Source organism: Callospermophilus lateralis, unplaced genomic scaffold (genome assembly GCF_048772815.1).
Source record: "Callospermophilus lateralis isolate mCalLat2 unplaced genomic scaffold, mCalLat2.hap1 Scaffold_205, whole genome shotgun sequence".
Classification (NCBI taxonomy): domain Eukaryota; kingdom Metazoa; phylum Chordata; class Mammalia; order Rodentia; family Sciuridae; genus Callospermophilus; species Callospermophilus lateralis.
The window spans coordinates 2,038,171-2,110,259 of NW_027513036.1; the positions used below are offsets into that span (position 1 = coordinate 2,038,171).

The 72,089-nt window shown below is 37.3% G+C and overlaps 1 protein-coding gene and 1 long non-coding RNA gene across 2 annotated transcripts; one reads left to right on the forward strand and one right to left on the reverse strand.

The window, feature by feature from the left end:
- Positions 1-8,413: 8,413 nt before the first annotated feature.
- Positions 8,414-32,736, reverse strand: LOC143640374 (uncharacterized). Its single transcript, XR_013154919.1, has 3 exons — positions 32,664-32,736; positions 18,543-18,601; positions 8,414-8,590 (listed from the first exon to the last, which is right to left on the reverse strand). It is a non-coding gene; the product is annotated as an uncharacterized LOC143640374 (long non-coding RNA).
- An 8,586-nt stretch (positions 32,737-41,322) lies between these two features.
- On the forward strand, positions 41,323-51,172 carry LOC143388508 (insulin gene enhancer protein ISL-1-like). Its single transcript, XM_076842233.2, has 6 exons — positions 41,323-41,350; positions 42,164-42,353; positions 45,029-45,288; positions 47,059-47,344; positions 48,546-48,714; positions 51,056-51,172. The coding sequence occupies exons 1-6, from the start codon at positions 41,323-41,325 to the stop codon at positions 51,170-51,172; spliced, it is 1,050 nt and encodes a 349-aa protein (XP_076698348.2).
- Positions 51,173-72,089: the final 20,917 nt, after the last annotated feature.

Genomic DNA, 72,089 nt, shown 5'->3' on the forward strand with positions numbered 1-72,089 from the left:
AGATAAAGTAAATAGGTGTTAGAAATAATGCTGTACTTTAAGATTTCTAATATTTTTAATAATATAGGATTATTGTTTTAGGTGATTCTATTGTCCCATAGCCATTATATATTCTGTTTACATTATATCTGTTATATGTTAAACTACTGAAAATATGGTTTATCTCCATGAAGCAGTTATAATTTCAATCTAATTAATGCATTTCTACTAAATTAAGATCCCTTGAAATTTCTTTTTTTTTTCCTTGCTTTTCCAAAGTAGAGCTGCAGATAGCCAGAGGAAGTAAACTGGAAGAAAATAAAGTCCTTAAGTTATCTGATTTAGTAAAGATATTTTCATTGGACACCATCTTTTAAACAGATAATCACTTCCTTATTTTTAATTTATTATTCATCTGATATTTTCAGTTTAACATTCTTTTTTCTTCAATAAAATATATTTTTGTCAATTCCAGAGCTGACAAATTTCTTTGTAATACAAAATTCCTTTGTATTTTTTTCCAAGGAATTTTGAATACATTTTGAAAACTATGAAAGAAATGAATTCAAAGGAATAAAATGAACTCTCTTGGCACAAAAACATGTTACATGTATAGAAATTGTTCATTTGAATCACAAAAACCCATAAATACAGGCTGGGTAACATATTTGCACACTAACCAAAATATAGCCTAAAACTATATTATCATAATTTAATTACTTTATTTATAACTTAATTCTTTTACATTAGCTACAAAATATCACATTTAATGTTTTTGTGTGTCATAAAACATATGTATTTGTAATCATGCAACCATATTAAATAGATATCCTACTTGGAAAAGGAAAATAGGAAAAAATCCATTATTTATTATTGTATTGAAAGAATAAGAAAACCTGGCATGGGAGTAAGCTGTCAAGTGTGTAACTCGTTTTAAATTGTGCTGGGTTTCCCTTTGTTTACATGACAATGGTACTCCTTCTCCACAATAATACAGAACAGCTTTTCCATTTTCAGAATTCTTATCTGAGACTTAACATGCTCCAAAACTGCAGCATGCCTTGCTGCTCAACTAAATCTATATCTTTCAGTTTATAGATGTAGGGAAGAAAGTGTGCAGTAAAAACACATACTTTCAGATCCGATTCCTTTAGAACAATTTTCTGGTGTTTGTTGTAAGCACTCAGCATGAACTGAATATTTATATTTTAGGAGGTGATTATTTTAATTCTACATCAAGCGTAGTGCATTTATTGAGCTAGCAAAGCAATGTGATAAATGCCTGCCATGCATCATTTAGATCTAATGAATTATTAAATTTTATCAATTTGTCCAGTATTCAACTTACCTAGGATTATAGAAGAGCTTGATTTGAAACATGTTTTTAATGTGTTTATTTTCCATCCAGAAGATTATATCATTTGGTACTAAAGAGAGAGGTTTTTATTTTAGAAAAAAAACCTAATCTCTGGCTTAGGAATTACCAGAGGAGGCTTTGCAGTTTATGTTTATAAAGAAATATTAACAGGAGTGTCAATAATCAGATCAATTGATCAATCTATTTGTAATATGAAGCAAATGATGTCAGACCAATTTAAAAGTATTTGGTATCTTCTTGGAAAAAGTTATCCACAGTTTTCAATTAATACCACCTTATTTGATTTATTCTGATATGTTCATTTGTGTTTCTTCCCAGAAATTTAACAAGGCATCTTTTTCCTAATTCCACAGACCTGATGCTGTTCAAAAGCAAGGACTCCACTTACTCTTCCTCAAAGTGTTTAATTCTGTGCTTTAAACACAGTACCAAAAAAAAGTGTTAAGAAAGGTAAATCTGTATGATTAAACTTCTGACAACTGTTAAGATTTTCTCATTCACAAAAAAATTCAAGCATTTTCAAGAACTATTTTCCTTTCAATATGTTTTTTAAACTGACATTTAAACCAGATATGATGGGACACACCTATAATCCCAGCTACTCAGGAAGCTGAAGTAGGAGGATTGAAAGTTTGAGAAAAGTCTCAGCATCATTGTGACATCCTAGCCAAAATTTTAAAAAACGAAACAAACAACAACAACAATAAAAAACAACAACAGGGGCTGGGGATGTGGCTTAAGGGGTAGCGTGCTCACCTGGCATGCGTGAAGCCCGGGTTCGATCTTCAGCACCACATACAAACAAAGATGTTGTGTCCGCTGAAAACTAAAAAATAAACATTAAAAATATTCTCTCTCTTCCCCTCTCTCTCTCATTCTCTCTTTAAAAAAAAAACAACAACAACAACAAAAAGAAAGAGTTGGGGACGTAATTCAGTGACAGAGCACCCCTGGATTCAGTCCCCAGTATCACATACACACATACAAATCTGACATTTAGATTTTTAATGACTATGAATATAAACCTGAACCTGGTCTTCAGACAGGTTTTGAGGGACAATATTATTGTTTTAACAATATTTTTGCAAAGAGTAAGTTGTAAATGGATGCTAATTCAACAAAGACTGGTAGAATATATACCAGGTGCCAGGAACAGTGCTGGGATATGACAGCAGCTAATTGTGCACTGGCGGGAACCTATTTCAAAATCAAGTTGCTTCAATAATATGGTATCTTGCCCATCATACAATTGGAGCCAAGTGATTATATAGCCAACCAAGTTTCCCCTAAAAATTATAACATTGGTGAAGACCTGAATATTAGGGTATTATACAGGAATATGACCCCAGGTAGCAGAAGTAAAGGATGGGATAGTTAATAAGCTGGTGTCATTTGAGGAGAAAGATAAGATACATTTCAGAACTCTCAGACCTGAGGGTTGAAAAGGGGAAGCATTTATCTATCAGCTCCAGTCACACATTGGTGAAGGGTGACCCCACTGGCATTAATTTTAGGAAACTTCAGTTGCATGTACATGAATGCTGGCAGGTTTAAACAGCCTCACCGTGCTAAGGCCTCAGAGAAGGGCCATGTGAAGGAACACATGATAAATAAGAAGCAAAGGGCTACAATGAGGTTCTGTCCAGTTGTACCTGCACGAGTGAGCCAAAGATCAGTGAGGTTGTCACTCCTGCTGGAACACTGGTTGAAGTGATTGCAGTGAGAAGACACTGAAGGGCTTGATACACATGGTCAATACAGAGATCAAAGGTGATCCTGCAAAGAGAAAAATTGGCCTCACCCAAGTTCTAAGAGGGGGAGGGAGATCGAAGCCCTTTCATGTACACTCCTGCATGGCCCAAACTGCAGGTGGCAGACAGTGTGGGACTTGGAAGGGTTCTTAGGTAAGGGAGTGGTAATGTGTTCAGATCTGTGATTTGTGCCACAGTTAATTTTCTCATAATGGATGAATTTTGTATTAGTCTGACATTAAAACTCATAAAATTAGCCCATCAACTTTAATATTTCTCTTGGTAACAAAGAAAACCATGTTAAGAGCACATGGGAAGTTCAAATTCATGCCTACAACCGCTATTAGAAGAACGTCTTAATAATACCCACATTAAGAATCAAGTTCATTTAAGAAGACTCAAATTGGGTGTCAACATACTTAATATACAAACAGAGATATGAAAAATTATGGTATATATGTGTAATAAGAATTGTAATGCAAAAAAACCCAAAATACATGTATAAAGGCATGCTTTGGCGTGACTATTTTATATACAAAGATATGAAAGAGTGTGCTTTATATGTGCAATAAGAATTGTAATGCATTCTGCTGTTGTGTATTTAAAAAAATAAAATCTATTAAAAAAATAATCCAGAGCCAAAATATTACATTTACGCCTTAATTCAAAGCATCACAATTAATTCTTTTTTGTTTGTTTTCCACACAAATACACAAATAACCAGTTCATTAAAGATCTTTCTAATTTAGCAGCTTGTATAATTTGACTAGGGCATGCATTTTTTTTCAGAAATAGGTTGCTCATGAGATAATTTTAATGTTTATGTCTAGAATTTGATGTGACTAATTTAAAGGTCAGACTTCTTAACTGTTATGAATGTTTTCTATGGATCTTTGACATTATAAAATGAAATATAATCTTATAACACTCTAAAATTTCTTTACCCTGGAGATTTTATTTCGTACCATAAGCAGTTTCACATCTTGAAAGTATGGGATTTCAAGCTCAATTCTTAAAAGAAAATTAGCCAATATTGTGAAATTGATTATAGTCTTACCCAACATGAATAGCACATAAACTCTCTTTAAGTGTCATGCAGGATAAAAACTTCTAAAACCAAGTCACTGGGAGAAAGCCAAAATGCAATCATCTCTAAACTTTAATCAGAATCTGTATTTAAGCAAGATATATTTCATACTACAAAATAAACTTGAAAGAAGACATCTAATTATAAAAAATGAAACAGAGATTGTCAGTATGCATATATCCTTCAACACAACGTCCAAGTTTCTGAAAGTATGTGTTCACATTTTCTAATGTTTTCACATGTAGAATTAAAACATATAGAATGTTACACAGAAATCACGAAAACTTTCTGGGCACTACAAAATGCATGAAATTCTGGTTGAAGCATTAAAATTGCAGAGTACTGTCTTTTAGATGACATGTTAAATCAAAGTTTTCCAGAGATTAAAGATTACATGGTAAATCTGGTAAAAAGAAGTGAATATAAATCTAAAACCCTGACAAATATCTTCAAACTCTTATCTCCTTTCTAAACAGCTTGAATGCAACATTAAATCACAGAAGTATTTTCTGATCAAAAAAGCTGCCAAGACGTTATTGGATATTCAGTGTTGTAACACACATTTATAATTTGTAATTTATGGAATGCCAGTTTCACGGTTATGGTCAATATTGTTTCTTTTTTGTAGAATGCTGAATAAATATGGGTTTGTTTTACCCTATAGAATGCGGGAATTTGAAGTGTAGTTGTGAGGTACTAAAGAATATTGATTTTAAAAGAATCTTAGGCCACTGGCTTGAAATTTCAGGGCTCTTGAGAATTTCTATAAAGGAATTCTTTTCTTCTTTTATGTTAAAGTAATCTAAAGGAGAACTTTTTAAACAATAAAATATTTAGAATTCACAGTTGCTTCTTTTTTCATTAGTACCACTATTTTAATTAAATACAATTTTGGAAAAATTAATTTTGATATAACATGGTAGTCTGTCTTGACTACTAAGTGGCTTCTTTTGGGGGTTGGGGGTGTACTGGGGATTGAACTCAGAGGCACTTAACCACTGAGCCACATCCCCAGCCCTATTTTGTATTTCAGTTAGAGACAGGCTCTCACTGAGTTGCTTAGTGCCTTGCTTTTGCTGAGACTGGCCTTGAACTTGTGATCCTCCTGCCTCAGCTTCCTGAGGTTCTGGGATTACAGACATGTGCCACAGTACCTGGACTGTGGCTTCTTTAAAAGCACTATTTATGTTAAGAGATTTGGTTTTGATTTAGTAAAAATTATGAATGAAATTATTGCAAAATATTTGTCTCATATTTTCTTTTTTGGTAAGTCAGTACAGAGCTCCTAAAATTCCATATAGACTGTATCTTTAAAAGTCTTTTGGAAAGCACTTCTCAGACAGTAGAAAAATAAGAACTATCCTCCAAGTAAGAAACAATGAGAAGTTCAAAGAATTAGTCAAATTCCTAGGGGCATTTGATAATACTTAGTATCCCTGAGTTTAATTGTTAGCAGACAGGTTAGTAGTCAGAAGACAAAATCAGGACTCATGAATAAAAGTAGATTAATAAATCAGAGACTTCTGGATAAAGTCAGAGGTCTGTCAGTGGGAAAACTAGAAAAAAACAACAACACATGCCTCACAGAGGGAATTGGAGGCAGCCCTTGTTCATCTGACTTATATTCAAGTTGGAGGAAAAATTACCAAAAAGCTTCCTAGTACATTCCTACTGATAAGTCAGTCCTCCTTTAGACCTGGCACAAGAATTCTTATGTTCACAGAATCTGGAAACTCTAAGCCCAAACTCTATCCCAAACATTGAGAGAAAACATAATCCTAGTGTCATCAGTGCATCCCAGGAACATGAAGGAAGCACATGTACAAACACTTTGGGTTGGGAGTGATTTAATATGAACCCCTGGCCCAGGTAACACAAATTCATAAGGGAAAAAGCGCAGACTATACAAGGAAACAAATGAGAGAAAGTCAAGAAATAGAGCAACTGCAGAAATATTCCCACAAAAAAATTGTAGTTGCTGTAATGACCAGAAACAGAAAAGAAATGCTTAATATCTTTAAAGAAATTAAAACAAAATATCAAAAGTGTAATGAAATACAAGGAGATTACCAGAAAAAAAAAAGATGGATTGAAAACAAGAATCACTAAATAAGATATCTAGGGATAAAATAATAATAATAATAATTAAAAGGACAAAAGACAGGTAAGTCAATAGATTAAACACAGTTGTCACAATTGGTGAAGTGAGAGAAAGATTGAAATATAACTCAGAAAATAGCATGGGTTAAACAAAGAAATACATATATATTTTAATGAATCAATCCTGGAGAAAACAAATGTTCTAAAATTTAGGCTCCTTTGATAGTGTGCTAATTTACAGCCTAAAGAAAGACTGAAGTCAACTCAAGGAATTTTTGTTGTTGTTGTTGTTGTTGTTATCAGGGATTGAACCTGTAGGTTCAGGGGCTCTCAACCACTCATCTACATTCTCAGCCTGTTGTTATATTTTATTTTGAAACTGAGTATCACAAATTTGCTCAGGATCTCACTGAGTTGCTGAAGTTGGCTTTAAACTTGTGATCATTATTCCTCAGCCTCTCAGAAAGTTTTTAAAATTAACATGAAAATGCAAAATATTTCAATGTTTATAGAGAATGTCACCTTAAATACAGTATGAATAATACTTAATCTAATAGGAAAGTTTTATATTTAACACAAAATTAATAGAAACTATACATTTCAAAAATAGTTTACATTATCCATTATATTTATAACCTTTATGAGACTGAATTGACTTGTTAAATTCCCATACAGTTCGAAATCTAGAAAAACAAAGGCAAATTATAATGTTTGATTTATTTGATATTCAAAATGTCTGTAGTTATAAATTCTGTTAATGTATTCATTTCATGTTTCAGTTCTGATACTATTTTAGTACCTATTATACATGCTAGATAAAACATTTTTATTTGAGAAAATTACAATCAAATATAAACCATTCAGCATTTTGCAAATTGTATAAAAGAAAACCTGATCAATAAATATGACTGGTAAATAGTCAACCCACATATGGTAGGCCACTGTGAGTCTAGTATGAGATACACACAGTAGAGGATATAGAAAAGTAGAAAGTGTGATCCATGAATGAATGATATCAATAGATTTAGATTTAATTAAGAAGACAAGAGTACATACATACTATTTTAGAAATTAAAGAAAATAAAAGAACATGTAGAAAATGTAAAAATGCATGTAAGAATGAAAATGCAATGTGATTGTTCAATTATTTGAAAACAATTTCTATTTATCACATAGGTTTAAAATTAATTGAACTAGGCTCACATTCTCAAATTAAAATGTTTAAATCATTGAATATTTATGAATAAAAGAAGTTTAAATTTATTCAATTCCTTAAATTCTTTGCTTGAAAGTAATCGCATATTCATATTCTTTCTTTTTCTCTTCTTTGATTCTCTTCCTCCCTCTTCCTCTCCTTTGTAGATTAACTTAATCACATAATTGTTTAAAGTGTAAATATCTTAAATACTGTTGGCTGATACTTAGATTTGCACCATAAATGATTTATTTATGCATGTTCAATATAAAAATAATCTAGATATTATTATTGAAGTACATATATCATTTAATATAAATTATTTTAAACACAGATGATGAATGACAGTAGCTCTGTACATTAAATATACCATCATTTATTTTAGCCTCTTAAATATTTATAATTCTGACACAGGGTACAATTCCTCATTTGTTTTCTATTGGACATTTGGCTATATTATAATAAAAATAGTAATACGCAACATATTTTTGAATGATTCTACTTGCTTGAAGTGTGGATGTTGAATCACATATTGAATATAACTAGATTTTTCTATAAACTGTACATCCTATTTATTCCAAAAATGGTCACTGTGCAGTCACACTAACCATGACAACTCATTCACCATTACTGAATATGCCTGTTCATGTTCTACAGTTGTTCCTTTTTGTGGCCTTATGGCTTTATGACTTTGTCTACAATTCAGATATTACAAATTACCAATTGACTCAGATATTTAAAAATAAAATACAGTCTTTGGTAGGAATAGTAATAAATGATTAATTATAACTTAAAATTCTTTCCCACATCTAAGAACTAAAAGAAAAAAACAAGGAAAAGTATAGTGGGGGTTGATATTAACTTTGTTTATTGACTGTGAAGATGAATCTGAAAACACTTTGAGTTCAAAAAATAATAGTATTTCCCCCTCAAAAAAAAGTGATAGTATGATAGTATCCTTCAATGACAGGGGTGAAATGTATATTTAAGCTATAAACAAAATGGGTAGGGACCTTCAATTCTCCAATTGATGTGGTCAGTGATGAAGCTTGTTCATGAATCTTCACAAGCACACGCCTGGTCTTCAGAAGGAACCACTCCTGAGGAACAGGGAATAGAAGGTAAGGGTGATTGCAAAGGAATATCTGTAGAAAAGAGTACTTAAAGGTGAGCCTTAATTTATACTGTTTATAAATTAAATTTCCAGGAAAGAGTAAATACGGTATTTCTGGTTTCTAGAAAGGGGTAAATAGTAAATGACAACAGGTGACTTGTTTTATAATATCTTTAACAAAAACTGAAGAGAAACAACTGTAATGGAGGGTAGGCAGAAAACAACCAAGTTTTCTTAAAGTTTCCAGGCCAGATGCCAACATTAAAACAACAATATTAAGTATCTATAAATGGAGGTCGTTGGGCCCAGACAGGCTGGCAAATATTACCTTAAGTGAAAAAGGCACCAAAATGCTTCCTCCTCTCTTAAAAACCCAAAGAATTTTAATTTAAACTTAATTACAGTTTTAAGTAAAACATTACACATTAGTTATCCAGTCTCCAAGGACATGCAAAATAATGTCCTTTTGCAGGAAGTTGGTTAAGCATTGATTAGTTGCCAACTGTCAAAGTAAGGGATTTTTAAAGGGACCTGTATGCAAAGGTTTTAAAAGGAAGAGGAAATAAAATAATATATATGTATAAGTGATTAACATTACTCCTGTTATAATTCTCTGAGAGACCATAACATTTATAATGAAAGAGAAGTATACAGCAAATTAAAAATTATTATTTCAATCTTTTAAAAATGTGAGAATATATTATCATTTTACAAAAACAAATGCTAAGTAAGTTCCTCAAGAAAATATACAAGTTTGGGGGCTGGGATTGTGGCTCAGCGGTTGAGCACTTGCTTAGCATGGGTGGGACCCGGGTTTGATTCTCAGCACCACATAAAAATAAAGGCATTGTGTTGTGTCCATTTACAAAAAAAAAAAAAAAAAAGATTATCTTTCTCTCTCTCTTTAAAAAAAAAGAAAATATACAAGTTTAGAAAGTCATATACTAACAACTCACAATTATTTTCTAATTTATTCTTGGATATCTATTTATTCAAAAAACAAATGATGCATCTACACTTGAAACACAAAAATTATGAGTAATGTTATCTAAATTAATTAATAAGTTAAAACACAGGAATTTCTCATGTGCAAAATGTGTCATTTATAATCTTCAAATTTTACATGTACATCATACAAGCAATTAAACTCAAAACACAGGAAATAATAATTCCTGAGAGTCTAATGTTTATTATGAGCCTAGACCTTGGCACAGTCTTTTATAAATAAGAAACTTTAATCAAAGGCCTTTTGCAAAATTTCAAACCGCTGGTAACTATTTCAACAGAAATTAAAATAAATTCTGGCTCCCAGGAAAGCAATTGAGTTTTCATCTTCCTCCATCTCCCAGGAGTATTTTGTATATGTCATATGGACACCATTTTAAAATATGAATGCTTACATAAATGGAAAACCATATTCAACTTAAATGTTCACTGAGAATAATAACATTAATTCTGGCTTTAAAGTTTTTTAATTCCTATTTCCCATCTTCATTCTTTTTCTCTTCCCATAGAAACTACTCTAAAATGTTTGGTGTCTAAAGTTTCATTGTAGCCATTCTTGTGTTTTTTTCTGTCCAGGTATTTAAATTTATAAAAATATTTTAATTCAGAATTCCTTCTGCTTCTTTGTTCTATTTTAATACAATATTCTTTTTTTAAAGATAGGTCATTTTATTTGTTTTGTGATAGTACATTAATATGCAATGACAATAGTAATTTCTAGTTGTTCAAAACATTACAAAGCTCTTGACATATCATATTTCATACATTTGATTCAAGTGGGTTATGAACTCCTCTTTTTACCCCGTTAATACAATATTCTTAAGATCAGTTTTTCCACGTTACATTTGGGCTTCTATGATAGTCTCTAATGACCCATACTCTTGTTAACTGCACCCATGTGTGATATCCCCCCACATTAAATGTGTGCCCAGTAGGATGCAGTAAATATCATGCTTTGTGGTGTCTGAGGCTAGGCTATGAGAGGCAATATGACTTCTGTCTGATTTTCTCTCAGGACTTGGAGTCTAGAAATCATACTGGAAGGATTTCCAGGTCAGAGGGAGAAACCACATGTATGCATTCCAGTCAACAACCCCAGCCTTAACCAAGAATCAGTTTCAAATGCCAAAGCTGTGAATGATTTAGGGTTTATATCATTCTAATCCCTAATCTTTGAGTAGCCCCAGCTGAGGCCAAGTAGAATGAGATATGTTACACTTGCTTAATTTTAGACCTGTGAGTGTATCTGTTTGGAAGCTCTGAGAAGCAAGTAATAAGAAGAAATTATATATGCAAAAGATTGGTTGTGAAAAATACGTGAAGGATAAAGAGGACAGAAGCATGGGAGGAGGAAAGAGCCTACGAAACTTTTCAAGAAAAGACAATTGGGTAAGAGCTTTAGATTACATTGCATTTACCGAAAATTCTTGGCCAGGCTTATAGGAAAACCCTAATAAAGGTCGCTTTTAGAGACGATTCATCTGAAATTAAAGTGATGGGGTATCAGTTCCCTTGCTGTGTTTAGCTGTTGGTTGAGAGGGATTCTGAGAGAGGATGGTTTTGGCAGGAACACCACAGTAGATTCAACGACAGCTTGAGTCTGTCAGTTATCTGTTCTCCACAAGGAAGACTAGCTCATTGCATCACAGTCTGGTTTTTACAATGCACCGATCCTCTTCTCCAGGTATCTTTAAGAAGCAACTTAACTTTGCCCCCCATGAACTTGGTCACCTAAGGAGAACTTCCTTCGTAAAGCATCATATTCTGATTGTGTTAGATCCTATTGGTTCTCTGTTCATTCCTTAGTCTAGTTGGCCAATTCATTTTTTTCTGAATAACCAGGTCTTATCAGGAACCTTCTATAGATCCTTCTTTTAAAGATGGAGATTGGTGGGACAAACTACAGCCTTCGTTAAAGCAACTGTTCTCAAGATCACAATTGGTATTCATTATCTCCCTCCCTTACTGTCCTTCATCTCTCATCTCTCCAGGTCAGAATGATGATGGTTTGTACATATGTACACACACATACACACACACACACGTGGTATATTTACAAAGAGTATATATGTTTGTATATATGTACATATGAAAAGGAGAAGGAGAGATATTATAAAGAACTTGCTTGTGTGATTATGGAAGGTGAGAAGTCCAAATATCTGCACGTGACAAGTTAGAAATCCAGTAAACCAATGCATAGTTCCAGTCAAAAGGTGGGCAGTTAGAGACCTAAGATTGGCTAATGTTTCAGTGTGAGTCTGCAGGCTATTAAAGACCAATGCCATGCATATCTAAGCAGAACAAATAATAATAACAAAAGGCCAACACAAAAGTATAAGCCATCATGCAGGAGGAGATCCCTCCAACTGAAGGAGAGACAGCCATTTTATTCTGTACAGACCTTCAACTGATGAAATGAGGGCCTTATCATTAGGGAGGGAAAACTGCCTTACTTATTTTACCAAACCAAATGTTAATCTCATCTAAAAGCATTCTCACAAACAGACCCAGAAGAATGCTTGGCCAAATATCTAGGCAGCCTTTGGTCCAGTCAACTTGACATATAAAACCATCACATATAAAACCTGGTAGAACAACCCAAATCTTCATTCCTGAGGGGGCTAGGCTTTTGATAATCATATTGTTCTCAGGCCAAGGTTGTTGCACATATCCTCTTGCAGTTATAACTAGAAAAGATAGAACCTCAAGGTCAAGTGAATAACCTGGATTTATCATGTATTCTTCCCTAACAGAATTACCTTCATTAGTAATCATTTTGCCTGCACGATATTAAAATTTAAAAATCTGGTGCAGAGTATATGTGGATCTTTTCTGTTATCTGATATTCAGCATCATGCTAAATGAATTATTTGGTGGTAAGTTCTTCAATATTCTCAATATTACTTTCTTTTTAAAAATATTTTTTAGTTGTAGATGGACACAATATCTTTATTTTATTTTTATGTGGTGTGGAGGATTGAACCCAGTGCCTCATGTGTGCAAGGCAAGTGCTTTACCACTGAGCCACAACCCCAACCCCTCAATATTTACTTTCGTAAATGTAATTTCCTTCCTGAACTCTTACATTTTTTGCTTCACAGCAATCATTTCCCTAAATCCTGCAAAAGAGCAACAACTTGTGGGACAAGTATTCTTTGTATATTGTGATTCAATTTTGTTAAAATCTGATTGATAAAGTTCAGACACTTTCTTGAGGTCAAAACTATACCACACCTCTAATGGAGCTATGTCACACGAGATACTGAACATAATATTTGAGAGGGGGAAAAATAACACTTAGGCTCTTTCTAATCAATAACACCAGAAGCAAAAGAAACTAAATACTTAGATAGTATCTTCCTAATCAATAAAAAAAGAGGAATGTCTGGGAATATTATCTATTATCAAGAGAGGCTTGTTTGCAAGATTTTCTTTTTTCATGTACTCTGTTATAAATAATCACAAAGATAACACTCCTATAGTGATCAAACACTTGCTTCTCAAAGCACTCTTAAATGCTCTCTTGAGGTTATGCAGTTTGGGGAGTGACACACCAACAAAAATTTTAGCTTGATAGTACCTTGCAATTTCTACTGAAAAAGAATGTTTGCCAATCTTTGGATGCTTTAGGTTTTGGCACCATTTTCTCTTCATTATCTGTAATAAACCTACAAAATAGCATTCATCTCCAATGATATCCAACTCCATTAGTACTGGAATTTTGCTTACACAGGAACTACATTTATCATAGTTTTCTGGAATTCACCATGAAAGACCACTACAGGTAATATGCAGTAGATGTCTATCTGACTTACTTCTGACCTTCAAATTACATGGCCTTGTATGACTTTTAAATGTCCTGAAGTATTTTTGCCTGCTCAAACTAAGGCCTTTTAATGAATGCTTTCTCTCCTTCTTAACTTTTTCCTTCAGATCTTTAAGATGCACAGTGCTTTCTTATGTATCAACATGCGTCTCAATGACACTCCACACAGGCTGAGATTTTCAGTACACAGCACATGATTATTTCTCTGGTTTTACAAAAGTATTTTGCAGCATTTCAGCGATGTGGTAAATATTTGCAGTGCCAACAAGACTTGTCATATTTTTTTTCACTGTGCTTTCTTGTAGAAAACCATTGCATGTTTCATAATGGAGACAGGTGCATTGTCAAGCTTATGTCTTTTATGAATTCTTCTCTCTCAATCCAAGTTAATACAGTTGTCCCTTACTGATTCCAGAACCCCTGTTGGATAACCCTGTTGTTCCTTACACAAAATAGCAGAGTATTTGCATATAACCTAAGCACATCATCATGTATATTTTAAATCATCTATTGATTACTTATAATGCCTAAAATGAAATAGATACCATTTAAATAATTATAATACTGTGTTGTTTAAGGAATAATAAAAGAAAGTCTTTACATTTTCATTACAGATATGATTTTTTTCTGAATATTTTCTACCTATGGTTGATGGAGTCCATGAATGCAGGAACCATGGATATAAAGGCTGAATGCATTTATAACTTTTTGCCAATACAGGGATTTTCTTTTTCTAGACCTTCAGGAAAACCTAATTTCTTAAAGACATTTTCACTTGAGCATGTAGGGAAGAGAGTAGATAATGCACAATACTTTAAAACAATGATCCTAGTAGGAAAAGAGATAATATATGACTGTAACACAATCCATATTCTCTCATTCAAACTCTTAAGCAACTTAGATGTTTTCACTGGTACATTACACTGTTTTCAATTTCAATAATGAGTGTGGGGGAAATTTTGTAAGTAGTTATAGAGAATATGTGGTTGAGAGTTCAGATAACTAAAGCTACATGTAGAGCCACAGTATTATATGATTCATTGATGAGTCACTCACATGAGATGAGTACATGTTTTTATTTGGATCTTAAAGCAAGTATGAGAGGGATAAAGCTGTCAAGAGAATCTGAATTTCTAGAATGTGGGTGGAGCAATGCTTTTAAAACCAGAAAAAAATAATACTATTTACATTTAAAAACATAAGACTGGTGGGAAAAAAATAAAGATTGATCTGAAAAATAGGACTTAAGGGGAATGGTGTCATTAAAGAAAACAGAAGAGATTATATAATAAATTATGTCAAAAGTTTGAGAAAACACCAGATATTGTTTTCACATAGAAGATAAGACTGCCCTTAATAGTCCTACATTTTTATGGTTGGTCATTATTTCAAGTAACTTTTCTATTTTAATATATCTTATAAAATAATAAGATAAAATTTAGTTATATCTTGTTATTAATGGAAATTTTCATGTCAAACATCAAATAATGAACTCAGATGCTGGAGATGGGGCAAAATATAGTTGTCTTTGGATTACTGTTATTAATTATTTTAAAACCTAAAGTCCTTTAGCTATTAAGAATACATTACCACCTTGTGGAATCCCTTTAAACTACAGACACATGATCCCAAGAGCCATATAGACTTAGGAAATTGACTATCAGATCAACCTATTTTGTTTCCATTTAATTTAATTTTGTTCTTATTTCTATATAGTTCTCAAATTTTACTCTCTGGACCTAAACCCTCTCTTCAACCCTAGTCCTGTATTGGCAACTGCTTGGCTCACTTTCCCACATGATATTTTGTAGCCACTTGAAATACCATACTTCAAACCAAATTTTTCCTAAGAGTTCTATGTAAATTACGTACATCTACGTAGTGTTTAGTCACCCTGGTTAAAAATTTTGGTGTTCTTTGGTCTATTCTCCCATGAAGATCCATTTCATCTTAAAATTAGTCACCACATTCCATTAGCTATGATTCCTCAGTGTCTTTTTCATTTATCCTCTCTTTTTTGTTGTTGTTGATAGCATCCTAAGTTGATCTTTAGTTAATTGAATAACTATGCTTCTAGTGTCTCTTCCTCCCCCACTGCACTGCTAATACTGCATCTCTCCTATGTTAATCAGCTTTCTTGGATTATAATTCTCTTGGGCTTTATTGCCTCCAATACTCATCAGTGTCTATGTGTTCCTTGTTTTTCTCCCACCACTGTGTTGAATGTTTGATGCTTCAACCATACTGTACTTTCTAAATCCAAATATGCTCTGATTCTATTTTACTTCAGCTCCCAAACTCATATGCCCACTCCCTGGCATGCCCTTTAATCAGATTTGAGTCTAAGATGGGATCTGTTGTTTGAAGGGATTTCCACAGGGTGGTAGGTATATTTTTAAAGTAGCATAGATAGCAAGAATGTCAAAATACTTGTATATGTATGTGCTAGAATATTTTCCTAGTAAAGTGTAATGAACTTAAATCCCTCAATGGAAAAAGAATTCTTTGTCCTTAATCTGTGAAGATATTCTGCTATTTATTAAAGGGATACATGTGGAGTAATGGATATTCACTTAACAAGGTACATAGCTAAATCCTTTTTAGTAATGAATGACATTAAAATATGTTGCAGGGATGAGAGTAAAGTTCAGAGGTAGAGCACTTGCCTAGCATGCACAAGGCCCTGGGTTCCATCTCCATCCATCCCCATCACCACACACACACACCTATGGCAGCCCTGTGACTGTCACATACAACAGTCATATTTCTCTTCCAAGAACTAGACTGAGTGCCTTCATGAAGATTTTCTTTATAAATCGACCATATGAGATAGCTCATTTTTCTTTACTTCCACAGTAAGCTTTGGATTGTACTTATGTGGACTAAAGTTGTCTAACATCTACTTCAAGAGTATAAGCAAAAATAGAAAATAACTTTCTTTGGTCTAAATTACTATAATTCCTGAGTTATGAGTTTTCTTCCTACTGATATTAACAAAACAGAACTTTGTATCTGCACTTAATTTAATTCCTAACTCAACCCAAAGAGTAGAAAATGGTGACTACCTACCAATATCCCACTTCCCCAACATACTTCTCTTTTATCTTTATAAAACTGAAAGGGGACCCCTAACATTGATGATGATGATGAATCTAGAGACACTTTACCACTGAGATACACCCTGGCCCTTTTTATTTTTCATTTTGAGACAGGATCTCACTAAATTGCTGAGATTGGCCTTGAACTTGCAATCTTCCTGCCTCAGCCTCCCGAGTCACTAGGATTATAGATGTAAGTCACTGAGCCCAGCACATATCTTAGTTCTGATTCACTTTGATTCACATTGTTCAGGATTTTAAACAGAAGGAGCAAAAATATATAGCATTTGCTTCTGTTTAAAATCCTGAACAATAACTTGACTTAGATTTTAGTAGGCACTTTCATCTTCCAGGTTTATTTGATAACCCAAATCTCCTTATTGACCAATCAAATGAATCTTACAGTTTTTCAAAAGAAGGATGCATATAACTTTTGTTTTTCAGTAGATGAATTCTTAGTACTGGGAGAGTTAGCCTAAGGAGAGTTGGCCATCAGGTAATGACTAGAGCTAAGCATATGTTTAAAATCAGATTGGGTCACTACTGCATTAGGATTTGTTCAGCTTTGGTGGGCTAGAGAGGAAGCAAAATAGGTGACCTGTTAAGCAGCATAAACTAGAGACTGAGATGAGCACTATTCAAAAGATCAGAGGATGGAGTCTGAAGTTATATGCAGCACCAAGGAGAGCTCCTTGTACTTTGGTCTCCATCTTTAGGAAACTAATCGTGAGTTCTTCTACTGGTGGCAGTCAGGAACCTTGCAAATGGACTTGATTCCCAAAGGTACTCCATCTGACAACATAGGCCTCAGGAGTGTTTAGTCAGATCCCAATCCTCAGTGAAGGAGGCTCCATTCTCATCCATCAAAAAAATATTGTGATATATAATACAGATTGATTTGCAGCTCAGTTTTGAAGGTTCATTTGGTGGAATCAGATTTTTTTTTTAAGTTTCAAGTTCTTTCTGGTACAAGGTTTCTTTCTCTATGATACCACCACCCTAGGAGTGATTATCTAAGATTATACTTCCCTTCTCAGACCAGCCCACATCCAATGATTGGTAGGCAGATTTACTGTTATAAAGATCAACTTCTCTGTTTACGTTTCTAGGAAAGTCTGAAGAGCCATTACAACTTCAAGCCTCCACCAGGGTCAGCTAAGTCCTGTTGCAACTGTTCCCAACTTCTCATTCGACTCAGTTTTACTTCATTCCCTTTTCCCACAAGTGTTGATCATGAGAAGATCCACCATGGAAAAGAGAATAAACAACCTGATAGGTAGAACAATTTAGCTGGTTGACATGGGACAACATTTGTCATCAATTACCACAGTGCTGGTATGATGGGTGTGGGACTGGAGTAGTCAGAATGACAGGGATAGTGCCCAAGGCTAAAAAAAAAAAAAAGTGTGTTCTCATTTACCAAGGCTGAAAGAGTTACTGATGCTTCAGAATACCAACTTGCTAGTAATAGAAACCCACTGCTGGGAAACCAATGTGGCACTCTCCCTAGAGGAAACCATTTGGTCACTTGGTAGCAAGTCTATTACATTTGATCTCTTCTACCTTGGGAAGAGGCAGTGATGTATTTTGTTGGTAAAAGATATGTAGTACAAGGGTGAGTGTGATGTTTTTATCCATAGCCTTGATTACTACAACTTTCCAAGGGCTTACAGAATATTTGATATGATATGATGGTACATTATCACCTATGACTTTGCATCCATTGTTTGGTCTCATGTTATAGCAAAGGTGGTATGATAGTGAACACATGACCATGAAATCCACTGTTCCTAACACATACTACACACAGTAGCTGCTATCTTCATACAACATATTACACTTTATTAAAGATACAGCTGAATTTCAGTTTGAAGACGATACCTTGTAAGATAAGTGTTATTCTTCAGGACATAGCATACTAACTACATTAATAACTATTATATAATGCAAAAATTAAAATATACCCAGTCTGGAATCCAAATGATAGAAATAGAAGTAGTCCTACTTACCATCATTTTCAGTGATTCATTTGAATAATTTGTGTTTCTCAGTTCTGAAATTCTGCCACCTGGAAAAGCAGAAAGAGTCTCATTAAACTTTAAGCTACAGCTCTTGCCTAGGCACTCTGGACTCTTTGTGCCAAGGTACAAGAAAGCAAAAAGAAAAGTTGCCATCATGGCAGGAGTCATTAACAACCATCATCAAGAAAATGCAGGTATGTGGTTAAACAATGGAGATAAGAAAAAATATGTTTCCTACTCAGGCAATCAACTAGGGGTGTTTCTTGACACTCCCTTGCCCAATATTAATGTCAAATGAACAAGTACACGACCTCAAAATAGCATGATTGGGATGAGGAAGCAGATCCGTGGGAGAGCTCTTGCCTCGTATGTGCCAGGCCCCAGGTTCAATTTACAGCATGATGGGGGGATAAAAAGACCCTTGTAACCAGGAGCTTAGATTTCTCAGCTATGAGGATCTTGGTCATCCTACTAGATAAAACTATCCAGACAAGAAGAGTTGCTAACTGAAGACGAGGCAACTCTAGTATTGACAATGGAAGAGACAAATGCTAAATGCCAGTTGCAGCCTTGAGACCAACTGCAGCCAGCAAAAGCTGAGTATCTTCTATTGACTTTCTCCTATCAGTTTCCCTGAGGAAAAGATGCCCACTACAGTCCAGAATGAAGAAACCAGTTAGCCACATACATAAAGCAAGTGGAGCTAAGTGGCTAAAGTGTTGGATTTTGGGGATGCTGGGCTATACTGCTTTAAAGCCTCCCTTCCAGACCTGAAAAAGGATTCTTCAATTACTGGGAAGTTTGTTGAAGACTCTGAGATCTAGTTTTTAGCTCTTTTCTCAGACCTGTTCTTAGCTCTTTTCGGAATTATTATAGCTAATCATTAGTAAGCACAGGACTTGAAAGTCAAGGTCTCTCCCCATACATTGGGACAACCTTGAAGGGCTGGCTGTTCTAGCTTAGACAGGGAGCTACCCATGAAGTTTAGATGAGGCTTTTTTTTTTTTTTTTTTGCATTTGTATCCCAGACCAAACCCCCCCTCTATCAGAGGATCCTGCTTTCTAACCTTTCCAAAAAACACCCTATTGAGATTCCTGCATTCTAGTCCTCCATTTCAATATCTGCTTCACAGGGACTCCATCTGTAACATCTACCAACATATAAAGAATGGGATAGCTTTATGGATGATAAAAGCTTTTGTTAATAGCGGAAGTAGACAGCCTTCATGGTCTGAGAAACAAATACCCCTTATATTGTGTACTTAGCTATATCATCAGGGTGTCCAGTTGCTGGAAAAATATATGTTCTCTGGACTAATTACCATTTTCCTCAATGGGGATGTAGGTACATACATTTGAAAACACCTTTAAATGAGAAAATATATTAATATCAAAGAGAATTAAATTTTTAAAGACTTGGTATCCATATACCATAATTATAGCTAAATATTACATTACATATATAATTTAATTTTTAACCAAAGCATCCCAGAGGTTTCAATTTCAGGAAGAGCATTACTCAAATAGTCTCAGAAATTCTATTTATCTTATGATCAGGAAAAGGAATGCATTGGTTAATCATATTCTTCTTAATAGATATTCCATATGTACTATATTTGAATTATTAATTTTCAAATAATTAGAACACATCACTATATAGTTAATATTAAGGTGTCTATGAAAAGAGCATGACAGCTTTTTTATGATTTATAAAACATTTTAGGATCTTGTTTCTTCACCAATTTGTCACATAGACATTGTAATTTAGAAACACAGGAACAACCATTAAGGGGAATTTCTGACTGATCTGTTGTTGGATCCCAATATGTATATTATATTGTCATAATACATTTTGAACTATATGTTCTAGGTACAAAATAGACACCATCATGTTATACTTTAATTCATCCCACAATTGAAAGAAGAAACAAGTGTTTGTTCAGCATTGAAGTTATGAACTAGATGTTTAGTATGTGTGACTGTTTTACTCAACTTTTTCACTGCTGTGACCCAAGTACCTGACAAGAATAATTTTAGAGGATGAAACATTTATTTGGTATTCACGGTTTCAGAAATCTCAGTCAATAGAGAGCTCCGGGCCCAAAGTGAGAAAGAATATCATAGTAGAGCTGTATGGAGGAGGAAAGCAGCTCAGGACATGGCCACCAGGAAGCAGAGAGAGAGCTTTGCTTACCAGAAAATAACATGTACCCCAAAGGTAGACCCCAATGACCCACCTTCTCTATCCACACCTGACCTATCTATAGTGACTGCTCAATTAATTCCTACCAGCAGATCAATGCATGAATTAGGTTAAGACTGTCATAACCCAATAATTTCAGCTCTAAAATTTCTTGCATTGTCTCACATGTGAGCTTTTTGGAGACACCTCATATCTAAACCATAACAGTGACTTAAAAATAAATGTGAGAAAATAAAAAGTTAACAGTAGTAATAAACAAACGTAAAATTGTAATGGCCCAGGGCTGAGTGTCATGTGTACCTATCCCCTTGGCACCATGGAAACCATGCGCAATGTGAAGCTCCTTCATTAGCATCTTTGCATACAAAAGAAGACAAGTTTGCTCTGATATATTTCATTTGAACAACTATAGCTCACTTTGTGAATACACCTGACATACACTCTGTGTCATTTCAATGTTCATCCTGACTTGTTGTCAAGGAAACAGATATCATCACTTGGGAAGTGGTAAAAAGAAACAAGAAAAGAACAGAAGTAAATTGTATATTATAGTGGGCAAGAACTACCTTTTCTGTGAAATAACTTGAAGAGATTCCCATATTGATGAATCCAATCCAAACTCACTGCAAAGCATGACATCAAAGCATGACAGATAAATGTTATGAACAATGAATACTGATGGAAAAATAACAATGGAGAACTGGTCTTATATGTACAAACTGATTTTTACTGAAAATATCCATTATATACAACCTATGGTATGCTATGTTCAAATTTGAAAATTATGAAAGTGGCTTAATTCAGTGAGTTAGTCATTTTTTAAAAAAAGTAACTAGAACAAGTATATAAGTAATTGACTAAATGCAACTAATTTATTTCAAGTTATAAATTCATTTGCTTTTGGAATATTCTTTTATTAAAGACAGTATATTGAAATGACTCCATTTCTAAAATCAAATATCCTTATAATCAAATTGCAGCTAACTTCCAAAGGAAGAGAAAAGATGGCACAGTCAGAGCAGTTTATCTGGAAATAATTTAATAAAGTAATTAGTTTTAGAGACGTGGAAAGATTGAGAGAAACAGCTAGGCATGGTGAGGAGCCCAGGAGCTAGCAAAAATGGAAAGGCATTACTAACTCTAAGGACTCAAGACTTAACAGTGTTACCAGAACTTGCAAGAGTGGAATGAACACCCACCTGACAGCTGTATAGGGAATAATTGTATAGGGAAGTCGACTCTACAGCAAGGCAGGATGGGAGCAAAATAGGGAAACATAAATTCACTTCTTCTTTTAACCTTAAGAGTTTTGCTGATGTGTTCCATTGGTTGAGGCCAACTAGAAGCCAGGGGGAATAATCATGGATGATAAAGTTTTAATGGTTCAGCCTCCCAGAGCAGGACAGAAATGCAAAGTGGATCTGGGTAAGCAAATGGAAATGATAACCAACATATCCACCTCTTATAGTATGAAAGGCAAATTACTTAACCTATGTGTCTGCTCTACCACCTTTGAATAAAATTAATGATGCCATCTCTCTTATGGATATTGTGGAAATGGTACATTAAAATGAGAAAAATCATAGCATTTCAATAATTTTTAGTTATTTTTATTTTTGCACGTCAGTTTATTTACGAAAAATGTTGTAGTATTATTGCCACAAGATTAAAGAAGGTAACTTGGGATGTTGAAAATTTAGAAGACATAAAAATATAAAGGCTTAAGCATATACAACAATGCTAAAATTAAATATAACAGTAGTTCAATTTTCTCATTTTTCAAAAAAGAAAAGACTTTTCAAAGTATAAAAATGAATTCATTTTAATTGTACAATGTGTAAACGTAGTCTCTAGTTTTAATCTATCTGTATTGGAGACTTCAACTTCTTTCATATTCATAGCTGGTTGGAGTATGTGGTCTGTGTATAGAAAATCGGCTTCCCACATGTTAATCCCAGAACCTGTGAATGTGTGCACATTGCAGCATATGGGGTTAAGTTAAAAATCTTAAAATGAAGCAATTGTCCTAGATTATCCAGGTGGGCCTTGTTTCAATAAGGACCTTTTGAGAGGGAGGAAGGAGGGTCATAGTAAAAGAAAGACCTGTGATGTTGGAAGCAGAGATTGAGTGATTCGAGAAAGCCCCCAGAGTCAGGGAATATGTGTAGATTCTGGACACTGGAAAAGGCAAGGAAATTAGTTCTTCCCCTCAACTTTTCAGAAAGAATTTAGACTTACTGACATCTTTAATTTAGGATTTCTGACCTTCAGATCTGTAGGATGATAAATTTCTTCTGTTTTATTAGCCACTAAATTAATGGTTACTTGTTACAGCAGAAGTAATTAATAAAGTGTCTATACTAATTGTTTCCCTCTGACTTCTCAGATCCATTTTGCACCCTTTTTTGGCTTGGTCTAAGACACAAGATGCAAATCTCTGGCTTCTAGCTGAGATCACTGAATGGGCAGCACCGTCAGGAAGTGGGAAGGGCTGAAGACAGAGGGCAAGAGGGGTTGTCCCTTTGAGGCTTTTGGATCAGTAGAGCGTTGGCAGTGGTATTGGTTCTCTCCAACCATCACTCACAGCAGCACCTTCCCTTCAACAACTTCCAGTATCCCAGGCCTAGGTGGCAGGAACTCTCCACTGTTGCTGGTCCCTGGTGCTTTACTTTCTGCTCGTTCACTTAACCACACTCCCGTAACCAGTTCACACTCCCATAACCAGTTCCTTCTTCTATTAAACCCTGTGACTGTGGCATCTGTATGCTGTCAGGACACTGTCTGATTCAACACAGAGTATCTTTTCTGTAACGATTTATTGAGGACTCAAATAGCCAAGTCTTAAATTTCCCATAAGGTACTCTAAAGGAATACCAAATGTAGGAAAGTTTAAGACAGTATGGTGGTCTATCTGTAACCCAAGTTTTAATTTCTTCAACTTTCAAATTATAGTATAGCTGTTCCTACTTCAGGAAAACTGAATTATCCCCTTTAGCAATAAAAAAGCACATATGGTTTTCATATTGACATATAAAAAATAACTTTACAGAAATGTTATGAAAATGTTTTCAAAGAGTGAAAGAATGTGTTTTAGTCATTTTTTTTCTTACTGATTATCAAAGGAAAAAGGAATAGAGTTATACTACTTAAGACAAGCTAAATACTAGGCAAATAATTATTTGGCTATATTGCTTAAGAAATAATGATAAGAAAGACATCTATACTTGTTTGGCATACATGTAGTTTATTTTTCAAATATATTTGCAGTTAGCTGAATTTGTGGATGTGGAGGACTGATTGTATAAAATGAATGGTACGGAAAGGTATTGTAGTGATAGGAGAGAAAAATTACATTTATTTATGTCTCGTCTGTGTCTTCCAACTAAGACCTATACTTTACCTTCTCTGGGAGAAGATTTTCCATTTCTGCTTATATGAAATCTGAAGCAGATACCCGAAAACTGCTTTTTCTGGTTTGGTGCTTTAAAAACACGAACAAACTTTAGTCAATGTAAGGCTGCCCCAAATCACCAGAGGTATTATCTGAGAGTAATAACTGCACCTTATTAACCAAACAGAAGTAGGGAACAAATCTAGAAAGGGCAGACCAGAGCTGGGAGAACTCATCCAATGTAAGAGCTCAAGTCATAATGGTGAGCACTAGAACTCAATCAGCACCAGCATTGGCATCCAAACTCTACTCCTCATTCAATTCAATTACTCAGGACACTCAGCAGGATCCTAAGGCATCCTGGCTACAGTACCTGACAGCAAAAGAGGAAGTGGAAGGTGCTAAAAATCAGCTTGTTTCATCATTCCGCCTTCTCAAGAGTAAGCAATATCCATTCTGATTTCCTTTTGAATCACCAGGTAACTGGAATATGAAGCAGCATTTGAGATTATAGACTGGGAGGCAAGTAGATAGAACTCCAGTCAAAAAAAAGTACCTGCTCATTGTGTTGGCCCAGGCCTGTAATCCCAGTGGCTCAGGAGGCTGAGGCAGGAGAATCATGAATTCAAAGCCAGTTTCAGCAAAAGCAAGGCACTAAGCAATTTAGGGAGACCCTGTCTCTAAATAAAACACAAAATAGGGCTAGGGATGTGGCTCAGTGGCCAAGTGCCCCTGAGTTCCATTCAGTACCTCCCCCGCTCCCCACCCCGGTCCCCCGCACCGCCCCTCCCCAAGTCACCTCCCACTCCTGCTGCAAAAGAAAGAAAGAAAGAAGGAAAGAGTACCAAAGGCTAGGCATGGAGGTATAAGACTGTAATCCCAGCACTGGAAGATTGCAAGTTTGAGGACAGCCCCAATAACTTATTGAGGCCCTAAACAATTTAGTAAGACCGTGTCTCAGAATTAAAACAAAAACAACAACAAAAAACTATAAAGGGTTGGGGATGTAGCTCAGTTCAATAGTGAAATAGTGAAAACACCCTGGGATTAAATCACCAGCATGGGAAAAAAAATATATTGGCTACCAAACTGATCCATCATAATTATTGACTGACCTTAAGTAAGGATCCATGTAAACTTCATGTTCTATGGCATCTTTCCAGGAGTAACAGAAAGAAAAGAAGGTGCAATATCAGGCTTTCATCACACCTTTTTGAACCACATTAAATGGGAAAATTTGTGGAAGAATTCATCCTTTGAATACTGAAATTCGATACAAACACAGATAACTTTCATTTTCTGACTCTCCCCCCTCCTCCAAAATTACAAGTTATCCCAACTGGTTAGGCAAGAAATTCATGATCCCTTTTAGATAACTCTAATTATTTTGTAGACAAGATTTATAACACTAACTTGGAATATTAGAAATATGATAAGTGTATATTTTTCAGTGGGAAATTCAGAATGAATTTGGAAAGCACCTTATCTTCAATAGATTAAAAATAAGGCTGCATATTGAAGTGGAACCTCTCTTCCACCAGCTTTGGAGAAAATTATTATAGACTAGACCTATTTTGAACTGAGAACGTTTAGATTACTAGTTATGAAGAGAATCTGTGTAAATGTTAGGAGAGAGTTGAACAGTTCTTCATTTTATTTCAGTTGGAAGTATTTATTTGCCCACCCAATAAGATTTTCAAAATATAGCTTATTGAGATTATTTTAAAAGATAAATATTTAGAAGCCCACAACATACTCAACATATTTTTAGAAAATGTTGATATTAGCAGCAGCAGCTAGTTGTTTATTTTATACAATTTTGAAACAAAGACCAATCATGATAAATCCTGTGAGTTCTAACTTTGTACTGATTCAAGATGTGATAATGATGTTTTCTCTTTAAAAGCATATACATAAAACACATGTATAAAATGTGTATTTTACTTATGCATATATATGTATATGTATAGATGTATACATGTTCACATATATGAAACATGCTCTGTGTTGAAGGGATTAATATATTTATGTACATATTTAAATAGTGGGCATTTTAAACACTAAAGTATGTCTAATAAAGTTTAAATTAACAACTACATTATATTCCTGCTTATAATTTTATGTACAAAGATAGTTTATAATTCTTCTATCCCTAGTGCAATGCACTATGTCACCTCATTTGTATTTTTCTTTTTCCTCTCATCAAAAAGAGATGGGGGAAAGAGAGAAGCAGTCCCTGACATATGGGAACTGGTCTGAAACTTGCAGTTGGGTTTCAGTGTCGCCAGGAGCTGGATTGGTTCTCACAGGAAGAGCTTGGTGTTCTCTCGTTGGACAAAACATTGGACAAAAACATTCTCACAGAACATTAACATGAGACAAGATATCTTTGTGACTGTGAAGACATGATGCAATTAATGAGACCACTTTATAATTTTGTCTAAGGATAAGACAACAACAAGGTCATTGAAACCACAGAAACCCCAGAAATGTCAAAGCACAAAAATACCAGATATCTTCCTCTCTTGGCTAACTTAGGTGAATACCAGATATCTTCTTTCTCTCTTGGCTAACTTTAGTTGCTTCTTTAACTAAACTGCAGCCTTATTTCCTTCTAGTCTTCCCTCCTTCTGGAAAAAAAATTATTTATGATACTCAATCACAGAATTACCCTCACTTCTGATAGTATTCATTCCAGGGTAAGAAAATCCTCATTGCTCTGAACTCTCCCCCAAATCACTCAAATAAAGTACAAAATCTCTTGACTCTAGCACTGTGTTACTGGCACACTCCACGGTTCTCCATGGTATGTGATCTTCCTTGTAATGAACAATAAACCCAATGTGTCCAACTGCAAGTAAATTTCTGGTGGTCTTTGTCTGGAAGGTAGTAACTTGTAAAATCTTTAGCAGAATATTACATATATGACTCAATTTGTAGTATAGATGGATATATATGTCTATATACAATTGTTTTATTGTGTTGTATATATATACATATATATGTATGTATATATACGCATACACAAATAAGGGGTTGTGTGTGTATGTAAAATTGCAACAAAAATGACTAGAAGAATACATAGAGAGTAGCTAATGGTATCTACTCTAAGGAAATGATAAAATACTAGAAAATTTGAAAAAAGAGGGTTTCCACTTTTGACTCTTCTTTATATGTTTTTGTATTAGCATATGCAATTAAGATCCCAAATCAGTTGCTTTTGAATTAATAAAAAGGGATATTTTCCTGGGTTATAAGACTTCGTCCAGTGAAATTTCTTAAAAGTGGAAACAAATTCCTGAAGACAGATTTTTCCCACTGGCCTTACAGAAGCTAATAGCCATGTTGTGTACTGGAGAGATGCCATAGGGTGAGATCTTGAACTATTTGCTGCCAGCAGCCCCCCAGCAATAGCTAGCAAAAGAAAAACGGAGATAACAGTCATGCAATTGCAAGTAAATGAATCCTTCCAATCATCTGAGTGAGTTCAGAGGCTAATTGTTCCCCAGTTGAGCCTCCTGATGAGAAGGCACTTTAGCTGACACCTTGATGGCAACCTCATAAGATTCTGAGCAAAGAACCAGCTAAGTCCAAGTCATGCCCAGACTTTGGATCTGAGAAAACTGAGATAACACATGGATCCTGCTTTAAACTGCTGAAGGTAATTTGTTATGCAGCAGCAGATAATATAACAGCCCAGAGATGGTATGATGGCTCTAGAAACTAACCAATGGCCCAGACACCACCCACTACATCTGATTTCCATCTTCAATGTCACCCCAAAATGATAAGGTGGCCAATGGAATTCCAGCTGTAATGTCAGAGTTCCAATCATAAATAAAAAGGAGACAGAGAGGTTCACATCAGTTGTCTGTTCCCTTCCACATAGCAACCTCCATTCATGCTCTATTCCTAGAAAATAATTGGCCATAAATATAACCAATAGGGGCTGGGGTTGTGGCTCAGTGGAAGAGTGCTCGCCTAGCATGCATGAAGCACTGGGTTTGATCCTCAGCACCACATAAATGTAAAATAAAGATATTCTTAAAACTTAAGAATAAATCTTTTTTAAAAAAAATATATAGCCAATAGGTAAACAGGACTCTATTATTAAAAGAGAGTCTGGAAGAAGGAAGAAGGTAGGATGATATGGGCAGTTAGGGAACAAATAGTAATATTTTCTATGGAGGGGGTAAAGAAAAGGAAGAAAAAAATTGCATTACTCTTCCAGTGTTCTTTTTCTGTTTTAAAAGTCTTCTGATAGGAGAAAATTTTCAAAGTAGAATGCTTATAGCAAACAGCAATATGTTGCGAGTTAAGTCAGCTGTATATCTGACGAAAAAATGAAGGAAAGATTCCAATCAGTGTATGCTCTTGATCACACTTCATCTTTCCTATCCCCAAGTGTTTAATACTCATCTCTGTCTTTAGCCAAGCCATAATGTCTTCTGCTGTGTCTATGTCTTGCTCTGTAAGAAGATTCAAAAAGATGAGCCACAAAGAAACTAGTCAATCTTTTCCCTGATCAGTGACGTTTAAACTCCAAATCCAAAACATGAAGAGAAATAAATCTTATATTCCACATTCCATTTAAATAATTTATTTTCCCATTTGTTTTTTTTTCCTCTCAGAGAAGTTTGTGTTACAGGTGGAGCTAATATAATTGTTCAAAGATCAGATATTGATTAAGATCACAGTAACTTAAGTATATGAGGAAGAAGACATGAGATAGGAACATGCCAGAGATGCATCTACAATAATCAGAAAGAGGAAGGTGGCTAACCTTTCTGGAAAGTCTTGGGCTGCACTTAATTGTTGGAATGTTTGCCTAAAGGAAGTAAAGAACTCCCACATGAATCAGACCTTCTTTAGGACCCACTGGTCTGGAGAACTAGCAACTTAGGAATTGATGCTTATGTTCAGGTGAATATTTGGTTAAATCAGTATCTGATACCTGAGAAAGTTCAGCAAAAGGTCAAAGGACCCTAATAATCAGTCTGGGGGACCATGAAAAAATTCCTCAAAGATTGGTAGAGAATCAATAGTTCATAGTAATGGACCAGATATGAACTCCGTCCTCAAAAACATTTTGGTTTTGTTTTATTTTGGAAGTTGGTGCTAAGACCCAGACTTAATCAAAAGAGAAAGTGGTATGTCATTAAAATATAAAAAATAAAAACCTATAGAGTACTTGGAACTGACTGAATTAATTTGACTTTGGGGGAAGCAAGATATTAGAAAAGACGTCTTGAAAGTACGTCTTGGGATCTGTAATAGTGATATAACAAGAAGGAAAAGCACTAAAAATTAGAGTATTAAGTAATAGAAAATTCAGGTTAGGGTTCCTGAGCAACGGCCAACCAAACACCAATTAAGTTGAGGTAAGTTCCTTTCTCTCTCCCTTCAAGCACTTGACTTCATTGTATGCAATACTGTGCATTTGCCCTTTCCCCACCCCTTCATTCTGAAAATTATATAATAATGTGACCATAGTAGCAATAATAATGAAGAATAGGGCCCCTATAAGGGTCATAGTTTCTTTCTTAATTTAATAACATTTTGGAGTTAGATTGATATACAATAAACTGCATATATTTAAAATACATAATTTGACATATATATGTCAAAACTCACCAAATTATATATTTGGTCATAATAAGAATTTACTTATCACCTCTAAAAATTTCCTCCAGTCCTGCTGGAATCTCTACCTTCCACATCTCTGTTTTGCCTTCCCCATCTGGAGCTGCCACTGATCCTTCTGTTTGTCTTATATGACTCTATATATCCCAGAATTTTACATAAGTAGAAATATAGTGTGTCCATTTTTAATATGACATCTTTCATTAAGAAGATCATTTTGAGATTTATCCATGTCATAGCATGTATCAATTGTTCTTTCCTTTATTAAAATGAAGGAAGTATTAAAAGGAAAGCCAAGATGCATTGTATACATTGTATATGACCTATTTCTTGGCCTGTCATCTTGGTTTTCTTTTGACTCTTTCCTTTACTCCCCCCCCCCATTATTGACACGCTTTTCATAGAAACTTTCATAGAAAGTACAAAAGGGTAAAGAAACATAAGCTGGGTATGGTGGTGCATGCCTGTAATCTCAAGTAGGAGGGTTTGAGGCCAGCCTAAGCAACTTGGTAAGATCCTGTCTCAAAAAATATAAAGGACTTGAGATGTAGCTCAATGGTGAAACACCCCTAGGTTCAATCCTCAGGGGGAAGGAAGGAAGGAAGGAAGGAAGGAAGGAAGGAAGGAAGGAAGGAAGGAAGGAAGGAGAAGAAAGAAAGAAAGAAAGAAAGAAAGAAAAAGAGTTAAACAACAAAAAAAAGATCACCTTTAGAAAGATTTGGCATTTGAGTTAAAAACCAACAAACACAATCAAACAAAACCCTTGAAAACTAAGGAGACTTTATAATTTTAAAAGTAGTAAATCTGTAGTAGATGTATTTGTGGTGCCTCTAGTTTTATGTGTATAAAGATTCTTGAAGTGGATGCTATTTCAGTCTGGGTGGTCTTGTCTTTTACATTGCACAATTTAGTGGCTACCTATTCAGTCTTTTGAAGATTGTCACATCAAATGTTCTTGCTTACTACAAATTATCTCAATGAGGAGAGATTATAAAATGAGTCAAAATGCTAAATCTAGAAACACAAGGGCAATGCATTAGAAGTGAAACCCCAGAGAGCCACAGGCTAATAGCAACCTATAACATTTATAAACTAATATTATCCAAAAGTGAATGTCATGAGCATTGATAGGGAATGCAATTTTGATTGCCATGTGTATCAGGAATTTTTCCATTGAACTATGAATTATTTTCTTTTTTAAATAACATTTTAAAATCCTTAGGTATTCTTCATCTGCAATAGGGTATACTCAGCAGCTAGTTCTTTTACATTAGTCAAGATGAATCTGGCTGTGTATGGTGGAACAAGCCTATAATCCTAGCTACCCAGGAGGCTGCAGCAGGAGGGTTGCAAATTGGAGGTAGTCTGTGTAAAATTGTGAGACACTGTGTCATAATGAAAAATGGGGAGGCATCTCAGTAGCAAAGCATTCCTGGGTGCAATCCCTGGTGAAGGAGAAGGAAGAGAAGGAGGAAGAGGAGAAGGAGAGGAGGAGGAAGAGGAAAGGAGGAGGGGGAAGAGGAGGAGGGGAAGAGGAGAAGGAAGAGGAGGAGGGGGAGGAGCAGGAGGAGGAGTATGATAATCCTTGGCCAATTAGCTTGCACCTTGAAAAGTATACTTTGTGAAACCTATGAATAGAGATTTTTTGTGTATCAGAATTTTTTATCTCTTTTGGTATTTTACCATGATTAATCCCCAATCTACCTTCCTTTCTGGCTGCTCTGTTGCTGCTAATAATGCCAATGCTGTCGGCCTCATTTTTCTTGTCCATGATAGACACTTTTGGAATATTGTTGGATTTTGACTGGATGTGACCTTTCATGGGGCACTGCTGCCTCCTATCAGGCTTTTATGGGCCGGCTGGTTTGTGCATGTGTGCAGACATTTTGACCCCATGACCTCCAGAAAAAATTCCATGTATCTGACCTTTCCAACATTTGGACACTGTAACTCTTCCCAAGTGCAAGGACATGGAGAATGCTCCCTTATGATTTTGGTTTGCATTCTTCTCACTTCAGAAGAACTAGTCTAGGAGAATATGAAAACTGTTCAGAACTGCTAAGATAACAAGAATGCTGGCAGCCCTTCAAGTAATTTTGCATAAATTGGAACATGAGCAGTGTTTTCACAACACCTTTTCCTTTTTATTGTGGTTTAAGTAAGCAGTGCCAAATATCTAAATTATACTCTGTGGCATAATCCAATCTGCAGAAAGGGCAAGGGCTAACAAAAAACTCTGAAAAACTTTAAAGCCATTTTTTAAAAACTCCTTCCCAAATCTAGTCTCCTCTCCTTTCTGAGTCCTGAATCCTTTTGTTAAATCAGCTTAGTTACATAAAAAAAACATAGGATCCATATTAGGGTATTTCTAGAACTTTCAGTTTGCTTTTTTTTTTTTTTCCCTGTATCGATAGAGTGTAAGCTTGCCTTTGGAAAACATTCTAGTTTAATATATTTAAATATGCAATTAAAGTTTTAAAAATCATTACAAAATAATCTATGTTTCTTACCCCCCCAATTTCCTTAAATCCAATTTTTTCAAGATGTAAATTTCAGATTATAAAAAATATAAAGTCTGCTTTTCCCCATCCTCAATCTACTATCTGTGCCACATGTGAGTTTTGCTTTTTAAATACATCTTTTATCAGGATGAACTGGGTCATGAAGCCCCATTCCTTTTTTTTTTTATCCCTCTTGACATTTCCTGTGCTTTCTTTTTCTCAATAAGCTTTCTCTTCTCAAAATTGAATACTTTTCTCATCTTAGCTGAATATCTACTAACATCCTCTCTTTTGATGGCTGATAAAGTTACCTACACTCAATTCTTTCTACACCACCACATTTAAAAGTGTGATTTTAAAAATCTACTTACATTTTCCTCCACTTTGAGTGCTATACTCATATTTCTTCCTCATTGCTGGTATAATAAAAAAATTGCTCTGGCACAACCTATCCAAAGTCACATCAGCAGATCTTCTTTGGCTTGGGTACAGGCCTATGCAGAAGCTCATCATGTGATATTTGGGACAACCTAATCACAGTATGTCAAGTCTAAAAGATCTGATTTATAAATTTCCATAGACCATATGAGAAAAAGTCAGTGAACCTATATACAGGTTTACATTATTACCAAATGTCTGTGCAGCTCATAAATAGGAGAGTGTACAAGAAATCCTAAAACCAGGTCAAGAATATTAAATAACACATTCTACTTCATTGTGAAATAAGGCATAAAATAATTTTAGTCCTGGTATTTAAGTGAAAGTTGGCAATCCTACTGACAAGTTATCGGTAAACATCTAATTTCTGACAGCATTATAGTTCAAGGTGCAGGGATTTTCCTGGGCTATTACAGTATTTGGGGAAAGGCAGGGGATTCTTAAAATATTGGAAAGTATGAAATTAGCTACATCTAGTGAGAGTACTTATCATATAAAAGTTCAGTGTTTTTATAATTAGACTCAACTCTGATAGCAGAGTGATAGCTACATATTTGTTAAACATGTGAATTTTATCTTTATTATGATATTTTGATAAGAGACTCTTAACTGGACATTGCAGAAAGCATAGAAAGATTGTTATACTTCCACCTCACATTGATTCTTATAAAATATGAATTGATATTATTTAGCTATATTAATATATTGCCTTGACACAGACATTTAGACAACATACAATATCATCTAACCACATAGTTATTCCTTAAGCATTGCCTATGATGTATTCAGGGTTGATTTCTTGCTGTATGGTATGATTGAAGATGTCAAACTAGTAACACACACATTTAAATTCACACCTTTAAAAATGTTTGTTTTATGCACCTAAAATGAGGATATGCAAAACATAAGAATATTTTCTGATAGTATTAACACATAACAACCTGGTTATGGACCAATCTGTTTGATATAATTTTGGCTCATGTTGCTTCAGATTTTGTTCTATTTTCTTTATAAAAGCACCCTTGGATATTATTTTAAGCCTACCAATTATTTTCCTGGAAGGAGGATTTTATCTGTATTAAAAATAGTACTTCAATTTTTTCTTTATGGAATTATTTTGTAGTGTTAAATGGTGCTATCATTAGCATATAATTGCTTTATAATTATACCTAAATGGTAAGCTATACACTTTTGATACATTTCATGTATTGGAGTATGTGGTACATAAAATCTATAAGTCACTTAAAATTAAAATATATTTCTGCTACCATTATTATCTTTTTAACTTAAAATTTTTCATTTATATTTTTGGACAGGATTTTGTACAACTGCATCCTATCAGATATAAGTGAATAGTAGACAGTTGGGAAAAGATAACAAGATAATTGTTTTTCTTGTCTGGTGATTTCTGAAATCAACAAAGGAGCCTGATCCTCTGGCTAATCAGCGGGCTTGAGTTCCACACCTGACAGCAGAGTACCGAAGTGCATCCACACTGGGGGCGGGGGGGGGGGATTTTCTAATTAAAATATTTGCAACATAAAGTGAATAAAACAAAACTGAAAACAGATCAACTAATACTTTGGGGTATCTATATTTTGGAGACGGTATTTAGTTAAGCCATTCAAGAAAATTTTTCTGAAGCAGTAATTGTGCTGTTAATCACTCCCAAAGACTGTCACCAAGACAAACGCAGAGGGAAAGCTGTCCTTAATAATTTTCTGAAAGTAGACACTTAACGAAAGTTGAGTTTCTGGCAGATGGCAGAAAAGGTGATATGACAGACTTTGAAGGAATTAAAATGCTATCTTGATTCATTCATTTCCACGCGTGTATTCACTTTGGGGGTGGGGGGAACAGGGCGGGGGGCGGATTGGGGCGTGGATGTAGAGGGACCAACCTAAGACCGAAAGTTGATCCTTCGAAAAGGGTTATGTCCATGTCCAACTGGCGGAGGTTGCTCTCTTTTCCTCTTTTTTTTTTTTTTTTTTTTTTTTTTTTTTTTTTGCGTCTAGAAGGCTGGGGGTGGTCTACCAATTGCCAGCCCCCAGTTGAAGCAGGGACACCTCCCGCCCGGAATTTGGTTATCAGCGGGATTTCTGATTGCAGGCGACCGGATTCACCTTTGTTTTGGCGTCCCTAACCGAACCCACCAACTAACTACCAAGCCCATCCCTTGGGCACTAAGCAGATTCACTTTTAGGAATTAAGTATGCCCTTGCCATTCCGGAAGGAAGAGAGATCTGCAGGACGTTTTAATTTTTTCCTTTCCACTACTAGGAACGAGGGCAGGGTATGTAGATTCTGTTGGATCCTTCCACTTCAGTCAAGAGGAAGATAAAAAAAAAAAATGCCCTTGAGCTCAACACATTGGGGGTTAGGGAATGATCTAGCAAGAAGGTTGCTTAATGGAAATTGGGAAGGAGGCGGCCTAGGGGATCTCGATGAGGATTCTCTTTGTTTAGTGCTTCTGTCATCCCTGGACTCAGTTTAGGCTAAAGTTTTAGTGATGTGTGTGGTTGCACGTGGGCCAGAGGGGTTCTTGGAAAGATCGGATGGCAGGGCTTCTGAGCTAGAGAAGGACGGTAGGACCTGAGTCCCTAAGCTTCGAACAAGAGGCTACCTGGGGTAGAGCGATTGATCTCAGCACCGGCAGGAAGGTAAGGCATTGTTGACCCTTTCCCTGAACAAGTTAATAATTCAGTCGAGTTGATCTAGGGACATTCTTTCTGAAAGGGGTCGCCTCCCGGGCCCCTTTCCTCTCCTCAGTTGGTATTTAGCAGGTAGAGGGGCAGGGCAAATTCTTCTCTCCACGTGAAGTCGCAAAGAATTGAAGCGTTTTAACAGCGTGGAGGAGGAGGCGTAGAAAATTCTCAATGCACACGCGGCCGGAGTTCACCAGCTGATTCACCTCTACCGAGTGGCGGCAGACATACGGCGACCTTCAAAATTGTTATGAAAATCTCTTACTGACTAGGTATTTACTGGGATTTGGAAGATTTTTCTCCACTGATAGTCTACTGGTAGAGGCCATCTATGGGCATCCTCCCCACCCCACCCCCCACACACCGCCCCTATAAAAACTGCCCTCATCCAAGCACCTCTCGGCTGCACTAAACCTCTTACACATTTCAGCGGCCAGTTTAATTCACATAAAGTAGCTGTAATTTTTGACATCACCTCTTCAGCCCACCCATGGACTCCAGCCCGGGAACACCTTATGAGGATTTTTTTTTTTTTAAGGCGCTGATTCTGAAAGACTTAGGGAATGTTCTTGAGGCATCCTGGTAGATTTCCGGGCTTCCCGCTCCCTCCTTCGCGTGGCTGGTAATTTTCTGCTGCTCCTCCTCCTCCCTCTCTTGACCTCCTCCAAGGTACCTTCGTCTCCCCTCCCCCGTTCATCAACAGGGAAAAACCTCCCGCGGGCCAGAGAAAGAATCCCTTGGCATTAAATTCAGAGCTGCCCCTTAGATAAGACTGCACTGGGGGAAAGGGTCCCTTCTTTTGGAAAGAATAATCAACTAGATTTGATTGATTTGATGAACTAGACTGAGTTTAATTGCTCAGGATTTCACGAGCTCAGGAGAAACAGTGAGTGTTTTGCTAGATTTAACGCAGATCTGATAATTTTCAGCCGAACCGCTCAGGACATAGGAGAAAAATAAAGCATCTTTGCCTCTCTCGACTCCAAATACCTCCACGAGAATCCGATTCATTTAACGAAAGTTTTGCCAAATATAGGGTTCTATGATCCTTGGGTCAGACCTCTCAGTCAGCACACTGCACTCTTGTTCCAACCTGGGCTCTGCTCAGATCTTAGTTAACAACCGTCTGCTCCTGAAATTTTAGTTCAGGAGAAGAGGGGCAGGGAGAGTTTCATTTGAAAAGGGTTTCAGCGGATTTTGAGAAGTCATAGTAAGTATTTCCAGAAGCACAATTCGAAAGGGTGGAAGCAAACTGCTGTCCTCGCTTGACTGAACTCCTTCCGGGAAGGAGCTGTGGACCCTTGCATGTTCGGGACTGACCTAAGGTTTGTGGCTTCGCCGTCGCTGCCCAGAGCATGTAATTCTGTCTAGGCTGAGAACCGAGCAACGAACCGCACGGAACGCTGCCTTGCAGGCTGTCATCTGCCAGTAAAACAAAAACAAAAACAGACAAACAAACAAACAAAAAAACAAAAAAACCCAGGAACGCTGGTGATCCAAACAATTGCCTTAACTCATGGCTAAGAAGCTCTGTGCAAGTAAGAAAATTTTGCTAATTCACCCAGATTGTTTTATCTGGTTAATAAAGCAAGTGACACTCAACAAAAACCACAATCGCAGCAGGAGTCCTAGTAGATAAAAATAAGAATCACGACTAAAAGTTTGTTATTGTTAACAGCTGCCTTTATTATCACTGCTTAGTTTTATTTTATTTTTTTTTAGAGTACAAAAAACAATGGAAAGAAAAGAATAATTTCATACCCAGTGGTACATGGAGGGAGATTCCTTCTCTTTCTCTGAAATTAGAGCACTGATTCTTTTGATCCATTCTCATTAAGACACCAACAACAACTGGAAGAGAGGCAAATTAGCTCTAAACACCCATATCCTGTTCTTCATGGAATACAAATGGTTAAATCCTGACTCTGTTTAAGTGCATATAATTTTATCTCACCCTTGGAGGTGATTAAAGATACCAACAGTCTATATGGCCTTATTTTACATGATTAGAGACACAGAAAAAACGGAAAAGGAGAAATGTTACATATATATATATATATATATATATATATATATATATATATATGTGTGTGTGTGTGTGTGTGTGTGTGTGTGTGTGTATGTGTGTGTGTGTGTGTGTGTGTGTCTGTCTGTCTGTCTATATTTTATATCTATTTTTGGAGCTCAATAAATTTGTTCACATTTCATTTTGAACCCCAAATAAATTATTTGTGGAAAACCAGAATATAAAAATCCTTCAGTTATATATATATTTTTCATCTGAATACCTCAATCATTGAAACTGGCAGCCTAATTGTTCTACTCTTTCAAATCTAGTTCTGGTATGGGCTAAACAGAGCAACATCTCCCTGAGGGGGGAAAAAACTGCCAACCATATTCATAGATCAAGTAAACTAATCAAAGCCCCTCTTAGGGGCCAGTCTTTCTTAGGTGGGAAGGAAAAAGCTTTCTCACAGTACATAATTTCTGAAAAAAACAACTTACAATTCACTTATATCTACCAGAAGTTGGTAGAAAGAAGTAAATTCTAAATGTATAACTTTACTTTTCAAGTGCAATTAAAACCTTTTAAAATATTTTGGAAAGTAACTTGACTTCATGATGTTTGTTCAGGCATCCACATCTGGCATTAAGTCTGATCTAGAATGTTTAATTAGAGCAGAGGAAGAAAGCAATAGCTCACAAAAACAGGCATAACAGCTCACTAGAAGCTTGGATGTAACAGCTGCATTTTGGAAGGTGTGTAAAAGTGCACGTGGGCAAATGCTACAGACTCAAGAGTAGCATATTCTCAGCATCTCTGTTGTATTCAGACCAGACACTAGAAGGTACATTGGGTCAGCCTGGAGTGATTGGTACTAAACTCCACAAATACTTATTCTTCTTTTCCTCTTGTCAGTAGAGGAGATCAAACCAGAAATTCACACCACTGATGTTTTGAAAGATATATTTTTGACCTAACAGAATATACAAAGGTCAAAGTGAGTCCAATTACCACAGGAGAGTGTCTCATCTCCCCTTTGAACACAAGAGGTCGCTCCTGTGATCAAGTGCTCTGGAAAAATATTGCTAATCATAATTTTATGTAATCAGTTTAATGTATTTTAATAAACATTAAAATTTTCACAGATATATTTAGTATGCTAAATCTACATGTAGCAATTAACTAAGGAAATTCGGATCTGATCACCTTAGAATTTTCAGGTAAAGTGAAATAATGCTGCCAACTGAATTTTGATTTTAATGCAAAATGTACTATCAAACACATAGATCTCCAGAGCGTATTCATCATGGAACAACATAATTATTGGATGGATCCTTGCTTCTGTTAGTTTAGGAACTAAGAAAATAATGGTTGACAATAATGGTTTGGGCTAAGCAAAAGAAAACCTGTTGTCTTCACCATTATAGTGAAACTGCTTATTGCTGCAGGTTTTCCTCGGAGCCACATGCCAGATTTTCTACTTAGAATTGCTATCATCAGCAATAATTCTTTGTGATTGCTTATGGGTTAAGGGAGTTAAAATACAACTCTCTCTCTCTCTGTGTGTGTGTGTGTGTGTGTGTGTGTGTAAAGGAGGGTGGGCAGTAAAGGTGTTTTGTGGGTCTCAAATATAACTCACCAGGGTGTTTCTGGTGTTTAATTCCATGTTATAAACATGGCAGGAGGGAATATGATTGTTTCAAGTCCTCTATTTACTTTCTGGTGTTATGGTGGTATCTTTTTTACTAGGGTCAACTTGGTTATCTGTAAGGGAAACATGCCCGTATACTGGGAAGGCTTGCTTAGGATTACTACCATCATCTTTACAGAACCAGCTTGACAAAGGGCTCCATGCACACACCAGAGACTAGAAACATGGATTAAAACAAAACAAAGCACAACTGGTAAATTTTATCAACCTGTGTCAATCTGACTTCCAATTCCACACACGCACTCCACTCATTTTTAACATAATAAGAATGGAAAAGAAGGTATCAAATTTGAAATCTTTTTTGAGAGAAAACAAAATAAATAAGACATAATATTATTATCAGTTCTTGGTAAAGTCCCAGCTATGTCAGGAGGGAACTCACGCATTTTAGCTGCTTTTTGTAGAGGCATATCCGTTCAAACCCAGCCACTGAGGCCATCCGAGAGCTCACAGGTCTTATCAAGGGTTAGATCTGGTGAAAGATACAAAGAAAGGAGTTCCCTAACCCACAGAATCTTCTCGCTGCCACAAGATACCGAAATTAAGCCTTTGACGGCTCATGATGCAGGCTTTTAAAGATAAAATTCAAAGTACCGCTAAATAAGGGATGGCTGTTTATAAGTTTTGGGGGAAATGTGGGAGTTCTTCGTGGCCTTCCTGTGACTTTGTCTTTGGGAAACTGTAAGAGATGATAGGTGCATGTAAAAAATTATTGAGAAAAGTTACCGGCGAGATGCAGCCAACAGTCTTCTCTCTCTCTCCAGGTAGTTTCCCGAGAGAAAAATATTATATCCACTCTTAGTGCAGTGAAATGGGCATTTCACTGTTTTTCTGTAAGAGACTCCTTACTACTGGAGCTCTTAGACTAATACAGTTTTTTTTTAACTCTCTGGAAATATACGGAGAATTGTCTTTATAATTATCAAAGCAGGACTAACTAATTGCGCGAGACTGCTTAAAAACAGAGGGCAAGAGATCACCAGAGAGAAACTGGACAGTATATAACCGCTTTACAAACTTCAGCCTACCAGAAGATCATTTCACTCGTTGGCTTCGGGTTAGTACACACTTTAATTCTAGAGTTAAACTGAAAAGCAGACTTCGCGGGTCAAAAGGAGAGAGGCAGTCCGCAGAGTCAACTTCGTTTTACCTGTGCGTTTCCAACCTGATTGTCCGCTATGGCCAGAAGAGCCCCTTTCCTCCCACCCCACGTTTTTGGAGTTCTGAGGTCGGGGTGATGAGGTAATGGGGTAGCAGTCAGCGAGCAATTCCTCTGGTTCTAAGCACCCATTCCCGCTTCTTCTTTCCCTAGCAAGCCATGGGCAGCCAGTTCGGGAGTTCAGGCAGCAAAGACGCGCCAGGCCCTGGGCTGTGCACTGCAGCGTGGGACCAACCAAGCTAAACAGACTGTTCCAAGTTCCCCCTTTTCCTAGAGCCCAGGAGGGACTTCGTCAACACGAAGACCTACCCACCAGCCACTCGCCACCGGCGGCAGAAAAGTGAGCCCCGCGCTCAACGCAGCCAGCTGACTGTGGGGACCCCAGGAGCGCAGGGCGGAGGAGCAGCGCGACAGGAGGCGAGCGCGCAGGCGGAGCAGCCAGGAAGGAGCAGGGAGGGGCAGGAGGAGGAGGAGGAAAGGGAGGCCAAAAGCCAGAGCAGCCGAGCAGCCAGGCAGCCTGAGCATCGGGGGAGAACAGCCTGAGCCCGGAGCAAGTTGCCTCAGGAGCCCTAATCCTCTCCCGCGGGCTCGCCGAGCGGTCAGTGGCACTCGGCAGTGGCAAGGCTGAAATATGATAATCAGAACAGCTGCGCCGCGCGCCCCGCAGCCAATGGGCGCGGCGCTCGCCTGACGTCCCCGCGCGCTGCGTCAGACCAATGGCGATGGAGCTGAGTTGGAGCAGAGAAGTTTGAGTAAGAGATAAGGAAGAGAGGTGCCCGAGCCGCGCCGAGTCCGCCGCCGCCGCAGCGCCTCTGCTTCGCCAACTCCGCGGGCTTAAAGTGGACTCCCGGATCTGCGAGGGCGCGGCGCAGCCGGGCAGCGGCTCTCTCAGCTTTGGCAACCCCAGGGGCCACTATTTCCCACTTAGCCACAGCTCCAGCATCCTCTCTGTGGGCTGTTCACCAACTGTACAACCACCATTTCACTGTGGACATTACTCCCTCTCACAGATATGGGAGACATGGGAGATCCACCAAAAAGTAAGAGGCTATTTTACCTTGTGGGGCTCGGTTTGCTGTTCTTGTGCGGGGGTATCTCTTAGGCACGGATGCAAAGGGCTCTTCGGAGTTGAAGTCATTGCCTGGAGAGAAAGAAAAGGTGGCTTTTTTCTTGTTGCCGCCTGCATGCTTGCTGTTGGTTCTGATCTTCGGGAAACTGATTGTACCTTGTGTTTGAATTCTGTGTGCCCTCCCAAAGCCTAGCCTTCTGGTGCTAAGCGATGATTTCCTCCTTTGGAATTCTGAGCTCTAGGAGAAGGTTATTATGTTGCAAAGGTCTGCCGCACATACAATATTCGGAGATACGAATTAGCATTAGACTTGCAAAAGAGAACGAGTGACAACTGTATTGATGTCTGCTATTGCTAACAATATCCAGTCCTATGTGCTGTTTAAGAGCGTGCTTCATGGAAAATATAGACATCCCTGCGTTCACTTAACGCTTCTAGTCAAAACCTTTTCTTTGACTTGACTTATCCATAATCTTTCCCAATGATTATAGCAAAGAAGTAGGAGGGGGAAAATACAAAATGAGCGGGTTTGATTGCGTGCTAGGCTTACAAATGTAGACTATTCAAATCTGCATTTTACATATATTCCACCTCCTTTTTAAAAACGAGTCAAGATTTTGATGGCACACTTCAATTACCATCCCAAAGTGCAATACTCTTAAAAAAGGGTGGGGGGGGAGAAAAAACCTCCCAGAGTACGCCCTATAAGAGAATGATACTAAAAGTGTGTTTATCTCTGTAGGAAGTAAACGGTTAGTCAATCATGTATTTATTTTCATTTCAGAAAAACGTCTGATTTCCCTATGTGTTGGTTGCGGCAATCAAATTCACGATCAGTATATTCTGAGGGTTTCTCCGGATTTGGAATGGCATGCGGCATGTTTGAAATGTGCAGAGTGTAATCAGTATTTGGACGAGAGCTGTACGTGCTTTGTTAGGGATGGGAAAACCTACTGTAAAAGAGATTATATCAGGTATGCCATTATCCTTTTTTCTTAATTGTGTGAGATTTCTCTGTCTCTCCCCATTTCTTATTTGTGTTATTTGGTATGGCTTTGTCTTTTGGGGAAGTTTGCCTTAATGGAGTGTAGCATTCAAAAGTTGTCCAAGTGTATTTTAAAAATTTAAGATATGCTCTTCATTTCACTTTTTAGGGGGGGAAAAGCCCTTCACAGTGGTGTCATAAATTGTATGGTATTAAGTAAATTACTCTTGGAATTTGTGATGCTCAAATTATTTCCTCCTTTTGTCTTCCCCTTCCAAAACAAATAAAAACTTTAAAGATAGATAAGTTTGAGTTTTTAAACTTTAAAATATGGTTGATTTTCACTGTATAAAACAGTGTTATTTGTTTATTTTACTCCTGTTTTATTAGTAACTTAAAAATTCATTGGAGGTGTCAGTGAAATAGATAAAAGTTTGAAGCATGTTTGGAGATGAATTTTGAAAGAGCAAGTAGACATATTGCCCCTTTTACTTTTAGGGTAAGAATTCCTTCCTGGGAAATTTAAAAACCAACTGAAATATTCCTTGCAAAAACACCGGAAATTTAATCTTTTTAAATATTAACCCTTTGGTGACATTTGACTGTCTGTTCTTTCTTATCTTATCTGAGTTGATGAATTAGACAGAGCAGATCAAATTGCCCATCATCTGTCTAGGAACAATTGGTATATTTAGATAATTGAACAGCTTCCTTTCTCACATTAAAATCTAGTTAGTGATAAAATTAGTGATTTGCCCATACTGACACAACTGCAACTACATAGGAACTTTCTGAGTTTGATTTTGTTGTTGTTATTGTTCTTTCAGTTTACTCTACATGGGTCTTTCTAGTCTCAAGTTTTCTCAGACCTGTGTAGATTTCAGGAAATTTGTTTTCTCCCTTCGGAAACCAGTACAATTTCTAAGAAAAATTGTATTAGTTATAATAACAAACAGAAGAGATTATCATTGCTATTATGTTAAGTGGTATTTTTTTAAAATTCTCCAGTTGCTATTAACACATAATTAGTTTTTGTAAGTTGGAGGGTTTTGGAGCTTGAGAACTTTTGTTGAAGTTTAACTAAGATTTAATACACAATCACAATTTTCTTCTGCTCACATAGTATCCAATATTTTTTTCTCCTTTTTAAAATTGTGAAGCAGAGAGTATAACTTTGATAGATAAAATTGAACTATACACGAAGGGAGGTTTTTTTAATACTTAGGGGGATAGTGGGAGGAAGTAGGGGAAGTGGGGTACAGGAAGGGGGAGGGATTTTCTAAATTGTTTGGTCATAGGCAAAGTCCTCATCCTATAAAATGGAAGATCTCACATTGGGTAGGCGGAGGGAGGAAAACTTTTGAATCTACCTCTAACCTTTGACAAATGAGCTGTTTTCTTTTTTCTTTCCCCTTTTTTGTCTTTCTTTCTTCTTCGATTGGCATGTAAACTCAAGATTCTGGAGAGTTACTTGACACCTCCAAGAACATCTTTACTCCTATGGAGATACTGTTTTGCTCAATTGCACAGACCTGCACGTTCCTAATTCTGGATACATAAAATTATAGAAGAACCCCAATTGCTCTTTTACTTTCCTCCACTCTGTAACTCTGTCTTTGTATGTGTGCACTTGCCCTTGGAAATACTGCAGTTGTAAAAACAAAGCAGACAGACCATTTGGATTTCAAAATTTTCAAAATCTCCTCATGCTTTGCGTGCATCTTTTTCTCTTTCTTTCATTCTCTCTGAAGGAACGGCTGGGCTTCTGTTATTCTGATAGTCACTAAGAGGGCCAGGCAGTGCAACCTTAGGTAGAATCTATAAGGATTGTCCCTTGGTAAGGAAAAGAAAGCAATGAGGAAGACCTTAGAAGTGAGTCTTTCCTTTTTTTTTTTTTTTAGACTGGTCATGGCTTTCAAGGAAACTGAAATAGATGTAGATGCTTCCACAACTTGAAAAAGAGAGAGCAGATGCAGATTTTTAATATAATAATAAAAGAAAGAATGGAGAGGGAACTTTTCAATAACATTGTTGTTGCCTATGAAAAATCTTTGGTGGGATAAAGATTTGAATGTACTAGCCTTAAAAGAGGGGACCTGGAAACCCCCAGAGGTTTCATTTTGTTATTCTCTGTGTGTATTTGTATGTGTGCACATATGAAGTGCAGTGGCAATCCCATTCCCCGGTCCCCTTTTTTGTTGCAATATCAGAAATATTTCTAGCCACTAAAATTGAGAAATAAGAAAACAAAAGTGGAGAAGTACTGGTCACCAGAGCACTCCTGAATTCCTTCCCGCTAAGATCTACAAGGAGAACCTTGGGACTGGTCGCAAGAACAGCGACAAAGGTTTTGAATCCATGAATGAATTTCCCTTGTTTGGGGTGTAGTATTCTGAACTAAGAGGTACCAACTGAGATACAAAGGTTCTTGGGAAAGGAAAAAGTAGAGGAAGAAGGAGAAGGAAAGAGATGGAGGGAATGGAGAGAAAGAGGTTTCATTTCTATCCTCCCGTTTCCTTGCTTCTGTTCGGTAAACTGATTTTTCTGGGCATCTCAGGGGCTTACAGCTGGGATCACTGAAGATCTTGGGCCAGGGCAGTACCTGCCTGAAGTGACCCCCTCTCCTTGTGCTTGTCTTCTGTCCCCGGCTGGACCCCTACGCAGGTTGTATGGAATCAAATGCGCCAAGTGCAGCATCGGCTTCAGTAAGAACGACTTCATGATGCGCGCCCGCTCCAAGGTGTACCACATCGAGTGTTTCCGCTGCGTGGCCTGCAGCCGCCAGCTCATCCCCGGGGACGAGTTTGCGCTGCGGGAAGATGGGCTCTTCTGCCGCGCGGACCACGATGTGGTGGAGAGAGCCAGCTTGGGTGCCGGCGACCCTCTCAGTCCCTTGCATCCGGCACGGCCGCTGCAAATGGCAGGTACTCCTCCGCCCTGAGTCAGACCCAGCTTGGGGAGGCAGAGGCACTGGACATAGCAACCCTGGTAGCCACAGGGTGATCACGACATCAGACCTGCAGTTAAATGAAGTGTTATATGCGTTCTGCTCTTTTGCAGCAAGGTTCAATGCACACACTGTCTGCCTTGACGCCGCAACCACACCTACAAGTCTGTGTGTCTATATATGGGTACACACGAACACAATACCACTTGTGCTCACAAGTATACACAAGCCCAAACAGTACTGTCAGCTTACCTTGGCTTCCAAACCATAGCTTTCTGAAAAGGGCTTCAGCTCCCCGCCAGGTATTCTCTGAGCTGCCTAATTAAAGGGGTGGAGTTCTAGGTTCCAGGAGCTTCCTTTAGCCCAATGAAGGAAGCTTAGATGGCCCTAAGTCATTCATCCTACCAAATATATTTTTTTCCTTGAGAATTACTCCACACTCCAAAACATTTTTAGATTTTATTTTATCATTTTGTAGGAGAATTGGCCCAGAAAAGTGAAGGTCTTAATAACTGCAGGCCACTGTGCAGAGCTGTAATTTAAAACTGTCAACAAGCTAATCTGCAGTAATTGAATTTTAAAGGAAACCTGACTCTTTAAGCCATTCATTCTATATGATTCGGTGAGAATTTCAACTTCAAGCCTGTTGCTGTAGGTCCAAAATGACCCCATAGGTGTTGGACTGACCCCAGGGGATCTTAGAAGGTGCAGGATTTCTACCATATAGATCAGAAGGCCAGTTCCCTATAAAGGAAAGTGGAAACAGAGCAAAATTGGCCAGTGCCAAGACTCTGGTGAGGCAGTGTTTCAGTACCTGCCTTTTAGTTTTGAATAGATTTGCAACCCTTGCCCCTCCCCCACACCATGTAGTTTTAAAGTATCAGTTCCCATATACTAGAGGTGAGGAAAAGACAGCTCTTCCCTCCCACCCGCAGCTGACCCTTTACTGGCAGCTCTTAAGAATTCTTTCTCTAGGGATTTGTGAATAGCTTGTATAAAGGCAAAGCCAAGGGTGGGAAATACAGAAGAGCCCAAAATATTGGGGGTTGGATGTGGAAGCACATCATTTCCTAGTCAGTAGTTTATCTCTAGTGGACGCAGCTCAATAGAGTTTCAGTTTTCCTTTGCTGAGGGTTAGGCCTCCTTTCCTGCCCATCCCATGTTGATTCAGTACTAAAATGACCAGGGACTGGAGAGATGAGAGAAATATGGGATTTTTTTTTTTTTAGACCATTAAAAGGACTGTCCTCTGGGACTATAGTTCAAGGCTTTCTAGCAGAATTCTGGACCTTCCCTTTGCAGACATTCTAGCTGTCATTGGGATGTTCTGCATTTCCTTCCCTAGTACCTCTGTGGACTTTACCCAAGAGGAAACTCCCAGTATGGAAGTGGGGGTGCTTGTTGTAATCTGAGCCCATTCTGGATATGGGGAATTAGGGAGGAAGGAGGAAAAAGAACACTTAAAATATTGTCTCTGATGTGAGCTGGGGGAACCATCCTGAGCAGCCCTTTCCATGGCTAAGGCTGTGTTGATGTGAACAGGAGCAAGGGCTGTGTTCAGACCTGTATTACTCAGCATTAACCCTTGTAGATTACAGAGCAGGATTGAGATTTTATTCTGCTTTGCACATGCCTCACCATCACCTCTGCTGTCCCCAAAGCTCTACTTATAGTTCTGAGAGGCCTGGTCTAACTGGCTAGTGAGCTAGTAGCCTGGACTGTGCTCATGGTGCCCCTTGCCCCACAGCGGAGCCTATCTCTGCCCGGCAGCCGGCCCTGCGGCCCCATGTCCATAAGCAGCCAGAGAAGACCACCCGTGTGCGGACTGTGCTGAATGAGAAGCAGCTGCACACCTTGCGGACCTGCTATGCTGCCAACCCCCAGCCTGATGCACTCATGAAGGAGCAACTAGTGGAGATGACAGGCCTCAGCCCCCGCGTGATCCGAGTCTGGTTTCAAAACAAGCGGTGCAAGGATAAGAAGCGGAGCATCATGATGAAGCAGCTACAGCAGCAGCAACCCAATGACAAAACTGTGAGTTGTCCTGGGGCCCAGGCAGGGGACTCAAGTGTAAAGGGGAAGGAGGAAATGCAGAGCCTTTGTGTGTCCAGTCTGGCCTGCACCAGCTGAAGTGCAATGGGGGTGGCCCTCCTATCCCCAGCCCCAACAAAGTATGTATCAAAGTGGCTGGGGGAGGCCATCCTGATGTCCACCCTGTGCTGATCTGAGCACTGGATAGGTTAGAAAGGCACTTATCAAAGTGATAGGAGCTCACATCCCTATGGGTGGGCTCAGGCTCTGAACCTTACCAACATGTGAACCTGAAGGACTCAATTGCCCCCTCCAAGGGTAGGTGACAATGAGCATTGGGGACTGTCAATTTCTCACAATGAGTAACACCTTGGGTGTTAGTCTAGATCCTGGGGCTTGGGGACTAGTCATGTTGCCAGTCTCCAGGGCCTACCCCACTACTTGATGAGGCTTGCCCATGCACTTGTAGGCTGGGGAGGTCCCCCTGGGTGATCTCCTCCTCCACCCTTCACCCTTGGTGGAGCCCAGGCCTCCACAAAGGCGTCAGGCCACTGGCACTGTTATCCAGGGCAGCACCCCACTGCAGGCTTCCTGGTTAAGCTAAAGAGTTTCTTTCTTTCCTTTTTTTTCCCCTTTCATTTTACTGTTTGGCTCTATTTTTAAATGCCATAAAACCTGCTGTCATTAAACTTGGCAGGCCAGCCGAGACTGGGCCAGGGTACTTTGTAAGTTGGTTAGTACATAATAGCACAATAGCTGCCAGATCCAAAGACTTGGGAGTGGGGGCTAGTTCTGGGAGGAGAAAACCGCTTGGAGAAAGTCTGCAAGTTAGTTGCAGACTTTAGTTAGTTGCAGACTAATTAAAACTGCCCAGAAAACCACCATGTCCTGAGGCAGAAGGGGGGAATTATGGCTTGTGAGAGCCCATAGTTGGAATTGGGGATCAGCTGCAAAGGTAAGGGGAAAAATCACAGTCAAAGTAGAATTTGTTTTAAAAAGGTCTAGGTAGACCTAATATAGACTACAGAAGTAGAAAAACAAAACTGAACTCCAGCTCATATCCATAGGTGCAGCAGATTAACTGAATCAATAAAGGGCCACCATAGAGATAAGATAATACCCAGGTATATTTGCTTAGCCTGTACAGACAATGGAGGGAGGGAGTTTGCTCATTAACATGTTGGGATGGGGGGGTTATTCACAAAATATCCAGGGGATGACAGGAACTCCCATGGTAGCTGCCAGTCCAGAGAGGCACGACGGTGGCTTACAGGCTAACCCAGTTGAGGTGCAAAGTTACCAGCCGCCTTGGAAAGTACTGAGCGACTTCGCCTTGCAGAGTGACATAGATCAGCCTGCTTTTCAGCAACTGGTAAGTGTCAGCCCACAGAAAGAGAAGGGCAAATTCCCAACAGAAAAGGGATTCTGGTTTAACTGTCATATACTGAAAGATTCTGGGGGAGGGTACTCCCTGACCCCAGTTTGGGGAGAGACTGAGGAGGCATGGTGGTAAAGAGAAGGGAGTGAGGCAAATGTGAGGAAAACAAGCCTCTCTCTCTCTCTCTCTCTCTCTTTTTTTTTTATGAGACTGCGAAATTTGATTCCATAGGTTGAATATATATATATTTTTTTATCAGACATGCATTTTGGGATTAACTTCAAGGTACCCAACTAGATGACTTGTGTGAAAAGAGATGCATAAGGGCTGCAAAATTAAGTACCTTAGACTTTTAGAATTTTCAGGAACTTTAGAGATCACCTTGGCATTTGAATCAACAATCAGCATGTTTATTCTCTCTTCAACATCTAGAGAATGGGATATTCCAGGGGCCCAGTTCAAAGTGATTGTAATACATATGCAATGTTATAATACATAATCAATGTTGTTATCAATAAGCAGCAGGCACCTGTCTAGGTACAATTTTCAGATTTATTAGTATAGAGATTTATTAATTAATTGAATTAGTTCAAGTAGTTGATCAACACTTTATATTACTGTATCCCTTTCTGGGAATATTGTAATATACAATGCTATACAATGCTATATTGCATATACAAAAGACTACTTAAACGTTTTTTTAAGTATATAAATTCAAATGTCATATAGTCATATATTGTGCTGGCATTTATATAGGAAAAGGGACATAGCTGTAACAATCAGAGTGCTTATTTAATCCTGGGAAACCCATTTTACATTAATATGTTTTACACATTCAGAAAAGATAATTATTTTCCCCTTGTTAACCTCCAAAAGGCCAAGATAATTATAAGTATTAATTATGTGTCCTTTGTATTTATATATACTTAACAATCTTTTTCTTTTCTTTTTACCACCAAGTACATCCCCAGTCCTTTTAGTTTTCATTTTGAAACAGTCTCACTGGTGGCTGAGGGTCTTGCTAAGTTACTGAGGCTAGTCTCCAACTTGTGATTCTCCTTCCTCAGCCTCTCAAGTTATTGGAATTATAGACATGTGCCACTGCATCTGGCTTATAATTTTTTTCTTAAAGTGTCATTAACCCTATAAAATCCTGTCTTATAGAACATGAAGCTCTATCCTAAAAGCATGATCCTTCCTAGAGCAGTAAAGATAAAGTATTAGGAGAGGACAGTTTTTCCACCCTCCTGTTTACCCAGAGGGCATTTGCTTCCCTGGTGTAAACTGTGAGTAAAGGCAAGTGGTTGGCCCCAGGCCTGTGTCTCTAAGTGCCCCAAGCAAAGGGTAGGCAAATTTGAGAAGTTCATCCATTGACCTCACAATGGAAAAGTTTAACAGAGTAGGAAGGAAGGTAAGTAGACCCTTAAACTAGAAAAGAGCTTAAGTTAAAGTTATTAATCTGATAATTTGTTTGAATAAAAACCTAAATCACAAAAGAAGGTAAGGGCCAGATTTTGGACAGCCAGATGTTGGTACCTTCTGAAACTTTAGTGTCAGGTAGGAGCAGTAGAGGGGAAGCTGAGGAAGGGATCAGGATGTGGTCAGCTAAGGAGATTTTCTACAGCAATGCAGTGATTTTTCATTTAAAAGGAAAAGCCAGATATTTATAATATGAGGATGTTATAATATATGGATCTCCTCTGTGAAAGAAGAGAGAGAGAGAGAGAGAGAGAGAGAGAGAGAGAGAGAGAGAGAGAAAGGGAGCAAAGGAGGAGGGAGGGAAAATGCAAGAGAGAGCAAGAAGCAGAGAAGCAGCAGGACAGAGGAAGAAAACCCATACTGTGAGTCCTCTAAGGAGTTAATCATTGTTCATGGAGCCTTCTCTGAATCTCCCGTCACTTGATCTGAGCGTGTGTTATGGATTTTCTAACTCAAAAAGAGAGGCTTTGATGCCTAGAGACTGAGAACTCGCCTGCTCCCAGGGCAACATGTTGCCAGCAGGATAATTTTATTTAGAGCAAGCATGGTTAGAGTTGTGATACCATTTTACAGTGGGAAACACATTTGTTCTTAAATAATTTAATGCAACATAATGTTGGGAATTGGGAATTCAGTTTGAGTTAAAACAGATCTTTAAGAAGATGGGAAAGTGAGAGGATTTCTTTTTGACTTCTCTTCGTCATAGGCTTTCTATAAGCATGTTAAAATTATATTATGTATGTATCTACGTGTCCATCTGTTTACAAAACATCTGTACATACATACACAGTACGACGAGTTTACTTTTTGAATACAATTACAGCCTACTTTATTTATTTCTCAACCTTCCATGCAGGTCAATTTTTCAGAAGGAGGACCAGGCTCTAATTCCACTGGCAGTGAAGTAGCATCGATGTCCTCTCAACTCCCAGATACACCTAACAGCATGGTAGCCAGTCCTATTGAGGCATGAGGAACATTCATTCAGATGTATTTTTTTTCCCCTGTTGGAGAAAGTGGGAAATTATAATGTTGAACTCCGAAACTAAAGTATTTAACGACCCAGTCAATGAAAACTGAATCAAGAAATGAATGCTCCATGAAATGCACGAAGTCTGTTTTAACGACAAGGTGATATGGTAGCAACACTGTGAAGACAATCATGGGATTTTACTAGAATTAAAACAAACAAAACCTAAAACCCAACATACGCTATTCAATGACCTTAGGAGTACTGAAGAAAAAAAAAAAGACGCTTTTAAAATGTAGAGGATTTTTATTCAAGGATCTCAAAAAAAAGCATTTTAATTTCACTGCACATCTAGAAAAAAACAAAAGCAGAAATAGAAAATTTTCTAGTCCGTCCTAATCTGAATGGTGCTGTTTCTATATTGGTCATTGCCTTGCCAAACAAGAGCTCCAGCAAAGATCAGGAAGAGAGACTGGCCTCCTTGGCTGGAAAGAGTCCTTTCAGGAAGGTGGAGCTACATTGGTTTGCGATGTTTTTAGTTGACTAACAAGGGGTTAATTGAAATCCTGGGTCTCTTAGCATGTCCTATAGCTGGTTTCCTTTTTACTTTTGTCCCTGTCTCCTTTTTTTTTTTTTTTTTTTTTTTTGAGATCCATCCTCTATCAAGAAGTCTGAAGCGACTTTAAAGGTTTTTAAATTCAGTTTAAAAAACCAACTTATAAAGCATTGCAACAAGGTTACCTCTATTTTGCCACAAGCGTCTCGGGATTGTGTTTGACTTGTGTCTGTCCAAGAACTTTACCCCCAAAGATGTGTATAGTTATTGGTTAAAATGACTGTTTTTTTTTTCTCTCTCTGGAAATAAAGAGGAAAAAGGAAACTTTTTTTGTTTGCTCTTGCATTGCAAAAATTATAAAGTAATTTATTATTTATTGTCAGAAGACTTGCCACTTTTCATGTCATTTGACATTATTTTTTGTTTGCTGAAGTAAAAAAAAAAAGATAAAGGTTGTATCGTGGTCTTTGAATTATATGTCTAATTCTATGTGTTTTGTCTTTTTTCTTAAATATTATGTGAAATCAAAGCGCCATATGTAGAATTATATCTTCAGGACTATTTCACTAATAAACGTTTGGCATAGATAAATAAATAAATCCAACGATTCAGGGTCCCTCTTTTATATGTTTATTAGCAAGCTTTTTAAATGTCTGAAATTAAGGATTGCATGTTGGATTGGGGTAAACTGATATACAGTAGGTGTGATAAGCTGTTAAGGTTGAGTTTGCAAGTTTGGATTTCAGTAGTTGGATCAAAGTTGATTGGAAGAAGCCCTTAGCTCTCAGTGGTGATAATGTTACTGGTTTTGTGAAAATGATATGCTGTCCTCTGTTCTTCCTCTACCTTTTTTTCCTCCTGTTTTTTTCCCCTTCCCTTCCCCATCCATCCACACACCCCGCAAGAGGGTCCTGCTTAAAATAGTTTTTGATTTGGAGTCACTATCTTATTTTCTTAAAGTAAGTGCTTTACACCAAAGGCTCCTGCTTAGGATTGTTGAAATGATCCATATTTCCAAATATAATCTCTTGCTAAGAGAGAGACTTTCTGCCTAGCTGCCTAGCCAGTGAGGAATGACCATTATTTACTAGTGGTGACTGTCAGCAGAATGGAGAAATGCCGCTTTATTTTCGCAGAAGGAACAGGCAGAGAGAGGAAAGAGTTTTCTCAGACCAGTGGGTGTATGCATTTTCTTACCTCACTGCCTTACCCACCCCCATCACCCCTTCCTCCCTAACTTCAATTTCAAAAACCCTGGAAACGGTAGCTGATGGAGAGAGAGGGTGGCCAGGGGAGAAATGCTACAGACATTCTGTTGGAGTACCGTCTTTTAAGGAGAGGGGGGACGGGGTCCTGGGTTTTGTGGGCTCCCATGGACCATGGTTAGGTGGTTGTGCTCTTTGGGACAGAACCCCCCTACTCCCACTGGACCTCATTTAGCAATAGTTCCTGTCTGTCAGAATCCAGTGATAGATAAATGGCACTGCCCAAATTGGAATTCTCCGTGCTTCTCCATTTGAGGACTTAAGAGTTAGGACGTGGGCTCCATTCTGTTCTCCCTCCTTATGCTGCCCCCCCCACCTCCGTACCACACCCCAGGGTGAGAATGATACTTTGACTCTTTGCGAAAACTAAATTCATTTGTATGCGCGAATGCAAAGCCATTTTCAGTATCTGACAACTCTTAATAAATACGAAAACTAACTTACCCTAATCGTGTGTTGTGGCGCATTGGGTTCCTGACAAGGATCAGGGCGGAGGCCAAGCTGGAGACCCAGCGAGCGCCCCGGCCCCCCAGCTCTCAAGTCGCTTTCACCCTCTCCAAATCGGCTGCAAATCAGGAAGGGAGCCTCAATTAGGCTTTTGTTTGGCATCATTCTACATAACGGGTTAATTACAGGCTCTAACGTGGGGGCAGAGAGAAAACAAACTTTGCATTGAAAATGTTACAGTGCATTAGACATGCCCGTTGATTACTTTGATTGTTGTGTCTAATTCTTGACAGGGGGGTAATAATTTGGCCGGCGGTAATAATGGCTTGTAGTCCTCTGTTGAGAAAAACAAGAGTTATGTCTTATCTCACAGGAATCTTCTCCAGGGAAAGCCACCCGCCCCATTCTTTCTTTTCTCTCCTGTCTCCCTCTTCTAATCTCTTGTCACCGGACTTGACTCTTTTAGCTTCCTGTTTGATATATTTATTGGTCTGCCTTTTCGGTTTTCTTTTTTTTTTTTTTTCTCACCGCGAAGCCGGCATGGCTAATAAGCCTGTGCAAGGATGGCAGGTACGACATAAATATCGTGGCATGCTCAGAAAGATCATCCAAACCCCATGTGGAAACCATTGAACCTCCTTCCCTAGCCTTAGCCCCTGATGGGCTCCCAGGATCTAGAAATTGGGGGGGGTGGGGGACAACAACTTTATTTAGATTCTGAATGCAATGGAAGGATTTGAGGTACACATCTTCGTGGTCTTTTTTTTTTTTTTTTCTCCTGGCATTGATTTCTAAGATTAAAGGTATGCCTGTGCAGTGTGTGATGTTTTATATATATATAGATGTCAGTCTTTTCTGAAGTACACAGCTTGAATTTAAGCAAAGTAATTTAGGAGGGGGTGATGAATGATTTGGTTTCACTTGCTAGATTCAAGATATTTGTTGCCTGATGACTGAGAATGGCTTGATGGGTGGATAGCATTCTAGTTCTTGTATTATTCATATGAAAGGTGTGTCTTCCTCTTCTAGACTCCTCAGCATGCACTCTAAATTGTGTAGCTGAAATGTCTTCTTGTTTGCAAATCATCTCTTGCACATATTCTCCTCTTCTCTGCACACCTCTGGAGACTGAGTTTCAAGGTTTGCTCTTCTAATGAAATTCCTTCTGTTTATTATTATCTATCATCTTTTCTCCTTTATTACTCTGAATCCTTCCTTCTCGACATTATGACTCATTTCCTCTAGCTTCTGCAAGCTAAAATTTAATGCAGTTAAAATCATCTTGGATGCTCCCTTGGAATTAGGGTTTTATATCAGTATCTATAATCCTAAAGACAAGATATTTCCCTTTAGTTTCAGAGCAATAACATCTTCTAATTCATTCTATTGTCTCACTTTCTCCCTTTCATTGGAGGAAACTGGTTTTTCTTACCATTAAAAAGTTCTTTTTTGGTGCTGGAGTTGTGGATCGGTGGTAAAGCACTTGCCTGGTATGTGTGAGGCCCTTCAGCACCGCCAATAAATAAATAAATAAATAAATAAATGATCCATTCGCAACTAATAATTATTGTAAAAAAAGAAAAAAGTTCTTTTTAAAGTAAAAGTCATATTTGAGAACATTTTTTCCGCCCTTGAAATAACATTCTGCTTAGTTGTGATTCTGCATGGATGTGTGTACTCAGTTGACCATTGTAACTTTCTTTTTCTTTTTTTTTTTTGAGTTCAAGATTAAATACATGACTTCCTGATGCTCTCCTGCTGTTTACCCTGATCAAATTGTTATACTCATCTTGCTGACCTCTTTTCTGGTCTGTTTTATTCTTTTAACTGCCAGCCAAAACACAATGAGCTTGCAAGTTATCTGAGTCATACTATGTATTTCCTTAGCACCTTGAATTTTTAAGCCACAAAAAAGATATATCTCCTTGAAATGTAGCTATTTTAAATCCCATGTAGATTTCTTTATGATTTTCCTTTTTTTTCTCAGGAAAGAAGTAAAAAAGTTTACAATCTCATTCCAAACCCCACAAAGAGGTGTTTGAATGACCTCTAGCCACTTTGAATTTTTAATCTCATCCCTAATAAAAGCAAACTAACCAGAAAACACTTATTTTTGATTTGTGAAGTTCAGTTTAGTCAACTTTGGTATAGGAGATTTATAATCAAATTAGGCATTAATTTTATTAAAAACTACTTACTTTCTCTCTGGTAGTCAACAGTTAAAGATTATATCACAACAAGGCAAGTGGAATTTTTTGGGGGGTGCTGGAAGAAAGAGAAAAGGGATTGTTTCTGTGTCTTTATTTAAAAGGTGTTGCTTTAGAAAATGGCCCCAAATCTTGAATTCTCATTGCGGATTTGAAATAACTTGTACAGTGTGAGTCGGTGTTTTTAAACTAAAATACAAATAGTTAATTCAAGGCTCTGGCAGCCGATTCTGTTTACTGATCTTTTCTGATTGTTGTTTTCTTGATAACCCAGCAAGCCACTGAATGGCTGTTTGAGCCCAGGCGCCACAAACATAAACTTCACAGCTTACAATGTCCCAAGCCCTGATGGAGGATCTCTCCACACCTCCCGGAGACTTCTGAAGTGTAGACAGAGAAGTTGGTTCACAGGGAGTGAAGGAGGGGGAGGGGCGGCAGGGAAGGCTGCAGAGTGCCGCGAGCGCCGCTACTATCACTTCCTTTAATTTTTATGATGCTTAAGCTGTTGGGTCCACGAAGCCAGTTTCTGAGCCTTGAGGAGGCCAGTCTTTTCCCCTAACTGTACCGAAGACACCTTGATTCTATGTTTGTTTGTTTTTTTTAATAATAATTTTGCATATCTTTCCGCTTAATTATTTCTCTGCAAAACAAGTGGGCTCTTTAAAAAGGCAATAATGACCTCCCCCAAAGGAGGCGCAGGGATTGGGGAGAAAGATGTGGTCTAAATTGTTTTTTGTTAGGTGGGGAGGAAAGATTGATCCACCCTTTCCGAGTTCAGTGGAAAAGTCCGCTTGGCCCGAGAGCTGCCTGTTTCTTCTCTAGGATCCATTTTTTTTTTTTTTTTGTTTCCTCTCGTATTGATCAAAAAGTTCGTGTTCATTTGGGAGGGATGATATTGCTGAATGTGACTTGAGTTGGCTACTTAATTCTGCGGGTTGGGCTGGTGGTATTCCCGCCGCGTACGTTTCCCAGGTTCGGCGGGCGGGGCAGTGGCTGTCTGCACTCGAGATGGGGGGAGAGTGCCGGCAACGGGGGATCCTCACACTGGTCTAACCAGCCCCGCCACTCCCGCGGGCAAGCCAGCCCTTGATCCCTTAAAGAAGGGACAATCGTCGTGGTCCGGGAGAGGAAAAAAGGGTGTTTCTGGACCCTTCTCTTTCAGGAGTTGATCAGGTTGGCAGATCTGGAGGGCTAATCCAAACAAGGCGCTTGACTTGTGAGGTCGCGAGTCTAGACAGAGCTGGTGGCTAGGCGGCTCCTTATCTTTCCCTGGGATCAGCCCAAGAGGCGCTCCCCGGCCCACTGCACTCAGCTCTCCCGGGCCGGGAGCCACCGCACTGCGCAGATGGCACAACAAACACAGCACCTGAGCCTTTACAGCTCGCTTTATTGTTTAATGGAGAATGCAGTGAAACATTCATTTGTCTTCTCGGCCCCACGAACCCAACCGCTTTGTGGCCACAAACGCCGAGTGGGGGTGTGCTCCCACGCCACGCAGGTCCCCAAGCTGGACAGCGCGGGACCGTTGGCTCCGCCACCGCGCGTGTTAGTGCGCATCGCCCTTCTGTCCCTGACCCCTCAAAGCTGGAGAGAGCCTTCGGGAAAACTAACTGCTGCCTCTCTTTGGCTTGTGACACCTGAAGGCAGTGGGGTGGAGGCACAGTGGGGAGAAAGCTTAGGCGACACGTCTTGGACTAATCCAGTATCTCCTCTTGCTGCCTGGAAATGACAATTCAGCGCTAAAACCATTTATGGCTTGCGGGGGTCAGTGGGCTCTGACTCAGGGCGATCAATAAAAACATTTAGTTCAGTAATAAGCTGCGTTTTTTCCCCCCAATGTACCCAGAAAGATGCGTCACCATCTTGGACAGGGTGTCCCTGGGCAACTGAGTGCCCTTTCTCCCCCGCCAGCACAAACAAATGGCATGTGACTTTCCACTGTTTCCCTGACCACTTCATGGGGCAAACCATGGAAGCCTTGGTCTTCCCTAGCTGATTTCCAGCAGAGAGGCCGATATCGCCATCCACTTGGGAGGAGGGAACCATTGGGTCAGACCTTGAAATGCCCTTTTTGGAGAAAAGCATAGCCAACCGTGGGGATTTATAATCAAGGATTTTGTGGCTCGAATTTCAAGTTAATTGATTAAGATTACGTTAATTATAATTTTACTCATTCCCTCTAGATTTTTTCCTTGTTTCAAAGCGGGCGGGGGGTGTTTCTAGTTTATATCATGTTACTTGCTATTCTAGTTTACAAACATTATGTATATGTGTGGGTGTTTTAATGTATATCATTGGCACGGAGGAGTACATAATACTCCCTCTGTTTGAAAACTAGCCATAGATGTAGGTGAGAGTAATTTGATTATGTGCTTAACGTAGTGTTAATGCAAACATTATCATCTTCCAGTTTGGGTGACATTTCAAATCCACATGCTTTTCCTTGCTTATTCTCTGCATCACAACTCTGTGTCACGACAAAGGAAGGTAAAATAAGGCAAAACTTAGTTTTATGAAATTGAAAGATTTCTGTAGGGAGGTTTTCTTGAAGAGGAGGAGGGGGGAGGAGGAGGGGAGGAGGAGGGGTGGGAGGAGGAGGAAGGGGAGGAGGGGGAGGGAGAGGAGGAGGAGGGGAGGAGGAAGAGGAGGGAGGAAAAGAAGAAGAATCTTTTTCTGGAAAAGTATCCTTACACAGTAACTCAGACACTGACTTTTCTTTTTCTCATGGGTAAAAGTTGCTGTTTATTTTGACCTGTCACAAATACAATGTGTTGTTTGAAACTTGTGAAACTTAGCAGGTATATAGAGATAATATTAGACAGGCCACTGAATATGATAAAGTAAAATATGGTGGGAATTAACTTTTAAGGACTGTGAATGATTTTACTTTTCCCTAATCGCTTTTAAATTAATATTTCTTCAAAATGCTTTATCTATTTTCTCACATTTGATGATATAAAACAGCAAACTATTTAATGCACAAAAAAAGGTGGGACTTACAGGTTCCTTGTGCAGTTATTTTAATAATTTAAATTACTTGTGTCCTCAATTTGTTTTAAATATTCTTTATTAAAAATATTGCCCATGCCTGGTTAAAATGTTTTTCTTTAAATTTTTAGTGATTATTTATTAGACAAATCATTAATTTTTATTAAAATAGGAGATTGACTTTAATTTTAACAAAATAAATCTATATCAGATTTTTGGAATGATTAGAAGGAAATATAAAAATAATGAGTTAGATTTGTTAAAAAAAACATATATACTTGAAATAATGTATTTTAAGTATTACAGGGGAGAATGTTTTATGGACTCAAGTACAAAAATTTTATTCTAAACTCTGAAGATATAATTCATGGTAATTTAACAATTTATTTCAATTGTCTAAGAATTTTGGTAATGGAAATTTACTTTTTATTTTTTAAAAAAAACCTTAAAATAAAAGTAACCTGACATTTGAAATAACATTTAAAATTTAATTCACAAAACAAGAAACCTGTATTTATAAAGTACAGTAATTTGCTTCCACTGACGTTGGAAGTCTGATGTCTAAAAAAATTACACGTGGAAAATGTGAATTAGCAGTTTCTGCAGAACAAAACCTCTCAGTAAACTCTAAAATCATTCATTTACTTTCCTCAGTAGTGGAGGGGAATATTTTGGAGATTACTACTTAGAATTTTGTGTATCAAAGTACATTTCATATTTCTAAGACTATAATGTGTCTTTAAAGTTTTGATAACTTCCAAGACACTAATCACTCTTGTGTTTTATATGGGTAAATTTCTCCCCAGTTACCAGAAGTTGAACACTTAGTTAAGAATGGTATATTGCCAATAAAAACTCCACCTTTTGGTTCTATTATCCCATCAGTATGGACTCATAAGTCTCATTAATGTTCATGGATATGTCCTTGTATATCATGTGCAAGAAGGGTCTTGGAGATACTTCAACCAGCAATGTCTTTATAGCAAGTACACCGGGGCTAAAACAAAGTAAGGAGTAATTTCCATCAAATCTAGGCCTGGATAATATTTAGTCCCATAGGTGAAAATAATTGAATGAAGTGGAAGGATTAGAATTGACTTCAAAGTAAAATATATATATATATATGAATCTGAAAATATTTTAGGAGTTGCTCTTAGTTAACTAATCTATCAGAAATTCTACTGCCAGGCAAATGGTAGAGCTGCTTTATCACAGAGATCTAGAATCAAAGCTGATATATACTGCTTACTTACCCTATATATAGAAAGTTGTTTCTATTGAATTATTTACTGAAATTTGAGTGATGTTTTGTTTTTGTGTGTTCATTTTATTGTGGTGGTATACTATATGAAATCAGTCTTGTGAATTAATGTATGCATTTGTGATGTGTGTTATGGCAGTCTCTGGCTGTGGCATAGAGTTTTCTCTAGGGCAAAGCTAAGTGGCTGGTATTAGACTAGAATCGGTAACATTACAGAATCAAGTGCTGGTCCGAGAGTAAAATGATGAATGCTGTTCCTCTTGCATGTTGTCTTGGTTATTCAAGTAGAAAATTATCTATGATTACCATACCTACTAAGAATATTTTCAGTCTTTGTAGAAAATATTAAAAAAGGAGTCAGTTTCTTCCAGAGCAAGAGTACATTATGGTTGTTTCTGTCATGGAATAACACTTTTTTTTTTTTCTGTCTGTAAAGCACTTTGCAGTCATTAGTTATGCATGAGAGGTGTCAGAACCTGTTTTCCTAATGACTTCTGTATATGTTTCTCCACACAATTCTTAGTTCCCTTATCTTTCTTTCATAGATGAAATAGCAGAGCATCAAAGAGGAAATACTATATCCTTGTATTTTTATTTTTTGGTACCAGGGGTTGAACCCACTGGCACTTAACACTAAGCCACATCTCCAGCCCTTTTTATTTATTTTTTATTTGTAGATAGGGTCTTCCTAAGTTTCTGAGGGCCTCATTAAATTGCTGAGGCTGCCCTCAAACTTATGATTCTCCTTCCTCAGCCTCCTGAGTCCATGGGATTACAGGCATCTGCCACCCCACCTGAAGCACCTTTATTTTGAGACAAGTTCTTGCTAAGGTACCCACATTGGCCTCAAGCTAGCCTTATTAGTTACTGGATTTGAAGGCATATGCCATGAAACCAGCCTATTATCAATCATTTTTATGTGTTGGGAATTTCGGAGTATGCTTTTCTAGTCATTTAGAAATAGATCATGGGTTGCTTTGGTCAGTAGTTAACCTACTGTGCTGAAGAAGGATTAGGATTCCTCTATTTTGTGTTTTGTGTTTTTGATGTCCCTTATTGAATTTCTTTCTGTTTCTCTTCTACTTCCCCTTCCCAGTCTCTAGTAGACATTGTTCTCTTTCATATTTCTACAAGGTTGACTTATTGATTTCCATAGCAAATGTGCACTATTAGAAAGTCTTTTTCATTTTTTAGCTATTGGGCATTGAACTTAGGGCCTTGCACATACTAGACAACCACCTCCACTATTAGAAATTCTTAAGGCCCTCAAAAAGCTTTCATTAATTGGAGTTGTGTCTATGACTACTTATCCTATGATAAATTAAAAATAATATTTTAAATTTTATTTCTTTTAAAGGAACTCACTACATGTTAACACAAATAATTTTTTGATTTAAAAAATAAAAATAACTGTAGTTGATAAAACAAAATATTTAGCGAAAAGAGTGGCTTTGTTTTCTATTTTTGAGAACCTCTTAATGTCTGGCTTAAGAGAAGGCAGCTGAATTCTCAAAACTGCTTCCTCATTCAGTTTGTGTTATCACACATCATGCAGTTTCTGGAACTCTGTGTCCACTAGTGAAAGAATGAAAGTAAAAAGGCAAATAATGTCAGAGTATTCGCCTGAAAAGAGGTTTGACCTCAAGGTGCCCCGAAAAGTTTCAGGGTCATCCCCCAGGGCTTACCAGACCACCTGTTGAGACCCACTGCCTCAAAAAATGGGCTTTTACAAGAAGATCATAGAGAAACTATTGCTTGAAGAAATTTAATTGCTTGTATTAATGTGCTATTGATATTTTTAAGTCAAGTGACTTTTCAGTTTTGTTATCTCTGATCTGAAAGCCCTTTCTATCTAGGGCCTTAAAGGGGAAAAAAATCTGATATTATATAACTGAAAAATCCATGTCTTCTTTGCACGGAACTGTAGGAGAGATGACTAGTTGGTTGTTGACTATTGTATACAAAACGTGTGGGAATTCATCTTGCAGAGCTTCACCTTAGGAAGCTGTGGAGGATACTGAACACTGAAGAGAACTTTGAAATTCATACCAAATGCTTTCGACCTGACAAGGTGGAAGTTGCTAGCCACACCTTTTTGAGACAAGGAAGCAAAAGTGACTTGGAAAATACTTTTGGAATAGTCACTTGGTTTTTGAGATGAGAGAAGACAGATGAAAGACTGAAGGCTACAAAAATAACAAGTCAAGGATTCAATGGTTTGGACAGAGGACGGACCTTTTATACTTGGCATAAAAAGAAAGGGAGGGATTGGTGTGTGTGAGAGATTCTCAGAGGGTGGCTGATATGGAGAAGACTGACAGTTGTGCACAAGCTGTGTTTTCTTCTTCTTCTTTATGAGAGTGAATAAGCTTCACATCCCAGGATCCCTTGTAGTTGGCGGGTCACATGACTACATCCTTGCCAGTGAAAACTTATTAATGTGGATTATTCTAGGTTTAGGCCTTAGGGTAATGATTGTACTTCCTTTGTGCTCTCTTTTTTTTTCTCTTTGTTTCTTCCTTTCTTCTTTATTAGTGCATTATAGTTAAACATAATATGGGGGTTTATCTTGACATATTCATAGATGTACATAACATAATTTGCTTCATTTTGATCTGCACTACCTCCCCTTTCTCTCCCTCTGCTGTCCATCCTCTACTATACTGGAGTCCTTTTTATTAATTTATTTAAATTGGTTCATTACAGTTATATATATATATATATATATATATATATATATATATATATATATATATATATATATACTCACTGTGGTATATTTGTACAAACACATAGCATAATTTGGTCAATTTCATTTTACAGTTCCTCCCCTTTCCCATTCCTTCTCCCTTCCTCTGTATCACTTTCCTGCTCCACTATTCTCCCTTCTGTTTTTCATGCGAGCCCCTGTTTTTGAACTTCCTTATTTCTCTCTAGCTTTCACATATGAGAGGACCTTTTTTGGCAGGGGAGGGAGGGTAAGGGTGCTAGAGATGGAACCCAGGGTCTTATACATGCTAGATAAGTGTTCTACTACTGAGCTACAAAGGTCCAGCTTGAACTGGGCACAAGATTACAGTGCCCTGAAGCTATGATGAAGCAAGAGGATGGAAAAACCCAGGTCTAAATACCTTCAGGAAATGGAGCTGCCTGCCAACTTGAAACATTCAGCTCAAACTGCAAAGGAGAAATAATTTACGGTTTTCTTATTTTGAGAGGGGGCTACTGAGGATTGAACTTGGGGGCACTTAACCACTGAGCCACATACCCAGACATATTTTGTGCTTTGTTTAGAGACAGGGTCTCACTGAGTTGCTTATCACTTTGATTTTGCAGAGGGTGGCTTTGAACTCATGATCCTCCTGCCTCAGGCTCCTGAACTGCTGGGATTACAGGCATGCACCACTATGCCTGGTTAATTTTTAGTTTTCTTTTATTTATTTATTTATTTATTTATTTATTTTTTAACTTTTTTTTTAGTTTTCTTTAAGCCACTGAATTATAGGGGGGGGGGCATTTTTCACATTAGCCCAGACTTAGTTTAAAACTACTGGTTATAGACTAGAGCATTGAGGTGGGTAAGAAGTCCAGAATGATTGGAAGTTTCTGAATCTGAATGATATATTTTGAATATGTCATGAACTTATATACTCATTCATTAATCCCTTTAAATATTTACCTGTGGCATATTACATATCATGCAGTATTGTATATGCTGGTTTTATAGCAGTGAAGAAAACAAAAAAGTCCTTTCCTTCATGATGCTTTCATTTTTGTGGTGCTTTCAAAGAACATACAAATGAAGGCTGGCGTTGTGGCTCAGTGGTAGAGTGCTTGCCTTGAACACATGAGGCACTGGGTTCAATCCTCAGCACCACGTAAAAATAAACAAATAAAATAAAGGTATTCAAAAAAGAAAAAGGGCATACAAATCAGTGCATATTATAGCAAAGGTAGGAATAGCTGGTGTGAAGAAAAATCAAGCAGAGAAAAGGGAGGGAAAGACTGAGATGCAGTGATCAAGTAAGGCTTCTCTAAGGAGGTGACCTTTGAAGAGATGGTGGGTGCTTTAAAAAGTGGGAGTGCAGTGTGTGTGCGTGCATCAATTCTTTACTGAAGCTAAGTATTTAAACCTTGGTGTGTCATCGATATGTCCAAACCTGTGCAGAAAAAAATGGACCAGTGTCAGAGAGGAATCTGTAAGTTATTCACCTACATGACTTAGTGAAAACAGAAGGATATGTAGAATGAAAAAAAAAAGCAGGAACACACAATTGTACAAAAATTCGTCAAAGATCTGTTGGAAGAAAAGTGGGAAGGAATAAGGAAAAAAGCAGGGCACAAATGTGAAAAATAGGTGAAGAGATCAGGGTGATGATGAGGAAAAATAAAAGACAATAGAAGGGTCTCAGGAACTGAAGCCAGAAGTCTTCAAAGGGGCAGGTATGAAAAGCTGTGCCCCATACATCAGAAAGATCAAGGAAGATAAGGACAGAGAAAATGCCTTTGAACTTGGCTGAATGGAGGTCATTGGATACCATAAAGAGGTAAAGATGGAAGCCAGATTTTAGAGAGGAATTAGGGGGGAAATATTTTAAATATAGTTCATCTAACTCTTCACCATTGTTATTGGACATTTATTGAGTGTAGTGATTCTATGGAGCTCTTCTCTGATAACCGAAGTATTCACCAAGTTCAGTTACCAGGCTTATGAAGGACTGAAGTTTTAGAGGCTGCAACTTCTTTTAACCCTTTTAGATGGTCCCTGGAGGACAGAACTGCCGAAAATATTTTTAACTCCTTTGGCTGTCTGGCTTGGCTACATTTAAGAAGACTCAAGATTCCACAATTCATTGCAGACAAACCAATTAAATGTTAAACTCCCAGAGGCTAAAACAAAACTGTCAAAAGAAAGTGAATATGGAGTGGTAATTATCCAGTAATTACAAGAATCTAGGCAAAAATCTAAGGGGGAAAAAGCATGGCATGTTGTAAAATTATTTGAGAGGATAGCAATTTGCTCAGTTTTGTTGACACTGAACTAAAATGTGTGATATTTCATCAGGAGTTAATATTCTGTATTCTATATATCAATTTATTACATGCTCAGCTAAAAAAGATTGAAAACAAAGCAATAAATTTGAATACATTAAAGTTAAAAAAAGTTAGGCCTCAAAAATTTAGGTGACAAGGAGCAAAGTCCTTATATTTTGACACATCATCCAGGGCATATTGTGCCAGTCTGAAAAAACACTGGGGAATCAAATGGCATATTATCTGCCATACTTTGCTTCTCCTGAAATGAATATCTACTAAGAATTTATAGTTTCTCTTAGTTCTACTTCGTTTTGTGCAAAATGATAAAATTGAATCTAGCAATACATATATTCACAAAGTTAGTCATTATTTATAGCTCAAGATAATTTTAAAAGATCAACTATTCCTCATCCAATACTTTGTAGTATGCAGAGAGGATAAACCATGAAATCTTTAGTAAAAGAAAAAATGAAAACAGGAAGAAAAGAGTGATTTGAAGATTTTGAGGGTCATTGTTAATTACGTGGAGAGGAAAAACTCATCTGATGAGCAGGTTAATGCATTAGGAATTGTATAGGACAGTATTGAGACAAAGCAAAAGAATTCAATGAGTCTAATGGAAAATATTCTATTTTTTAAAAAGAATAATTATAGATATTTATTCACATAAAGTGATCAAATTCTATGTCTGTGATTAACACTGTATATAGTATGAATCTGAAGAATGTTTTAATAGTTATATTCTTTTTAATGTTTTTCATATTTTCTTTAAATGTTCATTTTATGGCTAGTAAATATGACACTGCTTGCATCTTCTATTGACTTTTCTCCATATACTATAAGATATTTAATTGGTTCTTTTTATTTGTACATAACATTAGAATTTGTTTTGACACATTACAAAATCATGAAATACAATTTGCTCTAATTCATTCCTTATATTTCCCTTTCCTTCCCTTCCTCCTCTCTCCTCTCTTGTACTCTACTTATCTTCTATTATTTGCTGATAGACTTTTTTTTTTCTTTTTTTGGTGTCTTGTGGCTATATATGATGGTGAAATTCACTATGGTATATTCATGTATGTACATAGGAAAGTTAGGTCAGATTTATTTCACTGTTTTTCCCTTATCCTGTCCTCCCTCCCTCCCATTGGTCTACTCCACTGATCTTTTTCCTAAAAAAATATCAAGTTTTTTAAAAAAATGTTTAATCATGGGGATTCCTTTAAATGCATTTCCCCCAGAATAATAGATTATATTTTTTTCCCTGACCTCTAATTTTAGAATTATGTTAAAGTACATAAAACAATAAAATGAAGGCACATCCAGAATGGTAAATGTTTTAGTTATTTCATTTATTGTAGAATACAGATTGATATGTAAAATGCTTTACAAACTAACCCTTGATTTGTTTTCTGAATGAAATGTCATTTATATTCATTTCTTACACTTTCTAAAATGCTCATTATGTACAAGGTATATTAATAGTAAATATATAACTTGTCTATTATCAGATTAATTTTATATCACTGGCTATTGGTTACTTTTTTGAAGAAGTGTTGATTATCCACTTGGGAAAAAATGCACAAAAGTTTAAAATGCACATTTTTTTAGAAAATTAATTTTTCTCCAGAAAGAAAGAAACACATTTTTTTTCTATCAAATTAATGGTAAAAAATCTATTTTATAACTTGAAATTGATGGAATAATTTTCTCTTTTACCTACCACCCACTATCTCTGGGTGGCAGCCACATCACTCATTGTTGCTTAGCAAGAATACATAAGCAACATATTCTAGAAATTTGAAGAATTAAACAAAGAGCCAGGTCTTGTATGGCATAAGGCAGTAAACTAACTCAGAAGGAAATATGCCCAGATAAATTCATAAAAGCCAGATACTCCACAAGAGTCTTGAGACATCTTGGCATTGAACTAATTAGCTCTGTAAAAAGTCACAAATAAACCAGATAGGTGACTAGAAGACAGGCAGCAAATAAGAACTTTAAGGACACTCTCTACTAAGTATATCCTGGCTATTCTAGGGGTCTTACCTTGAATGAGTCATGTCTCTCTTCTTAATGTAGCTGTTGAACTATAACACAAGTTCTTTTTGTGTGTGTGTGTGTGTGTGTGTGTGTGTGTGTGTGTGTGTGAGTGGTGCCAGGGATTGAGTCCAAGACAAGCACTCTGCCAATTGAGGTGTATCCCCAGCCCCCAAACAAGTTCTTACATCAAGCATAAATGAATATGAAGTAGGGAAAATATGGAAAGGCTTCTGAATAATAAGCAAAGATAAAATTTTTCAGATAATCAGTTATTTGAATAACCAATCAGAACTTGAGACCAAGTTTGAGACAAATGAAAAATAGGCTCTATCTGAGTGGTCACTTGAGACTTATGGGCATTTGGCTTTCTAAACTCTTCTATAACTTCCATTTAACATTCATTTTCTATGTACCTGTCACTAAAGCAAGTGATAATCTTACATTGTTTCTCATTCTCATTTATAATATGTTAATATTGGCAAATCCCATGTTGTAGAAAAGGAAAGTCATCTCTAGTCAAGACAATTTGCCCAAGGTCTCAGGAAATTTGTGGGTTAAAGCAACAATTATTTAAATCAACTTATCATCAATTTGCATATCAATTCTTAATTTAGACACACTGGTCCACAAAACTACCTTAACTGTTAGTACAGGGAAAACCTAAACAGATCTCTAAAAGTGTTGCTTTTTGAGATCTTGAGTCATTCCCTGGAAGAGCAAATCCTCCAGGTCTTCCAAAGTGAGTCTACACTTTAGTTACAATAAAGCTGTTATGGTTATTAGCCTACTCTGAGTCCAGCCCCAGGGCCCACTTTTAGTTTCTGGAATGTACTATGTTTATCTTGTTTTGTTTTGATCTTCCTTTTGCCTCCCCCCTTTTGGCCCTCTACTGGCATTATTTCCTACCAGGCACTCTTCATCTGCTAATCCTACCTATCTCATCATTCAGTTGCATAGTTCAGATGCCCAGTCCTCAAGGACCCAAGGTCATCTTGTGCCCCAACCTTGTGCTCTCATTCCAACTTTCTTTCCTACTGCATGTTTATGTCTCTGACTTACCTATAGGTCCCCAAAGTGTCTATTTTCTTCTCCTTTATATTCCCAGAATAGGCACAATGCACAGTGGGCACTCAAATGTTTATTTATTGGATATGAATTAAAGTATGAATGAATATCAGAGCTGACAAACTCAGGAAACAACTGCACTGCTTTATTAAGAGCTAATGGCAAGAGAAGAAACAGAAAAGAGGGCTACTTCAGATTGATGACTGGACTTATTTCAAGATGATAAACAGGAGAGAGAGAGAGAAACTGACAGACTGCAGGATGGCAGTCACTTAGTGATTATGGTGATGGAGTCAGGCAGTCTTGGATCCCAATACTTGCTGGTTGACCTTGGGCACACTTGGACTAATTTGATGTGTATCTACTATGTAATAAACTCTCTATATGGATTGTTATTATTATTAATTATTGGTATTATTCTTGTCAGTAAATTTACTTTGTGCTCTTTTTGTCTTTCTCTCTCTCTTTTTTCCCCTGTTCAGATAGATGCAGAGTCTTTATGTTTTTCTTGTTTTTAGGTGATGTGAATCATCCTTCATATTTTTACATTTATTTTCTGTATCTGGTTACTACTTTCTTTATGATAATGTTTATATACATGTACTTTTGTGGCTTTCATCAATGGAGGAGTATATGCAACATGAAAGGGACTTTCAGCAAATAATTAGAAGACAATTTTTAAAAATCATAGCACCTCAGCACATGTTATTACTTTTTTTCATCTTAATTGCCACCAGCACAGATTCCCACATAATTATATATACATATGTATATATATATATATATATATATATATATATATATATATGTATGTGTATATATATATGTATGTATATAAAACATACTATGTGTGTGTGTATATATATATATATATATATATATATATATATATATATATATACATATATGTCTCTCTCTCTCTCTATATATATATATAGAGAGAGAGAGTAGCCTGTTCTTTTTGCATATATTCTATAATAAATATTGCCCCTTTGTACTTCCAGAACCAAAAATATCTCAGGAAAATGATCTTGTCATATCAGTTTTTCCCTTGGTTATTTAATATCACACAATCTAAATGCAATATTTTATCTAATGCTGTATACGTTATATTATTTCATCACATTTCTTATGGCACAGATCCTCAACCTTTTAATTATAGCAAAATATTCAAAAGGTCAGTGAAACAATCCTCAAAGGAGCTTCTGGAACAATATAGTAGCAGAGGCTTATTGTCTGTGCCATAAAAATGATTATGTGAAAGGACAGTGTGCACCTCCAGAAACGCTAGCAATTCTGCCATCAGATAAATGATTGCAGCCTTCAGAGGGCTGGCTTCCTTTATTTTAGCTACTGGTTGTAGAGCAGGGAAACAGAAGCCTGCATGGGGAATGAAGGCCCAGTGTTTTTTTTTTTTTTTTTTTTTTTTTTAACTGAAATGTCAAGCTATGTGACTATGCCCGGCAGAAGACGACCCCCTGTGAGATGTGATAAGCCCCAGGCCTGCTCCACACACTACACTGAAAATGCGGTGGGAGGGCTTCCCAGGCTGATGGAACTAATGACAGTAATAGCTCTGGGTAATTTGTCTTTTTCCTTACTGTGCACATTCTCTACATGTGGTGCACTTTACACCTACCACCAGGCTCACATCTGGAAGGCTACAACCCTCTCAGGCCTGATTCAGATAGGTTGAAATCTCCTATAAAGTAAATCTGACCTCTCATTTTCTTAATAATTCAGGATTATGTTAATGTTACTCAGCAACTATTGTAGAATGGTTCAGGAATATTGAGAAAGCTTAAGCCCCAGTATTGGAAGTAGGACCAAGCTTTCCTTGCATATTTGTTCGTAATTTTTTCCTTATATCATTCCAAAGGAAAAAAATATATGAATTTTGAAAAATATGTAATTTCCATCATTTATTCATTGTTTCTAGTTCTAGGACTTCCTTTACTTAGGAAGAAATTTTCTATTTTTTTTCTTTGGTATAAGGATTCTCTACAAAAGACTTATAAGAATACTAATGATAGGTTTGGGTTTTTAATTCCAACTGTAAAAAATACTTAGTTAAAGAGACTGACAAAATAATTTCAAGATAGATAAAACAGACTCCATAGCAGTTTAATCTCATAAATGCAGAGTAATCTCAGATTTTCAACAGTAAAAATCTGATTTTAGTGCTGGTTCCATAGCAAAATTGTACATTTAATATCATGTTTATGTTCTGTTTTCTGTATTTATGTAAAAAGTATCTGTATTATTAAAAGTATAAATATCTGAACAGATCTTTTGGAAAAAATATAAATGATCTTAAAATTTAAGAAATGTGTATACTACATTAAAAGGGTAGGCTCTTCAATCCTAGCTCTTGTGAATAAAGAGAGAATCCAAGTAACTCCATAAATTAGTTTGTGAAAGATTGCCCAAGAGAGGTGGAGATTTTTAGCCATTGTCAGAGATGAGAACTATAGTGTTTGCCAGAAAAAAAAAGCATGCTTATTAGTATGGATATCTAAATCATTATGTCAAAATATAAATAAAGTTATTTCTAAGTTATAAATAGAAACTTGATTTTATTACTTTTTTTTTCTTCAATACACATCCAGGATAGTGCTAGTAAAACATTTGTTTCTGAGAGCTAAAATTGATGTACAGAAACAACACAAATTACCGGTTGTTTTATATGAGTCAATAATTCTATTTCTCACAATCAAGATTGTAAATATTTTCCTACAAATAGTATCTGTGGTTATAATTGGTCAACAACAACAATAACAACAAAAAATAACAAGTTATCAGCAGTGCTGAATTATTCTTGGTGCCTCTGACTATTGACTCAGTTACTCAACCTCTACAACAATTTGAAGGCAGAAGAGGCTGTAGAAAATTCATAAGTTCCCATTTGTACTTCTGGGTGGAAAGAACAGATGGATTTCAGGAAAGATTTTCATTATTTTCCTGGCTTGGACATCATCAGAAGTGAACACCCAAACACACTTAACAATTAAATTAGGGAGGGAGCAAGGAGAGAGAAATGGCATGCTGAGTGTCCCAGTGCCCTCTGAGACTGCTTTCATTCTGCCAGATCTGAGTCTCTAAGAAGGTCTACTTCAGGAAAACAACAACAACAACAACAAACCCCAAAACATTGATCACCATTTTTCTTGGGTGAAGCAAAGCAGGCCTCAGAAGGGCTGCTAGGGAGACTCATTGTGACAGGTGTTCTATACTTACTCTTTCTGGGCTATGCATCCCCATGGACAAGACAGGTGCACAGAGTGGAGCATTCTGGCTCTGTGACAGATGTGGGAAGAGAGGTTGTAGAGAGTGGCTTTGCTCATGAGTTTGAGATCTGACCTGCAGCATTTTGAATATAATACTCTTTAGACATAATGCTTTAAGGCATGTGATAAGAAAAATGCTCAAAGAATAAGTTGGAGGGTATCTATGTGATTTCAGCAGAATCTGTGCAGGGTGAAAACCAGTCTGCATTTCACTGAGTTAATGATGACCCAGTAATGAAAAATGTACAGGAACATTCTGTTCATGGTACTACCAAAGTTGATGAAGTTAGCCATTATGGCCAATACCCTCCACTTATTAAGCAGGAGCCTCATATGTATCACCTTACACAATCCTCACTACAGGGCCAAGTGTTCCTTATTATTTTAGAGAAGGAAGTTGAAGATCAGAGAGCTTTGTATAAGGAAGATGTGATCTGAGATTTGTTTGGCAGCGAAGCTCACAGATAATTTTATCTCTAATTCATCCTCCCTCCTTCTCCACCTCCTTCCCCAGTCATTGTGGTTTTATTCTTGATAGATGACTGCTAAGAAAGCAAGGGTCTGTAGAAAGTATCAAGTATATGGGAGCTTGGATCCCAGTTCTGCCAATTAGGTGACCTTGGGCTGTTACCTGACACCTCCAGGTCTCACAGTCCCCCTTCATAAATCTCACACAATTCTAATTCATAAGGGTGGTATTGGGAAGGCCACTTTAAAGGATTGTGTGAATTGCTGAGTGTCATATCCAGTGTGCAGTAAGC

Excerpts from the sequence above, each read along its gene's own strand:
- LOC143388508 (XM_076842233.2), top strand. The coding sequence starts at position 41,323 with ATGGGAGACATGGGAGATCCACCAAAAA. Across the intron at positions 42,354-45,028 it reads TGTAAAAGAGATTATATCAG|GTTGTATGGAATCAAATGCG; the intron begins GTATGCCATTAT and ends ACCCCTACGCAG. Across the intron at positions 48,715-51,055 it reads AGCCTGCTTTTCAGCAACTG|GTCAATTTTTCAGAAGGAGG; the intron begins GTAAGTGTCAGC and ends CCTTCCATGCAG.